The sequence below is a fragment of the Mercurialis annua genome, linkage group LG1-X (assembly GCF_937616625.2).
Source record: "Mercurialis annua linkage group LG1-X, ddMerAnnu1.2, whole genome shotgun sequence".
Taxonomy (NCBI): domain Eukaryota; kingdom Viridiplantae; phylum Streptophyta; class Magnoliopsida; order Malpighiales; family Euphorbiaceae; genus Mercurialis; species Mercurialis annua.
The window spans coordinates 56,347,261-56,414,632 of NC_065570.1; the positions used below are offsets into that span (position 1 = coordinate 56,347,261).

Here is a 67,372-nt window from a genome sequence, read left to right on the forward strand (position 1 = left end):
ACTCGATGAACTTCCCTAACTGACTTTGCGATTGGGAAATTATATGACACCTGCAGCATATAACAGAGTCTTCATGACTAAGTATGTCTAAATGTTCCATAAAAACAATCATGACTAAGTCTGTCTAAATGTTCCATAAAAACAATCATGACTAAGTCTGTCTAAATGTTCCATAAAAACAATATCTTGCATACATTAGAGGAACAACTCTATCATGTAAACTAAGGCCATTAGAAAAACTAAGGCCATTAGAAAAACTAAGGCCTCAACCCAAACGGACCAAAGTACCCGTTTGGTGCCAATTTCATAAATAATCATTCAATTACTGTGGTAGGCTAGCATATGCCAATGACATTTATAGCAAGAATTCAAGAGCCTAAAAATAATAAATTTATCAGCAACCCGTACCCAGTTTCCAGTGGAGAGAATGAATCAACAGTAACGCTAGTCTGAAAGCAAGCTCCAAGTATGAGCATTCGAGTCCAAGTGAATTTTGGATTAACAAAATGTACATTCCTCAAAGAAACCTACAACCGGAAGCAAACAATTGGAAAAAAAGGATAAAAAAACATTACTGCAAAATCATCATTTGAGATGTTCATGATAAAACATTATGCATTAAAGCAATTCTATTATAAGTAAACAACCAAATATAAAACAAATTACTTACTATAGAGCCCACTCTAAGACTATGTGGTACAACAAGTAGTTGATCAGTTAACAAAAGCCATACTTCTTTATCCAGCTCAACAACCATTCCTTGCATGTATATACCACTAACAACACCCTTATAATCACCACATTCACCTTTCCCTAATGCAATGTTTTTCGTAAAAGGTGACTGATTTTCAGATAATAATCTAGGAAAATGAACAACGGAATTCTCCGTAATCACAAATATCAACTGAGACTCCTCTTTCCCTACAAAAACCAACTTTTTTTTCAAGCCCGATAATGTCACAACTTTCCTCACAAGCTTGGTAATCACAGAATGCCAACTAGAAGAATCACCATAAAAATACACAAACAAAGGTTTTGTAAAAGAATGACAATCCCGCCCTTTATCTAACCTGTGCAAAACCGTACTAGGAGACTTTTTAGATTTACATATTCTACACTCACAACCCCTCATTTGTGCAATAAAACCTCGAAGATTGTTTGACCTGTTAGCATTAGCAGCACCGAGTGAACATGGAACGACTGAAACAGGGCTTATCGATTCTATTGGGCCGTGAAGGCAATAGTTAGACTTGGATTTGGAATTAACTTCCTTGGTAGTAGAAGTAGAACCACCTAAATTAATAGGCAACGAATCTATATTTGAACAGCGAGATAGAGTAGAAAAATTACGATTTGAGTATGATATATTATACTTAATAATCTCAAGAAACCCGAAAGGAGAGTGTTTAAGAGGAATGAAATTCCAGGAGAGCACTTGAATTTTACTACCGATTACACCGATGCTGAAATTGAGAATATCGCAGCAGATTGTGGATGTACCGTCGGAGAATTGAAAGCAGTTCTTGCTTGGACATTTTAGGGTTTCAGCTGGGAGAGTTATGGTACCGGTGAGGGTAGCAGGGTAAGTCAAAGGGGAGAGTAATTTAGGGTTAGGGTTTGAGGTTTTTGGGGGGATTCCGGCAGAAGGTAAGGGTGGAGGTTTTGAGTTTGATGAGTTAAAAGGGATAGATGAGGACGAATTGAGAGAAGAAGTGGCGGTGAGGGGCTGGGCACGGCGGACTAGGTCTGAGATTGTGAGGTGGTTAACAATTTGTTCCATTTGCGATACAACAGAATGATCATGTCATGAAGATGGTGAAATTTTTGATAGAGATAACAGTGAGGAGGAAACGGCGGGAACTGGAGCTTTTAAACAACACTCAGTAGCTTGTCAGCGAAGCTGGACATAAGTATCAATTATCCCCCTTTAACTTGGCAACGGACAATTAACACCGCTTTTAACCTTTCTTTATTAATTTAGCCCTTAAACTTATCTTTTTTTATCAGATAGGTCACATTAATGTCATTTTGGAGTTCAATTGACAGAAATAAAGTTTAGTTTAGCCTTTCAACTTATTTTTAGTATAAAATTAAGCTAAAATTCAATAAAACAAAAATCGTTACAATTATAAATTAAAAAAACTAATTATATTTTGATTTTTTTAATAATTTAATACCGTAAAACTGAAAAATTATAAAAATGTTAAAATTCATATATCAAGTTTGATTAATTAAAAAAATTATCAAAATAAATTACAATATCTAATCAAGTATAATAATTTACTATATCTAAGCATAAATAATTGTCAAAATTAATAATTTGTAGCCATTTTTATAGATAAAAGGCCAGGAAATAAATTTTTCAAATATTTTATTTGATAAAATAATATAAATAAAATTAATGCCAGTTGACCCATAAATTTTGGGCCCATAAAATAAATTGAGTTTAGTATTATTAGAGTTTCAAATATATTTAATAATTTAAAATTAATTATTAAATATAGTCTAAATAATATTAAATAAATCATTTTAGATAAGTTAATAAATTATACTTACCTAATATTAAAGAATATATTAATTTTTCTATTAATTAAGTGAATATTCTCATTTAAATAATTAGAATAAATTAATTATTCTTTCCAATTATAGAGATTTGTGCATAAATATATATTCTCTACCCTCCTGTAAATAGAAGTGCCTTCACAAAATGGAAAAACACACACATAATTCTCTAGCCGCCGGAATTCTGCAAACAAAGCAACATAGAAGCTCTGCATAATTTCTTCAAGCGACTACACACATCACTCTCAAGTCGTGGAAACTCTGCAAATAAAGCGATAAAGAAGCTCTGCATAATTTCTACAAGTGACTACATCAAATCAAGCCTCCATATTCGAATCTTCATACGTTGTGTTCATCACCCGTCAAAGATTCAACCAAACGACTGCATATCAAATCAAGTCTCCATATTCGAATCTTCATACGGCGTGTTCATCACTCGTCAACGGTTCAACAATTTCCTTCACCAAATTGAGAGAGATTCTACAACGGATTCAAGAACAAGCTTCAAAAGCCCTTGATCCACAAATATTAAAGGAAAGCATCAAATGATTTAATTTCTACACGTGTAGAAATTATCCAATAGAGATTGTACTCGCTTTTTAATTAAATTCAATAATATTGACATTTGTGCATATTTTCTTGCTTCTCAATTTCAGGATAAGAAATTCGTGTTAACAATGCCATACATAAGGACAATAATATAAATAGACATGTTTGGAATTCTTGATGATAACAAGACAAATTGGAATGATATGAAAAAATATGAATGGCATATTTGAATTGTTTTTACTATTATTTAAATAAATGGCTATAAGTGAAACCGAAAGTTGAGAAATTAGCTAAAATTAACAATTTTAAAAATTTGGACCACAAACGAAAAAAGTAGAAAATGAGGAGTATTTTTGGATGATCAAGCCAAAAATTAATTTTGATGTTAAATATATATCACCTATATAAATTCAAGGAGCAAATTGATATGTAATTCAAATTTCATTTATTGATTTTGAGTGATACAAACAATTCAATATCAAGAGTATATAGTACAACAAATGTTCAATAATGACATACAAAGCTGGTCTGAAAATAGAACCAGCTAAAATAACAAGCTTTTCTACGCTTGAATTAACAAAAATTGACGTGGAAAAGGTACATGTATTTACAAGTTCAAGTTCATGTGAAGTTTTCTCTTTTGTTTCTAACACCATATCATGACTGCTTAAAAACCTCATCCCTTGAGTTTCTACAAGCTCTGGCTGATGTGATGAATATGGAAATGACCACCATGACAAGAACTATCTTCTTTGTATCTTTTAAGACTAAAAAAATTAAAAACTCAACCTATGCATATTTAAGATTACTCTTTAGAAGAAAATAATGGTTACTCACAGCGCCAAGGGGCATATTACTGGAAAAATTTGAAGAAGAAACGAGATTACGTGAACCAGAAACCATTCTTGATGGCGAACATGGAGAATGATTAGAAGCTGTAGCACAACTTTGTTGGCTTCTTGCACTGTGAGTGAAAATATTACATATCAGAGAGTGAAATTTAGATACAAAAAACTATGGTGTTTATGTGCAACAAGCATGCAAATCTATTTTACCTATTGTTAGGTTGTTTTTCATTCATAATCCTCATTCCTGGAGAGAGTGGCACCAAATCAATGTTTTCTGAAGCACATTCTCTAAAACTTTGCGATGTATCCTATAAAAACACATGAAAAGTTATTAGACCAAAGCAAATCATTTAGATAAATTCAACTGCAGATAGAATGCCTATCTGCAGGATGAATATGCCTAGGACTTTATTATTCAGTACTTGCCATGGAATTTTTTGATGCCGTTTGGCAGAAGGATGACTGATTGACTTCCCTTGAATTTCGAACAAAAGGATGCTCAAGCAGCTTACTTGCTGATGGTCTCTCTGCAGGTTCTCTCTGAAAGCAACAGCTGAGGAAGTCTTTTGCCTCTGGAGACATTGCTTCTGGTATAAGTGGAGATTGATTCAAAACCTTGAACATTGCAGCAGGCTGATAGGAATAACAAAATTAGACAATTAAACACATGAAACAGACAACTCTTAAGTGTGTGCAACATTAAGACAGAATACCCAAACAAATCATACAGCGAGAGTCGAAGATGATGAAAAAACCTAGCTGAAGAAAAAGGAGTTCATAAACCTATGCTTCCCTTTTTCTTTTAATGCTTTCAGAACGAAAAAAGGAAAAAAATCAGTTTACTGCTCTACAAACTATGCAAAATGTTTAACTTAATATATCTGAGGTTCATCACTTCATCTTAAAGACAGAAACTTGATTCATATAGACAATGAAAAATTCCAGTCCTTGAACTGGCACTAGACATTCTAACGGTATGTAGATAAAGACTTTCCTATGTGATTTGAGAAAATGAAAATAGGTCTCATTATGAGCTCACCCCATGAAGCTCGCCCCAGGGAGGTTTACCGGTAAACATTTCAATCACGGTACAGCCCAAGCTCCATATATCAACAGCCAAAGCAAGATCGGGATTAGCATCTTTCTGCATTGTGGCCCTTATGACCTGGAAAAACATAACCTCTTTAAAGAATGCATTGCAATAAGCTTTCAAGAAACTTCAAATATTACATGGCTTACCTCTGGAGCCATCCAGTGTGGACTGCCTTTCATAGATAATTCATACGATAATCCACTAAGCTGAGTATAAAAAAAATGTAAATCAAACTTTAACCTCACTGGTATATCTTTTAAATAACATTTTGACAAGCCATTCAAAGATATGCAAAACTCACAGGTTTTGCCATCCCAAAATCAGCTAGCTTGACAATGCCTGATGAATTAACAAGCAAATTTGCTCCTTTAATATCCCTGTGGAGTATAATTCTTTGAATCATTTTTGCTGGAAAATGCTAAACTTTGTGACAATTAAATGCAACAAGCCAGTACTCTATTTTCTAAAGGCAATAGATTGACGATGATCTAGACTCTAGAGCATAAGAATTACCCTTCTAACCTTTTGCAACATGCACACATTGGTGCCAAGTGTATTACTGTTCATCAAATACTTGTTTTCCGTATCGAAAGATGATATTTTGCATAACACTGTGGCCTAAAAGTTTGTTAAATTTAACTTCAATTCACATCAATTACCTGTGAATTGTCTTTTTACTATGCAGATAAGCCAATCCAGAGAGAATATGGCGGGTGAAATTACGGACTATAGATTCTGTCATATTTCCACAATGCTCACGGACATAATTGCTGATTGATCCAGGATAAACATTCTCCAAATAAATGTAAAAGTGATCATCAACCTGAAATTGTTACAAGCTCCCCAAGTTAATAATTATCCTGCAAAAATTTATGAAAAGTTGCATTCAATGAACATAATTTCAGATGAACAAAAGGAATACTTACTTTCTCACAGCCATAATAGCGCACAATATTTGGATGCACCAGGTCTTTAAGAAATTTGATTTCCTACATATAAACAACACAAAAAAAGTTTTGGTTTTGGTATAGTGAAATTGTAGACATGCTTTACAGTGTACTCCTAAGACTATTTTAAGACCCCAGGAAGGGAATTAAGTAGACAACCACAATGTTTAATGCCAAATGAGGACACTAGCAAAAGGTGGAAGAGAGTTAACCGGCAAACTTAGACAATCCAGCACCGAATTTCTAAATTTTTAACGAGACCATGTAAAGCATTTACTGAAAGGTAATACTATAAAGTATATATTTTTAGGCCCTTGCATAATTCTGGACTTTTGTCAGCTAAGTAGGAAACGAATTTCAACCCTTTCTTAGTGTCTCTGCCTCTATGTTATAATCCTACCATGTCCTAAAAGGCCTCATAAAAGACTCTTAAATATACCTGCTCCAGCTGCTTCATGCATTCAATAGATTTAGGATCACCAGGGATAATATCAACTTCCTTCATCGCACATAAAGCTCCCGTCTCTCTGTAATTTAAAAGTAACAATGTGTTGTTTAATTCATGAGAAAATTAAGAAGAAAGATCCATGAAAGCTATAAAACACTTCCATACCGGTTGGTTCCAACATAAACACTTCCATATGTACCACGTCCAATGAGTTTTCCTTTCACCCACTGATTTTTCCTCGATGAGACATTTGGTCTGTCTATCATATGATTGAGAGTAGCTGCTGGTGAGGGAATGCGCGGTTGCGGTGATGCAGCTTTAGGAGGAAGAGGCAGTGGATGAGCACTAACATGAATAATAGTTTCAGGCAACTCCTTTGAGTTTCCCACAAGTATTTTATCATGCAGTTGAAATGAAAAATTACTATGACATTTTCTGTGGAGAAATGGGCTATGGATTGGAGAAGTATCTGCACTATGCATGGTTTTCACCGGTGAGATCCCCAAAGTATGACCAGGACGGGAACCTAAGTCCAGATCCGAAGATGACTGATTCTGACATGATTGTGAAGCCACGAAAGATGGTAAAAAGTCTCCAGTGTTGAATCTTTGAGGACTTACAGTTGGGCTCAAGAAACGACTTGCTGGAGAGCTACTAGAAAATTCAGTCATACTCACTTTACGATTAACACATTCAATATTCAAATAACCAATTTGTCCCTTGCAACAATCCCTTGAACATTTACTCAAATCAGTGGCGCAGGGAGGATGAAACTCTCCTGCACTTGATCTTCGTGGACTAACCATAGGACTTGATAAACCACTTGATGGAGCACTTCGCGGTGCAATGTTCAGTCTTAATCCATGTTTAACACTCTCAAAATTAGCATCTTGAGAGGATCCTCTGCGAAAATTCCTTGAACAATTGATAGACTTGGTAGCAATTTGATCTGCACTACTTCTGAAAAGTGCATTGAGGCAAACCACATAGCAAGATCAATACAGTGACACAAATATCACAATATACAGACGTACATAATACAACTACGTCTTGTTTTATCCTTTTCTAGCAAGTAACAGTTTCCAGTGATCTCGATAGGCACACAACAGCTTTTAAAAAAAAAAACAGAGTTGGTTTTATCTAGAATTTGGTAAATGCAGTTATAATATAAGGTTGTCATATAGGAAATGTATACAGAAATCATGCCATATATATTCACTGTTTTGTTCAAATTAATAAACATAGTACAATTAGGTCTTATTTTTTTGTTTCCTAACAAGCAATCAAAACTTGTCAAGTTCTAAGTTTCAATTCGGAAAACCTTCTGAAACTAGAAACTCTATAGTTATAACTTATTCTTATAAAATTATGGTTTCATCATATACTATTTGAGCATCTATGTTTCCGTGCCTACAAAGCTAGCATGTAACCAGTGTCCAACGATCCCTATTTGATCCCTATAGGAACATAAGAGCTTAAGAAAAGAAAAGAGTTAAACAGAGTTGATTAAATGCAGTTTAGAATGAGCAGTCATATAGAGGGAGCACACCATACTCAATGTTTTGTTCATATTAAAAGAGTAATAGACATTAAACTTGCAGGTTGAATTAATTAACGATAAAAAAAAGAAGGGGATAATATAAGTTATTTTTATACCTGGGCGAAGCCGGAACAGCATGGCCTAGAGTGGAGGGCGAGAACTCGGGTGACTTGAGCGATCGAGGAGAAGGCAAGGGTTGCGGCAAGGTAGAGGATGGAGGAGAGCGGGATTTTAGGGCGGAATCAAAGGAATGTGAAGAGTCAATATGAGTCAACTGTAAGCCTAGGTGTTGTTGAGTTTCATGTCTGATCTTCCTCTGCCGCGTCAGTCTCTTCTCATCTTTTGTAGAAACAGAGGAAGGAGATGAGGAGGAGGAGGAAAAGAAATTTGGTTTGTGAAAGAAAGACATTAGAGAGGTGGGAGAGGGGGAAAAATGGGAGTTGCTGTACAAGACTTCATCACAAACAATTTTGAGCTGATTTTTTCTTTTTCTTTTTTGGGTCAAACAGGAAAGCTCCTCTGCTTTTCTTACTTCTTACTTTATTTGTGTTAGTCATCATTTTAGATGTTCTCATCAACCAAAGTTACCCAACAATCAATCCAATCCATGGGTGAAGTAAAATTCTCAACCAGTTTAGCCCCGTTCACCTCCGGCGAAAGAGCACTCGATCAGTAAGCTATTACACACTCTCTCAAGAGTGACTGCCAGCTTGTTCGAAGCGGCAACATTCATAGATCGCCCGTTCAACTTTTCTTCGGAGGTCGAGAAGGGTTGCCCCCATCCTTTGTTTTTTAGGAACTAAATCATACCAATGAACAAAGAATCACTTTACTCCCTCAACTTGGCACAAAATATTAAAATTAGCAAAATGGAAATACACTCTCCGGTTTTAATAGTCGTTTTGGTTTTTTAAGGTAGTTTTTGATAGAAAAAATTTAAAATGGTCTTAATTTTTTTAACATTTTAAATTAATACCTAACATTTTAATATTTTTTTGACTGCAAAGTTAAAATTACTACATATTAAATCGGTTGAATCTAAAACTGCCGATTCGATTTTTAGAACATTGTTTGTACCGACTTCTCTGATGTAAATTTCAACGTACATAGAAATAATGAAATGTTAGATTAGAATCATTTCTTATATTGGGAAACAGTCGATATTTAATTGTTTTTTTAATAGAAACAAACGTTGAGAAAGAAAGAAAAGAAACTGAATATATACATCCGTACGGAAAAGGTACATATTACATATGTATTACATAGTCATCATCGATGCCTTTATTATTGGCAGAAAAATATATTTAGACCCTTGCACTAACTTCTCTTTGCAGATTGAATTCTACGCTGAAAAAAACGTCCGAATTAATCCTACATTATAAGGATCATCTACTTCAAATTCCTCCAGTGAGTTAACAGAATACGTGAAAATTATTCAATGCAAACCGTTGCGGTATGTCATTAGTGTAACAAACCAATTATGTATTAATTATGTGAAATTTATAATAATTAAAAAGATAAGTAATAATTCGAATATTTTCTATCGTAAATCACATGGCGCAACCGTTATATGGGATAAACATTATAAATACAAATGGCATCAAGTATTAAACAAAATATATTGTACACGCCATTATAATAGAAAAAAGAGCCATATAATATAATTGTTTATGTGTCAGAACATCTCCAATTATACTCTTTTTAATAGAGAGTATTTTTGATAAAATATAAGGCATTTCAAATGTAAAGAGTATAATTTTTAGTTTAATCCAATAAACTATCCAATTTAATTTTTTTTATTTTATTTTAGTTTTTATAAATATTAAATAATAATAATCTATTAATTTATTTATTTATAGTTTACTTTTTATTATTTTTTAATGTTGAAAATGAGATAATTTTATTTTTTTTAAGAGAAAAACTAATCAAAATTATTTTAAAATTTGAAATTTTGTTGATAAAGTATGAAATAGAGTACTCTAAATTTGAAATATAAAAAGTCCATTAGATTTTATATTTTACATCAAACTCTTTAACATTTTTTAAGAGATCGGATTGGTGTAGGGGTGTAAACGGGCCTAGCCGAGCCCGAGTTAGGCCAAGTTCAAGCTCAAGCTCGAGTATGTTTTACATGCTCGAGCTCGAACTCGAACGAGTTTAAATTCTTAAGCTCGAGTTCGAGCTCGAATAATATTCGAACTACTTGAGATCGAGATCGACTTGAATTTAATAAAATTAAAAAATAATTATTAAAAAATAATCATATATAATATATTTTAATTATTTTTTACTATGTGATATGCAATTTAACCCATTTATATGGTCCACGTCTAAATTTAAAGATATATAAATCTAATATAATTATAATCTAATTATTATTGTTTTTTAATAACAAGCTTGTTTAGGCCCGTTTAGGCGCGCAAGCCTCACAAGCCTAGTAATTGAGGTTCGAGCCCGGCTCGAATTTTTCGAGTCGATCTCGAGCTTTTTTCGAGTCAATCTCGAATAACTCATGAGTAGCCCAACTCGTTTACACCCGCTGCTCGCTAGATTAGTGATGCTCTCATAGACACCAGGTTACTCTCTAAAATAACACATTCATTCATCATATGAAACAAACAAAAGATGAACGGACAAACGGTAAGGAAAAAGTGGAAATATTGGATTTATTGAATTTTACTAAATCCGTAAATATAGGCAATGAACACTGCGCCATTATAGTCTCCATTGTAGCCCAATACAGCGTGCAAGGAAGTCAATCATTAACATTGCCACCTACCAATTAACTTTTTCAATTGCTATTTTTATTTAATAATCCACATGTTTTGGCTTTAAAAAGGAAGAAATATTTTAAAAGCTTGAAGGTGAGAACGGCTTGCAGTAGCATTTTGAAATGCAGATGCAGAAAAACAACCTCTATTTTGAGTTTTTTCTTAAATGGCAAGTTAGAAATGATTCTTAGAATTATTTTGAGTTTTTTCTTAATTACAACTGAGATGTCATTCATTTAACAATTTACAAGCAATTAAATACCATCATTTTCGGAGACAGTCCTATGCATCTCACGCTAACATACATTGACAAAAGTACTTAAAGCAAATGTTTCTAGTATTGATTAAATTCAGACGTTATTTTTCATGTGACGGCCTCTTAATTAAAATATTATTTACTCATAAAGTCATAACAAGCACAACAAATTTTATTTGATATATTACCATGAAATATAATATTTTATACATATCAACAACACAGAAGGTTTAACTTATAACATATATATACATCCATATTGTCTCATTTTTAAAAAACACTTTGTATACAACATGATACAAAACTCTTAGTACAAACATATTATGTATCTATCTTATATACATAAACACTATAAAATATACACGTGCAATGAACTCTCCAGGCTCACCTGAAACGTCTGTCAGATGCAAATGTCGACTCAATGCAACTCTTTGTATCTTGAAAAATTATGCAGGAGGGTGAGTCTGCAACTCAATAAGTAAATAGATATATATATACTAAACATACACATTTTATAAACATTTCAAGTAACTAAAATATGACTCAGACGATTATCCATTCAATATAAAGAATAATTATAACCAACAGTACAGTCCAATGGTCAATTCAAACCAAACACATTCACAAAAATTCAATCAACATCAAATTTGCAAAAGAATATTCAATCATGCACATAATTCCCATGTTGGCCCAAATCGCCATATCGGCAACCAACATGTGAATTATGCTAAGTCATCTATATTATTACATCACCATCTAAAAAAACTAAAACTTTACATTTGATACCTTCCCAATGAGATGCAACACATGGCACACACAAAACAAATAAAAAAAATCAAAACGCGTCAGAATGGGTCAAAAACGCATAAGAAAACGCGTCTGACTTGTGTCAGTCACGTGTCAGTCACGCGTCAGTTTGTCAAAATTATTCACATGTATCATTTATGTATCCGCGATGTATCAGCAATGTATCAGAAACATATTTAATTATCATTTTCTCTTATTTTTAAAACAAATATATATGTATACATATACACCCAAACACACATACTATTTATATTTATTATTTATATCATTATAAAGTGTATGTATAGCATATTTTAAATTAAAAGATACATGTATCACATACTTTAAAAAATACATAAATTTATGTTACAAAAAGAGTATCCATAAAAAATGTTCTTCCTACATGTTTGATGCGTGCCTTGTTTTTTTTATTAATTATGAATATATATATACATATATATATTCATACACACACTCTCATATATATGTATTAATAATGTGTCTTTAATGTGTATGTATAACATATTTTAAATTAAAGCTACATGTATGATATATTTTAATTAAAATTTACGCATCAATAACATTTTAATTTGTTACTCGATATAAACATCTTTATAATTTGATTGCATTTTTTTAGCTCAGTTGCCTAATATTTAAAAATTATGTGTATCTTATATGTATGTACAAGATATTTCTAACATATTTTAAGCATTATTGTTTTCGATATATCTATCAAAATATATGACGTGTATCTGAAATGTATTTATAACATATATCATATTAAAAAAAATATGTGTTCCATATATATATATATATATATATATATATATATATATATATATATATATATATATATATAAATAAATTAAATATTAGAGATTTATCTAACAAATACAAGTAAGAAACATGTCAAAATACATTTAATTAATTAATATATATTTAAAATGTATACATTTGAACTGTTTTTTTGATATGTATTATATATATTAAATAGAAAAACACAAATACATCTAAGATACATTTCAGATACGTCATATATACATCTCATTTTTTCAAGGTGTGACTGAATAAACTTAGTTTTTATATTCATAAAATGGCCGAGAAAAAAGTGATGCTAAAAAGTTCTAATTATCGCTCAGATAACCATTTCCTTATATCTTCAATTATTGTAAACCATATACCAACAGTTACTCTACAATTATAATAATTCACTAGTTTAAAAATCGATCGATGTATCTACAATATATCAACGATGTATTGGTAATGTATTATTGATGTATGTATGATGTATCTGTTATGTATCTACAATGTATCAGTGGTATATCTATGACGTATCATGTGATGTATCTATAATGTATCATTGAAGTATCCAATATGTATATATATGATATATAAATAAAAAAAGATGAACTAGTAACAATATAATGTCGTCATAAAATTTTATTCAATAATTATTTAAATATTTTTTAGTTTTATGTGATATATATTTTAATTTATATAAAATATTTCTTTTTTCTTTTGTAAGTTCCTTTTTTTTCAAATGTACTTCATTTGCTATTTTACACAAGAAATAAGAAATGGGAAGGGTTGAATTTATTAAAAATATATAATTAAAGTTAAATAATTAAATTTGACATATTCTATTATTTTTTTCTGTAAAATTAATATGTCATGTAATATTTGTGTAAAATAATTATTTAATTTTGTAAACACTATTTCCACTTTCTTTTTTAACTAATTTACGCTTCATAATTTTATATTTTTTTCCCTGTCAACTATTTTGATTAATTTTGTAGAGACAACTATTGTGCTATTTATATAGTGCTATACTTTATTTATACAAAGCGAATTTAACAGTTAAGAGTAAGAAAATAAAAAAAAACTTCCAAAATTTTGAGTAAAATTAGTGAAATATTAAAAAAAACAATGATAGTTTGTGAAAAATTAAAAAAATGGAAAAGAAAAAAAATGACAAGAGATATAAATAAAGTGTGGAGAAAAAATTAAAATGGTAAAAAAAGCTAATAATAATAGTTAGTGAAAAAATTTAAAAAGAATTTAAAAGAAAAAGGAAATGGTAAATAATGAGAATAGAATGTAAAAAAGAAAATTAAAATAGAAAAGGAAAGGAGAGGACCACATGTAAGTGTGAGAGAGAAAAAAAAAAAGGAGAAATCATATTCATATGTAAGTGAGAGAGACAAAAAAAAGGAGGGACCATCTGTGTGTGAGAAAGAGAAGAAAGGGACCACATATGAGAGAGAGAAAAAAAAAAGAAACACATGTAGAACTAGGATTAAATATGTATTTAGTGTAAAGTATTTTACTTTTAGGCTATTAGATGTAAATGATAACTTAGCATTGAGTGGAAAGAATTAGACATGTAAGTATTTTTGTAAAAAATTCCCTTTTTTAGTATTTTTGTGTAATTTTTCCAACATTGACAGAAGTACTTACAGCAAATGTTTTTAGTATTGATTAAATTCAGACGTTTTTTTCATGTGACGGCCTCTTAATTAAAATATTATTTATTCATAAAGTCATAACAAGCACAACAAATTTTATTTGATATACTACCATGAAATATAATATTTTATACATATCAACAACACAGAAGGTTTAACTTATAACATATACATATATATCCATACTGTCTCACTTTTAAAAATCACTTTGTACACAACGTGATACAAAACCCTTAGTACAAACATATTATGTATCTATTTTATATACATAAACACTATAAAATATACACGTGCAATGAACTCTCCAGGCTCACCTGAAACGTCTGTCAGATACAAATGTCGACTCAATGCAACTCTTTGTATCTTGAAAAATTATGCAGGAGGGTGAGTCTGCAACTCAATAAGTAAAAAGATATATATATACTAAACATACACATTTTATAAACATTTCAAGTAACTAAAATATGACTCAGACGATTATCCATCCAATATAAGGAATAATTATAACCAACAGTACAGTCCAATGGTCAATTTAAACCAAACACATTCATAAAAATTCAATCAACATCAAATTTGCAAAAGAATATTCAATCATGCACATAATTCACATGCTGGCCCAAATCGCCATATCGGCAACCAACATACGTTATTGGCCCGAATCGCCTTTTAGGCAACCAATAACTCAATCTCACGTTATTGACCCGAATCACCATTTTAGGCAACCAACAACTATTCTCAATTTTCATTGAATATTCAAATATAAGTATGATATGATTCTCATAACCAAAACATGAACATCAATAATTCAACCATAATTCCCAAACTCATTTATATCTCAAATCAACACAGACTTGCAGTTGCAAATAAACGTATTTACCAAGTATCATATAATTATACAACACAACAGTTGTGCCATGTCATTCGTGCAACAAACCAATTATGCGTTAGACATGTGAAAAATTGAATAATAAAATTCTCTATTGCAAATGCTCATTGTCTTGATGTAAAAATGATGCGGCGCAACGGTTGCATGGGATAAACACTCCCAAGTATAACACTATTTATTAACTTACTCAATTCACCGAGTCTTAAATCTGTGAAGTTCCAGACTTGTCTGTCGTCTTACCTTCTGGTATATAAGTATCTATTCACATATACAATCTCAATTCATTCACAAGGTATAACTATCTTGATAATTTACATAAATAAGCAAACTAGTAATAACAATTTTCTTTACTAGGCAGATTTCATGTACCAACTTCAAATAGGTACCAATCCTAACACAAATATCATTTATGCACAATATTGATATGATTCCTGTACATTTGAGTGTAGTTTCATTTCAATTTGAAGCACATCAATTGGATTAGTGTAAATCAAAATATGCAATTTACAATACCACTAGATTAAACTATTTAAACAGAATATACAATTAAATGTTCTCTTCTTAATTATCATCCTGATGACATCATTGGTTTTGTTTATCAATATTAAACAATTTTAGTTAGCATCGTAAAGAATCCATATAACCAAATTTGGCATCATTTGGACATTTATAACTCATTTTACCAATTTTACAAGTAGTTAAGGTTGCGGTCATGGTTATACAAAGTAGGCAGAACATATACCCTATCTTAAAAGGGATACACACTTCAATATACCTCATAATTTTATAAAATCTTTCGGTGGAGTTATAGGTATATGAGTTTATAAAATATACCAAAAAGAACCAACTCAATTAGATTTCTATTCAGTGAGTTATGCAAGTTTTAGTGACAACCTGTCAGGCTGTATAGGCAAACAGAGCAACAGAATGGTGTGGACTATTACGATATCATAACGACTTCAAATGATGAAACACAAAGAATAACAATTATAGTAGCCTGGATATAGTTTTCATAAACTCAAGAATAAGGCAATTTGGAATTGTATAACTCGAATTATGGTATAAACAACAGAGATCAATTTTCGGATTTATGCAGAAATCAAACATAAACTTAAAGAACCCTAACCTAATCAACCAAAACACTTTAGATTACTAATATCTTCTTACTTGATTCACAACTTTAATTATAATATAATTTGATCTTTTGAAAGGAATTAGGTTTAAGTGTTTTCATTTTTTCTTATTGATGAAAAAATCTAGCTAAAACGTGATATTTAACTTATGCCAAAGGTTTCATTATACTAAAATATAGTTGGTTACATGCAATAATTTGTCAATACCAATATCTTATTTAGTCCTTGAAATATCCTATAAGTCTAACTTAAATTTTATAATTCATTTTGTTTCATGATAACCAAATAACCCTAGTTAACCGACGTACTTTCATTCCAAACTCTTAGTCATCTGAATAGTTATTGCATTAATCAAACCCTCATATTGTATATTTAATTTAATATCTAGTTTAAATGCTCACGTAATGCTAATGAACGACGATGATTATTGACCATCAAAATGCATGAAATGTATGAGCATGACTTTATGCAATTCAAATATGAGTGTTACATCTGCTCCTTCTCAAACGACGAGAATGAGCATGCGACGAGGAGTAAATTTTCTCCTTTTCAGAGGAGGATCCGGTGGTGGGTATTGGAGGTGGGTGGCGGTGGCGGGTGAAGAAGAAAAAATTGTTTATGTTTTTTTATTCTGATAATAAATTTGATTTAAATAAAATGAAAAGAGTTTTAAAATATTACTGAAGTGTTGTTTAAAAATTAATATGGTTTTTAAAGTTTAAAAATATAAAAATTAAAATTAAAATTTTTTATTGTCAAGTTGAAAAATAAAATAAAATTAGGGATATGTTAAAAAAATTTACATATTATAGTGGAGAGTGTATCTCACTTGAGGGGTGAGAGCCAGGAAAAAGCTTTTTGATGCTAAATTGCTAAGTTGTGGTCTATTTGATCTAAGTTTTTTGAAAATAATTTTTTTATCTTTTGTACCAAATAAAGGGGGTGAATTGATCCTTTGTTCTTTTAAAATTTGCAGGTACCAAGATAATAAGAAATGGGTCTCGCTGGTATTTATGTATGTTTTAGGGTAGTTTGAAAAGCCCTTATTATTATGCGACAGATTTCTCTTCAGTTCCCGCCAGAAAAACCTACTCAGAAAAATCCCCAAAAATAACAAACCCGTGTTCTCTGATTACTACTAGTCACACACAGTTTGAATGCATGAGCAAAGCATACTTGCACCGTATTGGATCCCTGGTTAAAAGCATACCCCGATTTTCAATTCAAAGATTCAATTATTTCTCCTCACAATTAGCTGTAAACCCTAAGTTACCTAATTTTTTTACCGATGAAGACGAATCAGAAGATGGTAAAGGCGGAAAAGGAAGCGCCGTTTACCGTCAAATTCTGCGCCGTCAGCGTCCTACCACTATGAGATGTAAACCAGAGCTTTATAATAATGTCAGCTTTATTGGGCGCGTCGATCGGCCACTATTGATTTACAATACAAAAGATGATCGCTTTGGGGGTTTTACTTACTTCAAAGTGGAGAACCCTAGCAACCCTAATCGCATGATTAGGTTAAATTCAATTGAACTTCATTTATTTAGTTATTCTGGTACTTAATAGTTTTTTTCTTTTTAATTTATGTTTTCTGCCGTATCAATTTTTTAATAATATATGTGAAGTACAGGATGCTTATGGAGATGTGGGATGATATGGCAAAAATTGGGGTGCAACATTTGAAACAAAACGATTATATATATGTTTCAGGTCGTTTAGGGTGTTTTGAGAAGGGTAACGAGAACGGACAACTCACATTGATTTACAAGGTGCACACCTATTTTCTCATTGACTTTATTTTTTCTAAAATTTTGATAAGTGTATACTGGAATTAAGTGATGTTATCAATGATTTTATGCATTTCTGTAGGTTATTGTGGAAGAATTCTGTTATGTTGCAGAACTTAAACAACGCCCAATATTTAAAAAAGCAGAGGAATTACCATCAGAGGCCAGCAAATACATAGATGAATCGAAATCTGGAGGTATGTATACATTTTCATAGCTTGTTGAAGCTTGTTTTAAAGTCTGGCATGTCTTTTGATGAAGCTACTATTTGAGCTAAGAAATAGTTTGCATGTCAACTAACAAACAGCTAAGTTTAGATTTGGTTGATTGGACCGCTTATGTATGGTTTGTTCGATTTTGTTTTGCTGACTTATGATGAAATTCCAGCTTTCTAGGAAGATAATTATAGTAATCATATTGTGTAATATCAGGGTTTGCTTAATACCATGTAAAATTTTACCTTAAAAAGCTATACCTGTTAGATGTGTTGTAACATTTTGTTGTATGAAGTATAGAGAAATTGGTATAGTTGTTAAAGGCGCTCCTCAGGCAACAAACCTCTCATGCGATGGCCGAGGGGCCTCACCCGCTGAGAGGTGGGCAACATCCATGAGGCGAGGTGCGCCTCAGGGTTAATCAGGCCTTTCTTACTTTTCTTTTTTCAGAAACTAAACCCTAATAATTTCCCTAGTGGCTGCTTAATGTGTTTTATTACTCTAAAAATAGGCCATCAATCTAATATTACTAACCAAACAATATTTAAAATATTAACTCTATTAAAACGCACGTTTTGAGCAAGAATAGAAAACAAAACAGAGCAGTCAGTTGCTCTTTATCTTCAAGATGTATTTTCTTCTTCAAAACATATTTTCTTCTTCACGTGATCAAGACTTTGTCTTCTTCAACGGAACAGCTATCAAAAGTGATGGTGGAAAATTTGTTGAAGAAGAAGAATATGATGATGACTACTAGCTTTTTAAATTTAGAATTTTAAAATATGATTATGGTACATTTAAGTTTTAAATTAATGTTTTAAAAACTTTTAAAATGTATTGGGTTTATGATAATGGTACTCTCTATATATTTTATTACACAATTTTTTCTTTCGTCGCCTTTTTCCCAAAAGGCGACCGCCTCGGGCCATATGAGCCATTGCTGCCTCGGCTTGCCTTTCGCCTTTAATAACTATTGTTTTGCCTAATTGTATAATCGATTCTTAGAAATTAATCCAAATTGGTCATTCTGAGATTCTGAGAATCATTGAAATGGTTTCTTTAATTCCTTTTCATATTAGTAACAGAAGCTAAATGCTTTCTTGCTGCCTTTGCCTGTATGCGTCTCTATTTTTCCTGTTCTTTTATTCTTATCTACGTACTTTATCTTGCTACAAATACAGATGAATCAGGCATGGAATTGGGAAGGTACGAAAGCCACCTTCTCTTGTGGCAACTATTCTTCTGCAAGCCAAGTGAGTGGTGGGATAGGAGGAAAAGAAAACAAAATTCTGACTCGCCAGATTTTATGCACAAGTACAATGGTGAAAAACTATGGTTGAGACCAGATGATCCGCCATGGGTCAGAAGACAACTGCAATCACTGGACATAGAAATAGCCAAACAAAGGCAAGCTAATGGTGCAAGTGAAACTGACACAAAATTGTACAAGAACCGCTATCACTTATGGCAAGTCCTTTTCAGCAACCCACATGAATGGTGGGATGCTAGGAAGAATAAGAAACACTCGCGGTTACCAGATTTTAAACACAAAGATACTGGAGAAGCTCTTTGGATACATCCGGATGATCCAGCATGGGTCAAAAGACAGCTTCAAATTCTTGATTCTGCAATGGCCGAACAATACATAGGAAAATATGTAGATTCTGAGTCTCAGCTATCCAAATGGGTATTTGATGGTTAGGAACTATTATGGAGTTATACAACTATACTCGCTGCTGCGTGTTTGTTTAATACAATATTCCCATATTTCACTTACAGTTTCCTGACTGTGAAGGGTAGACCCACAAATATCTGTGCATTGATGTACATAGAACACCGATAATGAGCAAGAATTCAATTGGGCCATGTATGATGGAATAAGAATACAAAGCTGTGCTTCTATGAGGGTAAGTTGTTCCCTCCACTCGTTCTTCATGAACCCACATGCTTGTACAGCAAAACATTATAGAAATCAAGGTCGTGTGAGAATTCCAGATACCTGTTACTCTTTTTCAATGTGGTTGCTATTGTGTTAAAATTATAAGAATCTAGTTCAGATCAAGTTTTGGTCTGTCCCGTAATGTGCATAATATATAGATGGATTAGGATTCCCTTAAGTTCATTTCAACTTGAGGGGGTCATTTTCACTATGTACACAATTTATTATGAAATGAATGGTGTAGATTAATTTAATTAAAATTGTACCTTTTTATCTCCACCATTTATTTGGTAATGAATGGTGTAGATTCATTGAACTTGCCCCTCAAGTTGAAATGAAATTGAGGGAATCTCTATCCTATATAGGTATGTTCAAAGCAAGCTATTCCTTCCATTCGATTCCAAATTAATAGGCATTATTTGAAGTAATTAAATGTCATATAATTTCATTAGTTAGAAATTCTTATGTAGACTCAGTCTACCACGTCATCCGTGGACTAAGCCAATCATATTATAACCCCTCATTAAAATGAGAGTATTCTTATAATTTCGTTTGTTATTTGCATACACTTTTGAATAATGTAATGCATTGAAGACAAAATAGAAGTCATTAAGAGACACAAATTACTACTTAATTAAACAGTGACAATTATGGTATCTTTTTTAAAAATGAATTCATTTTATGTAGAAAAACTAGTAATTTTTAATGCATTTTTTTGTCCTGCCTATCAATTTGGGATAGGAAAAGTATTACTTATAAAGGATTTTATTATGTTTCTTGTATGCTGCTCCGCCATTGAAAATGCGTTGGGTCATCATGTGAGTGTATTTTCTTATGTTACGGTATGTCAACTACTTGTTTGGTATCCACCATTTTTTATGGCCAAACATATTTTGAGGCCTCTGTACTGTTTTGTTTATTTGGTCATTTTTAAAATTTTGTATACATCAGGTCCATGTATTTTACGGATTTGATTTAATAGGTCTTTTTTTGAACGGAATTTATACGCGTGTATTCAGTTACTGTTAGCATTACCACGTGGAAAATGATTAAGTGGGTTTGGGTTAATGGGTTAAGTTTTTTTATTATTATGTTGAGCCAAGGGTGACTAGCTTATATTTGCAAGCAGTGTTGTAAAAATCAAACTAGACTGGCCGATTTGACCAGTTCGACTGGAGAATAGACATTGGTTTGGTTCTTCCCTTAAAAATCAGAATATGGTTTTATCTCTTTGAAGTAAAAGAAACTGCAAAAAACGAAATCGAATTAGTTGAACCGTAATCATCAGGTTCTTTATTTACTAATTATAGTTTTCATATCATTTGGTAGTGGGGTCTTTTTATGTATGTATTAAAATTTTATATATCTAGACTTATTATATATTCTATTTTACTGGCTGTCGGTGGTTGTACTGGTTTGACCACTAGTTTGATTTATAAAACAATGCTCGTATCGTAGGGATTGGTGGGCGTGATGTTACTCAGTGTATCAACTGTAGAAGTTACCAGTCGAAGACTTAAATTTGAATTGGATTGCTCGAAACGGACTGTCAACTGAAAGAGAGAATCACTGGCACGATTAAAGGAATATGAACAAATGAATTTTATAGTCAATGCATAACTTCATTTAGGTTGCTTTCTAACCCAACGCAATTTATGGGGCATATTTTTGTTTTTGGTGATCTGTCACGTCCTTTGAAGGAATTCTCCCTGTCCAAACTCCATCATAATCTAATGGTTTAAACTCAACCAATCTAAACAAGCATTTTTCGATGGCTTATCCATTGATAGTGCAGGCAAACATCTGGTTTAGAGAATAGAGTACTTGTTCACGAGAGCACTCTTATGAGTACACAATTTTGATAAAATATTTATTTAATATTTAAAAATTGTTATTAATAGATAATTTTTATTAGTCTTTCAATTTGAAGAAAATACTTATGGTAAATATTTTTATGAAACTTAAATTTAAATAAAACACTTGTTAATTTTTTTAAATGATTATTGATAACGTATGGATAATATATGATCATAGGGGCGAAGCAACCTCGACAAAATGAGAGGACACTAAGTCCAACTAACCGAGCCTTTAGCTATGCCAGATCGGTAACCGAGATACCGTTGGACGAGATACAAAAACATGTACCTTTCAAAGATCCTAAATTTCGAGATACCCATATCAAGATATGAATAAACCGTACCTAGCATCACCACGATGATAACATGACTTACTCTCCGGTGTTCGCACCTAGATTCCGAAATACAAATACTGAGATATAACACAGGACCTACTTAATAGGGTAACACCGAGATTCCGAGATACAAACACCGGGATATAACACGAGACCTACTTAACATGGGAAAAAGAACCAACAGACATGGGCTATATAAGTCATACTATGGGAAAACCCTAAGGTACTTCTTTTTACTCACTCAAGATTACTCTTTCTTTTCTCACTTCTTTTCCCTACAAAAAATACCTGACTTGAGCGTCGGAGTGAACGCCCGGAGATCCCCCTCCGGCGTTCTTTCTGACCTCTACTTTTGGTGTATGCAGGTACCCCGGAGCTCAAATCCGTTTTGGTGATTTATCGATAATCATAGTTGTGATCATTTTCACTTGTATCAAAATCATCAGTTGAGTCTCTTGTGTGGTGATGGCTTACTCTTTTGAGATTATCATAAAAGAAAATGAAGACTGCAAAGCAAATAGCTCAACTACTTAAGCTATGTGCATCTCTAATTCACATTATAATTTATAACTAGTACATAACCCTCGCGATGCTTCAGGATTAATTATTTTTAAACTAAAATAACTACAATAAATAAGGAACTATAATAATTATCTATCTTTAAATGTATTAATTAAAAAAAAATCAATATCTAATTTTTTTAACATAAATCTAAATTTTTCAATGAATATATAAATATAAATATTAATAATTATAAGTATATCAATTAAAACAAAACGTTAAAGTCTTGGTGATAGACCATTAATGTCTCGTCTAATGTTTTTGCTTTAGAACATGTTTGTATCTCCTTGATCCCTTTAAAATTTCAAAAATTCTTTTTTCTATTTGTCATCTTTATGTTTATATGTCGATTCATGGAGATTTACATTAATTTTATTGCATTAATTGGATCCTTCCTTTCAAGTTAAACTTGTTATCCAGACATCATGACTTCTATTATATGCCAATAAAATATATATAGTTTCACCAATTATTCAACATCTTCTTTGTCTCTTCTGTATCTCTTATTATTACTTAGATCTCCAGTGTTTGGATATATAATTACAAATATTATAATAAACTAAATTGAAATTTAATATCATTAATTAAATTAAACAGATCAAAGTAACCAAAATAATTAAATTGTCAAACTGAATTATTGATTTAATTAATATCTTAAACTCATAATGTAAAATGTTTAGTGAAAATTCAAAAATTAAAAATTAGAATGATTCGTATGCGGTATCAGATTGGTTCAGTCCTTTAAGTTCAATGACTCTCTTTATTTACATCAATATTTCATTTTTTCTCCCTTTTTTGTTTAACATCTCTTAAAATTGTTGTTATTGCTGTTGAATTGATAAACTCGCCATCATTCGAATCTGTTAAAAGAAAGATGAAGATCAAGCCCTCACAAATTCAAAGGATCTGATTAAAACGTTGTGAATCAACGATACCAATTTTGTATATGGTTTGACTGAATCAGACTGACCAGCAGTTGCAAATAAATGGTGAAAATCTATATAAAAATCTAACATAAAACTATAACCAATAAAGAAATTTGTGACATGATAATTACCAGAAAATGGAATAAACAAAATAATACGACCCAGGTTTATATCTCCATTCAATTTTATCTTTTTCTTTAACATTTAAGCAAACAAATTATAGAAAAAAAAAAGACATATAGACAGAAAAAAAATTATTGCATGCAACCGTTGCGTCATGTCATTCGTGCAATAAACCAATGATGCGTTAGCAATGTGCAAAAGTTGATAGTAAAAAGATTAAGTAATAATTAAAAGATTTCCTATCATATATGCTATTAGCTTGTTGTAAACAGGACACGGCATAACCAACACTTGCGATAAATACTCGACAAACAAACATTAGAACGAAGAAGATGAAGAATGGAATGGGAGGAGAAATATAATTACACTAAGGGTTAATGCCTTAAAAATCTCTTTGACTTTTTATTCCTTTTTCGAATTTATCTTGACGTTGAAAAATCACCAATTTTATCCTATCGTATTGTCGTGTTTCAGTTACACCCTAAAATATTTAATTGACGTCTTTTTCATTTGAAACAAAAAATAATAAAAATTTCATGTCTTACTATATTAATTGTGTATGTTTTAATTTTTTCAATTTAGTTAAACTAATTCAAAAATTTAAATAAAATTTAATTTAATTATGGTTTTTAGTTAGTTTTTAATGATTAAAGACTTATTCATACTTTTTTAAATGCAAAAAAATCTAATTTTATCGTCAGACTAAGTTATTTGAATGATTTCCGTTAAAGTAAAAAAATATTTCAAATTTAAAATTTAAAATTTAAAATACACTTGAAATGCTAAAATACGAAATAGGATAAAATTCGTGATTTTTCAAAGACGGAATAGGATCGATAATGGGTTAAAAGGTGGGAGTTTTAAGGTATTAAGCGTTTTACTAATTAGTGATATTATTTACGGCAATAATAAAAGTAAAAATGGATGGGTTATTAAAATTTTAATTTTTTTATTGAATTATAAAAGCTTTATTTAGTTTAAAACAATAATGTATGTGCATGATTTTCAAATTTATAAAATATACCTTTAATGGCATGATTGTAATATAATTAAAAATTAAATAGATTGTTGGAAACCAAAAACACTGTTCCTGCTACAGTGATTTGAGTCCAACTTTAATGTATTAAATAGATGTTATTCAACGGACTACAAGTACATTGAGATCAGAAACATTTTGATTTTAATTTAGGATTCTTACTGAGGTTTTCACTTCTCAAATAGATTTAATTACTTCTACGTTCATGTTTAAAAGGCAAACTAATCTGATGCTCAACCTGATTACTAAACAAATTCTCTATCAAGTTAAAGACTGAAGAAAAGCAAAAATGTCAACAACTGACTGCCTAACCAAAATAAATATTTTACCTGAAAGCTTTTATGTCCAACAACTTATAAAAGAACAGGCCTCATCATCAAGCAAACTAACATGAAATTTGCTAGTCGTGTATAGCTACTATACAAGTAGGTCAACTGTATTCACAGAAACCTAGAAGGTAACCACTCATGAAACCGGATAGGCATACTGTAAAACTCCTCTGTTCTAACATCCCCCTTCCGGTGCTGGAAAGGTTTCCACCATGGAATTCCTCTGTCGGTCGTCGTCTGCCTTGCATCAAGCGTGTTATCAAGTACCGTCCCGACAATCATTGCCACCGTTGGAGGTGATGAGAATATCGCGTTCAATATGTCATTGAACTGCAAATGTACGAAGTATACATCAAATCAACTTGATACCATTTGAATAAACTTGCACCATCCAGCTTTTCATAGGCTGCATTTTTTACTCAAAATAAAATAAAAAAAGCATGTTCTTTTAAGCAACTTACCCATCCACCATCTGTTCTAACTGGTCCATGTCCATCCATGGTGGTGGTACTTGCAAAATACTGAGGTATTGATATCCCAAGGAACAAAGACAAGCCCAAGATGTAGTGGTTTCTCATTGAGTTATTGTTAGAGAACTGTATGAATGAAATCCCAATAGCAGCTGTGGACAATAATATAGAAAACGAATTCACGACGAGAAAATTACTATCAACATTCAAATTAGATACATACACCAAACAAATTTGAACCTCCAGAATGATGACAGAATCACTCACCTACTATGCCGAATAAAACACAGTACATGGCAGCAAAAATCGGCAGAGGAATAGAAGCAAAAAAGGCACCAAACTTCCCTGGAAAGATGCAACAGGAAGATAATTCACAAATTCAGACGTAGTTAGAAACATGAGTTGAATATATTATGGGAGAAACAAACCAAATATGGAGAAAAAGATCATGAAAGCAGTTGATATCTGCACCACTCTTCGGCTGCCAATGTGTGTTAGTCCAAGAAGGCCAACATTTTCACTGCAATAACATCACGATAATTCAATAAACCACATGTCCACATCTAATTAGCATAGCAACTATCAATTGTCATTATTTTCTGACACCAGCATTGCTCGATTGATACAGAAACTTATGATCAAATATTTAATCTGGATAGAATCAGAAAATAGGCTCAAGCATTGGTTCCTTACATAGATACAGTATTGCCAACAGCAGCCCCAAAAAGTCCTTCAAGCAGCATTCCAATACCCTACATTCTCAAAAAGCACAATCTTATATATTCAAATTTTAAGATAGGAAAATGTTATCAGGACTTCAGTCATCGTTGGGTGACTTTTTGGAAAAGAAGTGCACAGCAATCAGAAATTTCACCTGTAGACCAATGCTTCGAGAGAGAACATGCGCTGGAGGGTGCGTAGCACCTGAAAGCCTAGCTGCAGCAAAGTATGCTCCAGTGGACTGAATCAAACATTTATCAAGCGATTAGGAATGAGCAGTTAGTTAAAAAGTTTTAAATTGCATATGGAACATAAGAATTCTCTAAGTTGTTGGCTGAACCTCTGCAGATGAGACAAGTGCTGCTCCCATCATTCCAAAGACATGGCTTGCTCTAAATATGGGAGCACCCCACTGAAAAGGATACGGGACTCTAACCCTTGAAAAAGAATCAAATAACGTGTTACACAAATTATGAATGAAATCAATAGGGTATATCAACTAAATGTAGCCAGCAGAGAGAGATCGTTTGGACAATACCATGGAGCAGATGAGATAAGAAAGGATCGATCTGTGCGGCAACTAACTTTAGTTTGTTGTCCGACATTGTTGTAAGCACCGGCAACAGTGAGAATAGCAGCAAAAGCCCATACAATTGCCAGACAAAGGAGTAAGCCAAACCTCTCAAGTACAGGCCGGGTCCTTGGGTGGAGATGTTTCAGATACTACATGCAAATAGAAGATTTTGTTACCCTGGCATTAAGTACAAGTTTTGTAGCGACATTGACATTTCAAGATGAACTACCTGGCATATGACTAATAAAATCAGCATAGGCAGCCCAATTTCCACACAGTTGGCAAGCTGCACATAATACGTAATGCTAAGACTGATTGATTCTTGTCATTTATAATCAAGAGAGCCGAAACCTAAAACTGCGAAAATCAAATTACCAGTGGGAAGCCTCTCATGAATAGGCCAAGTCCCACCACAGAAACAACTGGTACTATAACGATGGGACTGAAGAACCTGAGAAGATTAAGGTTAAATTTAAGGATCTTTCCCTTGCAGAAAAAATAAGAACCAATATTCAAGCCTAGAGCATGATGATAACTCCCAGGAGTAAAATTAAGTAAAAGATTAAAAAAAGGGACTCGAAGACAAAAGTTACCTAGTCAAATGGCCCCATGTAAAACTAAAGCCAAGAATGATGTTGACAAAGGAAGAGACGATCAGTGATCCTTGAATGGTTCTCATAGTGTGGATAAATCTCTGCAATGTATAGCAATTTTCAGATGATTACCATCGAACAAAGCTGGTATAATTATAAAAAGCTGGTCCGGTTCGGTCAAACCAAGCTTACATTTACTGCTACAGCTGGAAAAAAATTGCAGGAACGAATTAGTTATATCTCATTTTAACTACTACTACGTACATCGTGCTCATCTGCAAATGATTCATCGGACAAATCCTTGATGATTGACAACACCGGTATGGTGAATGCAACTGATGCACTCATCACAGTGGGAAGCCTTGATCCAATGAATGTCTGAATCAGTGTATTCAACGCCGCCATAAAGAGCAATGTTTGAATCACACGAGCTTTATCACCCTGTTCACAGCAATACCAAATTAAAAAAGAAAACCAACACTCTGTGGTCCATGAATCTATCAGTAACTTATAATTATTCTGATGGTTAAACAACACTTACATGGTCCCCGCCCATTCGAGGTACAAGATTACTAGCAATTAATACGATAGTTCCAAGCATCACAATATAGTGTTGAAAAGCCAGTAAAGCAGTTTCAGCTGCAAAATTCAATGTCCAGAATCAAGAATCAATTACCTAACAATATATCAAATTTAAAGAACCATGTGTACATTCTTTGAAAGACAATGATTCAACTTGTAGATGTCAAAAAGCTGCATCTTTAAAAAAAAAATATACAGAGATTCAGTGTAGGATGGAAGTAGTATTAAATCAGGTACAGGATCTAAATAAACCAATACCAAAAAAGTACCAAAATGTAAAAGAGAATCAGAATCCAGCGTATAAGTACCATAAAAATTTCAGATAAGCAGAGTATTAGATCAATCATCTCATTTTTAACAAAAAGATTAGAACTTTGGATAAACTAGAATATTTTTATGCTTTAACTAAAGCGTCCTCCTTTCAAATACAGAATCCACTTCATCAGCTTTCTTTTGCCTTTATGTCAGGATCATATAGCCAAATCAACAAATTAATAAAAAAATAAAATAGAACTAATTTATAAATTAAGCCATAAAAAGGAGAAAAATCACAAAGAACAGTTGGAGAGAGAGAGAATTACGCCAAGAAGGATTAGAATGGATGCAGAACTGAAGTTGCTGGAGTTGCTCAGCTGGAGTCCAAGTGGGTCCTCTTGAAACTGCAAGAGATGGAGGTAGCGGTGGCGCCACCGTCTGTGGTGGAGGTGGCTGGTGGTTGTGGTCGTGGTTGTGGGTTGTTTCCCCCATTAAATTTTGTGCTGTCAGTGAGTGGACTCTTCACTGCCCCCTTATATTTGTGTAGATAAACTCAACTAAAAAAGACACTACTTTTGTCTATATGTAAATCAAAACAACTCTTGAAACTATCAACAACCGACAGAGAACAAGAACTAGTGGCACTCAAATGATCCAACCCAGAACAAATAAAAAGTAGAGAATGAGAATATCATAAAGAAATGAGTAAATCAGCAAAAAGTTGAAAAGATAGTTAATTTAGAAAATACTGCCACCAGAGAAATGATTAAACAAAATGGATTATGAGAGGGTGGAGAAAGTGTTGGTATTTTAATGAAGAAAGGGAGAGAGTGAAGAGATAGAAAAGGAGTTTAGAAGTGCGTTAAGGTTGTCGTGTTGCATAATATTAATACTAATAGTGACAATAATCATAATTAAATACATTTACGATAACGTATAGGTAGTAGCAGAACGCGTGGGCACAGAGTTCTTTCCAGGACCTTGCATTTGTTCACTCGTAAACCTTTTGCTCTTCTTTTTGCGGACATCTCATCATACTCAACTATTTTAATCTTCATTCACTAGTTAGTATTCCCTCCGTTCCAAAATAATAGTAGTATGATAATTTTAAAAGTTTGGAAAAAAGTTGAAAAAATTAAATATTTTAAACAATTAGGTCTAATATCAAACCGAATTTGGCGAATTCAGAATTTTGATGAGGCGGACATTAAATTTATATGAATGAATGAAATAGGAAATTAAAAATGGACCAAATTATGTTATAAGAATATATTAACAAAATTATTTGATAAATTTGTAAGATGCACCATGACTATCTTATTCTCTTTTTAAGTCGGACTACGTATAATGGGAAGTACATGCAAATTAGGTAGATTTTGAAGCATGCCTTTGTTTTAACTTGAGATTTTGAAGCATGCATTCATGAAAGATTTGCTATATTGAATGTGATCACTATTCTCACATCCATAGTCTAAGGTATAAGAGACATCTTAATTCGATTTAAGAATTTGAGATCAATGTTCTCTTTAACATTACAATAAGAAATGTGATCAACGGAGAATTACGAATTTAAATATATGAAACTCATTAATTTAATTAAATTACTGAGTTTTAAAATATAACTATCTCCCTCTCGCTTTTCAGTTATATAAAATATAAAAGTAAAAAAATAAATTGGAGGAGAAATAGTTGAATATATAAAAGTAAAAAATATAACTCGACTCTTCACTACTCTTGTTTGGTCTAGCTATTTTTTACAGCTAGTAGTTGTTAGCTGTTTCTGATAACTGTTAGCTGTTAACTGATAGATGTTAGTTGGTAGCTGATAGACTATATGTGTTTAGTGAAATTTAATTAGTTTTTACTGTTTATATGTAAAGTGATCTTAAAGGGTATAATTTTTATTTATTAAATTATAAATATATTATATTATATAATATTTAATAAAAATATTAACAATTATTTTTTTATAAAAATAAATATTTAATTTAAACTTGTTGAGATGTTATTTTTCATATATTTTTATGATTTATTTTTTTAAAAAAAATATTGATTTATAGTTGTTCTAATATAAATAAAATAAGTTTATATAATTTATAAATGATTAGAGTATTTGTAAATAATTTAAAAAAAATCGTATATTAAAAAAATAATATATTTTAGTAGGAGTAATTTTATTTAAAAAATTAAAAATATTGAAATAGCTATCAGCTGTTGGCCAAAAAACTCTAAAATGGAACTTTTCCAACAACAGCTGTTTAGAGGTTTAAAAAACTCTAAACATAATTTAAAAAAACTTCACCAAATGTTTAAGTGGAGTTTTTAAAAAAAATAAAAAATAAAAATTACACCGAAAAACTAAACCAAACACCGCCTACATCCATAAGAATAATAGTATGCCAAAAATTTATAATGCTAACATTCTCATATCCGAATCTAAAGTTTCTCTCTTTATTTCCCAATTTAAAAAAGACAAAAACCAAAAATATCATACTACTCAAACTTTTTAGTCATCCATCTTGGTCCAGCAAGCTTTATTTTTTATTTTAGGATTTTGACAAATTACATCACTAACAAAAGATTCAACTTGATGAATAATTTGTTATTGCCTTTTGAATGAGAAAATGCTTAAGCTGTATCGTTGCCCTATAGAATATGTTTTGATAGAACTTTCAAAAATCAATTCGGTTAAAGAAAGTTATATAAAAATATAAATTTTAAACACGTCTTATCTCTATCAATTTAACTGGTTTAACTACCGATTCGGCTATCAATTTAACCGCCGGTTCAACTTAATTTTTAAGGTCGTCGGGATCTAATAGCTGACCGATTCAATCTGCCAATGGGTTTTTGTAATCACTGCTTGTTGGTCCACATTGATTGCAGTGAACCAAAGGGATAGGAATGGAGGATCCATGTCATTTCTTTATATGAAGAAAAAGCACCCATGCTTTCTTTCCTTCCATCAACGGACCATGCTTTATTTACATTTCATATACCCTTCTACTTTTGGCTGTTTCTGTAAGGTCTCACCAATAATCAAAAAAATCTTATATAAACCCAATTCATTATTGTATGATTCATTTAATATATAACATATGACATTATTAAATCAAATTATCTAATCAATAAATATCATATTAATTAACAATAAATTAGAATTAAATATACCTCAACAACTTCATCAAATTCAATAATGTCGGATGTTATTAAATAAATGGATGATTTACAATTTTACATGGTTAACTTGTTCATAGAATATAGGAAAAGAAGCTTCAGCTTCAATACCCATCATGGTATACATATATATTTTAATAATAATTCAAACCAATTAAAATTTATGAACTTAAACAATGTTATCTATTCTTGATTAGATAATAAGATCACTCTAAAACGAATACCAAATTGATAGTTTTGCAATTATTCCCTCACTTTAACACTAATTAACTTTTCCATAAAGCAACATTAGCCCTTATCTGGAAATAGACTTATATAGCCATTGATGGGTCATGATGCCAATGTGGCAATGTCATATCTAAACCCATTACAACCACCGGTCGAATTAGGCATAATTGGGAAAAGAATAGTTCATGAAAATTATGTTCTACCTTACAGAAAATAAGAATCTATGGTATAATACTATATAAAGAATGTAAATTACAAAACAGGGGCATATTGGCAAATGCAAGAGTTTAGAGAAGACAGATATAACCGTTGAAGGAATTAAAATTTGGCGCCAGGCATGTGAGGAGATCCATACGGTGCGTGGGGACAAGTGCTCTAAATAAATAATACTCCATACAGTACCATAGTAACGTGTTACATTTAAGTGAAGAGAAAAGAATAATTTTGTGTCCTAAAATGAAAAATATGAATCTCTATAAATTTGGTCCCTGCAGCAGTGTAGTCGGCACCGCCCATATATCAGAACCAAAAGGGCCAACCAAAGTACAACCTCCACATCCTTTTTTCTATTGTCGTGTAATGGAAACAAACAATATGGTACATGCAGATTAATAGGAGGAAAATAACATTTCATCAAAAATAAAATAAAAGGAAAAACAAACTGTTAACAATAATAAAATTAACAACAAATTAAGCAGAGTTGCAATTCAAATACCCTATTTAGGTATTATGATCTCAAGATCGAAATCTTCGGAATATGCTTTAAAGTTTAAATTAACCCATGGCAGAATTTTTTGAATTCTTTCTGAAGCTTGATTTAATAATAAATACTATTAACACAACAATATAAAAGTATTACCTGAAATGCAGATCAGAAGCATGTGCCTTGCAGGCTTAGTCACGTATAGTTTAGTCAACTCAGGATTCAATAATAGATCACAAGCTGGAAAGTGAAACTTGGCAGCAAGCACAAAATTACAAAACTTCGAAACAAAGAGTAGTACAATTCAACTTCAAAAAGAGACCAACCAGGAGGGCATTGTGAAATTGCATTCAAACCATGATCAATTTTTTTTTAATTTAAATATAATATGCAACTTTCAAATTTGATCTACTTAACCACAATCACATTCACTGATGTAAAATAACAGAACAGTACTAGGAAGGATGAACCAGTAATTACAAAATAGCATCAAAATCATATAAAATTTATTAAATCAAACAATCAAGCTCTTGCTGCTGAAAAGAAGAATTAGTGATAACTAATAACAGAAATCTCTAATTCAAGGCAAACACCTTTTATACATAAGCCAACGCCTTGCATTAAACAATCCAGCAAGGCACCGAGGGAGTAGCAAAGCATAATACGTCAAACCAAGCATCAGTTATTAAATATAGTCTTATGCTTAACAGGCTTGATCTACTTACATGTGTTCTCCAATACATGAGGCTTAATTGGTCTGTGAGGGATCCAACACATGGCCGATGAACATGACCATTCCAGTTATGTTTTCTCTGATGATGAACAAGAATGGATGATCAGCTACAAAGTCAATTTTCTCAAAAACAGCCAGACTCCTCAATTTTATAACGCCAGCAGAAGCAGCTGCAGCTTCTGTGCCTTCTTCATTTACTTCAATGAATGATTTATGGAATATGCTTGATACATATAGGTTCTGCCCAACAGAGGACTCCACCATCTCAGTCAAATCTCCTTCCCCAGAGAATGGCAGCACCAGTCCTAATCCATTAAGAGTTTTGGTAGCTTCAAAACCAAAGGAGATCTTAAACTTAGGAATCCAGAAATCGCCCACTTCAACCTGCTGCCGCGGAATGTGTTGATCCAAGAACTCGGATTCAGAACCCACTTTCTCAGTCAAAGCAGGCAGGCCATCTTTTGCGTCAGGAAGGAACAAGTACATGGAGAATTGGCGTTTATCTTCACCTTGGACATAAGGAAGACCAAGGACTTTAAATCCGTCAAAGGCACGAGCAAATTGCTTCTTCTTGCTAGTCATAAAGGGCACACGAAGAGAAGTTCCATTCGAAAGGTAAAAGTCATGGTCTTTTGTAGTAGAAGCATCAAATTTTTCATTCCAAACACCCTTGAAGTAGAGTGCATTTGCAAATATGAGTCTGGTTGAACTGTCAACATAACCAGAAGGAAGAACCTCTTTGATAAGGCCATTAGTCTCCTTCTCAGCCCACGCATTTACTTCATTAGCCACTTCAACAGCCTCCATAAAGATAATAAAGTTACAACAATTAGCATCAATACATATAACTTGGTATTTAGTAGTGAGGAAAATTGTTATGGTTATTTGAAATGACAGCAATTTGGATGATTAAAATGTATTGATGTTAAAAGAACATTAACTAAAATTACTAAAAAGATGCTAAAAATTAGTAAAGAACAAGCTTGATCCTAATGAATTACAGCAGTGAAAAGAAAATCATGGCTAAGAAATGTTTAATACCTTGGTCTGGAAATCAACATTACTAGAAGCAGCCTTATAAACATCGTCCACAATCTGTTTGAAAGAATGCTTGAGAGAAAGGGCCTTATCAACCCAAACTCCATTAGCAAAAGACAATCGAGGCCCACCAGCGGCACTTCCATCGGAGAAAACCACGGCAACAAGCTCCGAAGAAAACGAATTGAGCTCGTAATTTGATTTTGATTTGAGAAAAGAAAGCAACTGATCAAGTGTAGCGCCTTTCGAGCCGGCAGCAATAAGCCCAAGCACCACCTGAATCGACTGTGGTGAAAACACTGAGTTACAGCTCTTAGCTTCCGTTAGCAGAACGCGCTTTGTTAGAGCCAAAGCGACGTCGGTTTGGTTCTTGATCGATTCACGGAGGTCCATTTTCTTCTTTCTGTTGTAGCAGTCGATGATTTGATAACTGTTTTCTTGAAACAATCTGATTTTTTTACTTTATTCGTGTCTGTTAGCTTTAACTAACACCTGTACATTTCAAACGACCGCGTATTTGCCCTTTTAGACAGCCGCGTCTTTCATTAAACGATTTGCGTGAGAGTGAAGCTGGATCAATAGTCAGTGTGATCATGGGCTTACTGATAAATGAGGCTTACTGATGAATGGGCTTGAAGCTTTAATGTGTTAGGCCCACTTGGTATTTCGAAATACAAAAGCGTCTTAGATTTTAAAGTTAATTAAGTGTTTCATTATTTTTTGTGTTTTCAAAAGGTCAATGAACTAATTGTAGAGTTAACCAACTTAACTCAAACCCAACTCTATAAATCTATTTTTTTAAGAGTTTTGAACAATTAACTTTACATATAGAATTTCACTCTTCATAAGAATTATTTTATACTTTTTTAAGTTTACAAATTACTTGTTTAATCTATTAATTTTAATTTATACAATTATATTTTATGATAAAATAGTTTATTCAAATATTATAATTTTATATCTTTATTATTATATTTTTTATATGACTTTTAATAAAATTAAATAATAAAAAACTGCATATATTATATATTAATAATATTTAAAATCAACAAAAAATATATTTTAATAAATAATTCGAACAATCATAAAAATAATAATAATAATAATAAATAATAACAACAACAACAATAATAATAATAAAAAATAAGTAGCAATAGCATTCTGTCAAGATTATAGAATTTATTCCTCCCACAAGCACTTTCTTTCTCCCATTATCACAAATACAATATATATCAAAAAAAAAAAAGTAAACAGAAGTAAAACTCGACATTATTTATGTTACATAAATTGTATAATCAAATGTTTAACTCCTTGAGTAGATTTTTAAAAAAAAATGAAGGAGAAACTCCTAAAGTAAGTCCGTGAGATTTTTTGTTGAATTCCCTTTGAATAGTTGTAATCCAAATTTCTTAAGCTGTGATAATATACTGCAAATATTTTAATAAATTCTCCAAACTGAATTCAAAACGATTTTAATTAATATATTGGGTTATATGGAGAACATCTCTCTCAAGAATCAGATGTTGTCAACAATTACATTATTCAACGCTTCACGTAAAATCGGAAATTTTCATATATTCGAATCTCAAGTATGCAGAAAAATAGGCATCAAATCGGCCTATAATCATATTAGAATCATTTTTGCAATCACAACAACAATTCTAATTTCTATACAAATGCGTAAAAAAGACAGCGGCCCCAAAATTCAATTTAACAATACCATGAGCAATTGCTTATGTTGTAGCAACTTACATAGTAGATGATATTCATTAGTTGTGTCGTATCAGGAACAACTTTTTGCAAAACTGCATATTCCTCAACAATTTTAAAAGTCAGTTGTACTGTAATAAATTCAGAACTACATTACAATTATTAAATAAAATTCTAGTACGAAATAAAATTTAGGAGCAATTCATGAAGAAAGATGATGGCTCAAAGATAGTCAGTACTCCTTCTGTTCCAAAATAGTGGTATTATTTGTTATTTTTATCTATTCCAAAATAATAGACCTATTTAACTTTTTGTATTATTTGTTTATATGTTAACTCTATTTATAATACTATTTTAAAAATATTGTTAAGTGAAATATTTGAAAGATGAATTTCATTAAATGAAATACTATAGAAATTCATTCGTTGACATTTTTAAACCATGAAGATGACTATAAATTATAGATTTTGACAATTATTAATATGATCTTGTGCTTTCCAATATCATTTGATATTTTAAATTTTTTTTAAGTCACACTTAACTGTAACTATGTCAGTTTATTTTCTTTTAATTCTACCCCCCCCCCCCCCCCCCCCCCCCCGGCCCATGCTCTGCCCGTCTCTGCTTACATTTCTTAATAATTTCCAAAATTATTGTGGTTGATTTTTCCCATCTCCATCAGTTGTGAGATGTCACCCTAAAGTAATATCAATAAAAATCTCGCTGCAGTTTCGATCCTTCAATAAAAAAATTACACATTAAACATATACAAGTTGGTGTAACATTTTATAATTAAAGTTGGTGTAACATTTTAAAATTAAAGTTGGGTAGCTAGCGACGAGACTCATTAAGATACAAAATTAGCCCAAAAAAGTCTTTCAAATAATTAGATTCCTCTCAGCTCTTCATATTCATATATAATTCATGTTTTCTTGTTAAAAGCAAATTAAAGATATTCTTCTCCTTTTTCTGAGTAGCACAAGAGAGAAAGTTCTGAATTAAAATGGTAAATATTTAAATCGTCTTCTTTAATTGATTGCATCCTTAATTAAACCAACAAGTTTATGATTGACATACTCTTAATAGGGCATCTGCAGAGATGGACCTGATCGCCAAGAAAAAAAGCTTGGTGGAAATAGAGCTGTTCTTTTTGTATACGGTATCAATTAATTAATCTGTATGATGCTCATATATTTTCTGGATTTAGCCAATTGTAATATTAGGATTGGTTATGGTGAATTTGTGCAGCCATGGAAGGACTGGAAAACATGGCATTCGTGTCGAATGCTTTGAGCCTCGTAACGTACTTCTACGGATATATGAACTTCAGTTTAACTAAATCAGCCACTTCGCTTACAAACTTCATGGCTTTTTCATTTTTACTTGCTCTTTTTGGAGGCTTCATTTCAGACACTTTCTTGTCGAGATTCAAGACTGCTGTTCTGTTTGGATGCATTGAAGTGTTGGTATGTTTCTTTTCTTCTCTTAATTTGTCTTGTCAAATTTCTGATTATATTTCAGCGACTATATTTTCTCGTATACATATGATCATGGCAATTTCTTTGTGGAAAATATTATATCCCAGCTTGAATTAATGTTAAATATAATTTCAAACACTAAATATAGGGGTAATATCATAAAAATTCACCGACTTTACACGTTTTTTAAAATTTCTCATAAAAATACACCAACTTTTCTTTTTTTCCAAATTCATACACGGTGCTGACGACACTCATTAATTGGTGCAATTTGTTGAGGTGTAAGTCATTTTTAACCAATGAATGAGTGACATGTCAGCACCGTGTATGAATTTGGGAAAAAAATGAAAGTTGGTGTACTTTTCTAAGAACTTTTAAAGAATGTGATTAAATTGAAAAAACGTGTAAAATTAGTGAATTTTTATAACATTAACCCTTAAATATATTACTAAATTTTTATTGATAAAATATGACATAGATATGACATATAAATCAATAACGGATCAACTTCAATGAAATAATTATACATATGTGATTTTCTTTTTCAACATTCAGCAATTTAGAGTATAAAATAATTTTTTTACTCAAAATATTCTTTTGAGATGGCCCTATAGCGAGAGCAACAATTGATAATGACAAAATTTATTTGACAAATCACCCTTTTTTATTGATAAAAAAAGATAAATTCAAATTAGAAAAAAGATGATTTTATCAAAATAAAAAGTATTATTATTGTTCCGAAAATAGTCACCTTATATTATGAATTATTGAAACATCTTTAATTATTTTAAGTCTTAATGTCAAAAGAAATTTTGAAGAACCATGCAGTGTTTTAAATATTAATTTAATGTATTATATTATAGAAAATTATTCTTGAGATCTTTTTTCATGATCACTCACTTTGACATAAATAAATTTTATAATATAAAAATGATAAATTATGGATGCAGCCTGAACTTCTTCCATCACTGGACCATACAGTGAGTTGAATGTTGCCAATATTCCGCCGAATACCCGCTCTATTTATGAATGAACATTAATCTATTATTTGGGCGATTGTGATTGAATCAAATTATATTCTCTAATATACTATCAAGTAACCACTAACCATAATTGTATTGTCTCTGGTCAAATATATGTATATTTAATACTTTTTAATGAAAGATATATATTTAATTATTAATTAAGTATGCATGTTGCCCATGAACAGACGACGTGTAAAAGTCATGGCATGCAAATGTCCTTTTCAATTAGTTGAACATACATAAGATAATTTTCCATTAGTTAAATTTATATCAGTGACTTAAGTATATACGTGATGTCATGAATAGTTAACACTAAAATCAACTTTTTTAATTAATTAATTACTTAAATTTACTAATTTTAATAAATTAAATAATTGAAAATCATTAAATCATGTCATTTATTTAATTTTGATTAATTGATCACAATTTGGGCAAAATTGATATAAATTTACAAATTCAGATAACTAATTGATAACAAGATTAATATTTGTGTTAATTGTCCATGCATACAAATTTAAGGGATAAATTGGATATATATGTCGCTCTATATTTTGTGTCGTCGTGTTATATTATGAAGAAATGATCTGACCAGTAGACCTATTTAATCTGAAGGGATATGGGCTTCTAACAGTTCAAGCACACTTCCACCAGCTAACACCAGTACCCTGCAAAGGGGTCGCACCAGACCAGACGAACCAATGCGAGTCCGCAACCGGTAGCCAAGAGGCATTTCTTATGGTTGGTCTGTACCTTGTTGCACTTGGAACAGGTGGGATCAAGGCTTCACTACCTTCACTAGGAGCTGACCAATTCGACCAAAATGACCCAAAGGAAGCAGCCCAATTGTCTAGCTTTTTCAATTGGTTCTTGTTTAGCTTAACCAGCGGTTCCATATTTGGGGTCACTTTTCTTGTATGGATCAGCACCAACCAAGGTTGGGATTTGTCGTTTGGTGTGTGCACCTTAGCAGTCTTTTTTGCTGTTGTCTTCTTGTGCATGGGCAAGTCCTTGTATCGAATCCATCTACCTAAAGGAAGCCCCCTCCTTCGCATTGCACAAGTACGTACTACATTTTACGGTTATATACATACCAAACCAAACTAAATAATCATTGAACCGACTGGTTCAATTCAAATAGGTGTGAAATCTTTTCAATCCTTATAAATTCGATTCGAACCGAATACATACCCTTAACTACAGTTCTTAACTACAGGTATTTGTGGCTGCCATACGAAATCGACACCTTCCGGTACCGCAGATGATCGATGAACTACATGAAAATCACGACAGAGACACAGGGAAGCAAGATGAAATACTTAAAAGAACCGATCAATTCAGATTTTTAGACAGGGCAGCAACAGTGAGGACAAACATGAATGGAGCATCAACATCTACCAATTCTACCGGACCATGGAACCTCTGCACAGTTACGCAAGTTGAAGAAACGAAAATCCTCCTACGTATGCTTCCAATCATACTCAGTACAGTCTTCATGAACACATGTTTAGCTCAACTTCAGACTTTCACAATCCAACAGAGCACAACAATGGACACAAATTTGCTTGGATTTCACATACCAGGTCCTTCCATTCCAGTAATCCCCTTGCTATTCATCTTTGTGCTGGTCCCCTTATACGACCGCATATTCGTTCCAATAGCTCGAAAGATCACAGGAATTCCCACAGGAATCCGGCACCTTCAGCGCATTGGAGTAGGGCTAGTGCTCTCAGCTATCTCCATGGCAGTTGCTGGAGTAGTAGAAACACACCGGAAATCTGTAGCTATTAAACACAACATGGTTAATTCAACTGATCCATTACCAATGAGTGTGTTCTGGCTCGGTTTCCAATTTGCTATCTTTGGAGCAGCAGATATGTTCACTTTGATCGGACTACTAGAATTTTTCTACTCAGAGAGCTCAGCTGGTATGAAATCAATGGGAACAGCCATCTCATGGTCTTCCGTAGCTATTGGTTTCTTCATAAGCTCAGCAACAGTCGAGATAGTGAACAAGGTCAGCGGTGGATGGTTGGCTAGTAACAATCTGAATAGAGACAAGTTGAACTACTTTTATTGGTTATTGGCGGGGTTAAGCGTAGCTAATTTTGGATTGTACTTAATATGTTCATCTTGGTATAAGTATAAGACGGTGGAGGTGAAGCGAGTAGAAAATTCCGGTGATGGTGATGACAAAGGAAAGATTACACTGGTAGAAGTTTAGAAATGCTGAAGTATATATATTAGGAGGTATGTAGAAGAAAACAGAAACGGCAAAAGATTTTCTTCTACCTAAGGTTGCTTCTGTCTTGTTGTATTGGATTACATTTGAATCTAAATTTATGAACAACTTATAGAACATAGTCGTAAGAAATTAAGTTTTCACATGCCTAACTTTACTTAAACAACAAACAGAGACAAGTCTATCATGAACTGTATTAGCATAAATCTATAATTAATTTTGCTAGCTAGAGAACAGTTAAATATTATTTCATTCCTTTCTGAGAATTACTTGCCCATTTATGCATCTATACCGCATTAAAACATTCGAGGTTTTGTTGAAGTATGGTTCTTATGTTGTCAAAATCAGAAAACCGATTATTATTTTCAGATATTTACTGATAAGTACTAGTTTTAGACTCCAAAATTGTATGTTCAAATCTCAAATTACAACCGTCATAAGCAAGAAAGAAGGCCTTGGGCTAAATGGGGATGTACTTTATGTGCAGCTATGTTGAATGGAATGATGGAAACATAAACATTGAAACGAGAGAAATGCAGAAACAAAATCACATTTTCACAAGAGTATAAAGTTTTAGAGATTCCGAAACGTTTTCAAAGAAGGAAACGAAATACAGAAAGTAATTTGGCAGGGAAAACAGGTGATGTCTAAACTGTTAAAATTGCACGAAACAGATTGAATAAAGAAAGTTGAATGATTATATATATATTGCAGCAGCCTGCATATTGGGGTCTAATAAACAAAAACAAAAATCAAGAAGAAGAACACAAATCAAATACATAGAAAACAGGCATCACAACCACATATGTAGCAGATAATAAGAAGGCCAATATTCTAGAGATGAACAGCAGTTGGCTTGTAGTCAATAACGATAACTTTGTCCAAAGTAGGCAAGAAGATATTAGCATATTCAAGATGAGCGGGATGAGCCACATACTCTGCAATACCTTCAGTGCTCTCAAACGTAGATTCAAACACATGAGTGAAACCCTGATGCATATTCTCACTGCTCACATCTGTACCCCTGTAAGTGCACAAATCAGATCATAAATCTCTAATTTACACAAATGAAGTTGAACAGGTGTAACAGTTAAATACCAGTGGAAAGCTTTCATGGGTTCGATGAGATTGACGAGATTGGCATAGTCTTTGATGAGTTGCTCAATTTGATCGCCTGAGATTTCATCTTTGAACTTTGCGATCAATATGTGCTTCACTATTCCCTTATCTGATTCCGCCATTTTTTTTTCCTTTTTGTGTGTTTCTTATCTAATCTCAATTACTCAACACTCAAACACTGCTGTGCCTTTTGTAAAGAGATCCAGATCGGGCTTCCCAACTGCTGCCAGGAACTACGTCGTTTCTCGACTTATATCAATTATTACTGCGCCAATACGTGCTTCCCTGTTACCTTGTCATCTAATTTTCTTTTAGCGTGTTTTTCTAAATGGGGCGCCACTCTCTACTGTAGTAGCTCCTTTAACCAAATTAGTTGATTTTATTTAAATTTATGATAGCAAAGAAAGAATCCCAAAAGATAAAAATTAGGCTAATAATCACCGACGGTCCTCGACTTTTACCCTAACCTTCCGTAAATCCCCCAACCTTTCAAAAGCTTCCCTAAACCCCCCAACCTTTGTGGCGGCGCCATTCACGGCTCTTATAGACGAAACTACCCTTTTGGTTTTGGCGGCTGTCTTTTTTTGGAAAAAACAAATAGTGGCGTCACATGTTAATTGACACGTCATTTAATGTCAAAACAAAATTGAAACACCCAAAATACCCCCTAAAAATTAAACCAAATCAAATTTATTTAATCAAACCCAACCCACGGTCAATCCGCCCGCCAACCCGAACCACTCACCGCACCCGCCGCCGACCCATCGGAATCTGCTCTTAGAGAGCAGATCTGAATCTGTTCTCCAAGAACAGATGCACATCTGTTCTCCAAGAACAGATGTGCAGAAAACGAGCAGCAGCTCGTCTTCTGAAAAATGGAGAAGACGAGCTGCTGCTCGTCTTCTCAAAAACGGAGAAGACGAGCTGCTGCTTGTCTTCTCACAACCGGAGAAGACGAGAAGCAGCTCGTCTTCCCCTGAGAAGACGAGCATCAGCTCGTCTTCTCAGGTCTGAGAAGACGGTCGTCTTCTCAGGTGAGAAGACGACGAGCTTGGTCGTTTTCTCACCTGAGAAGATGACCGAAGGCGGGTTCGGTTGTGGCGGTTCGATTTCGATAATTCAGTGGTTTGAATGGGTTGATTTGCTTTGATTTTTTATTTTTGTTTTAATTAAATTTTAATAGTTGTAAGGGTGTTTTGGGTTTTTCAATTTTTTTTTAGATATTTTGCCACATGTCAGATGACACGTGGCGCCGTCTTTTTTTTTTTTAGAATTGTAGCCGCCAAAAAAAGACGGCGCTTAGGGGTATTTTCGTCCATAAGGACCGTGAATGAGCGCCGCCATAAAGGTTGGGGGGTTTAGGGAAACTTTTGAAAAGTTGGAGGGTTTACGGAAGTTTAGAGTAAAGGTCGAGGACCGTCGGTGATTATTAGCCTAAAAATTACTACTAGCTAAAATGGACATTTTTATTGATGGGTCTGATTTTTCTTCTTTTTTTTTAAAAAAAAAATTCATCTTTGCTTTAAGAAAAGGGATGTGAACCAAATGATGGTTGACAAATTTAAATTTCAATTTGTGAGGACAAAATCAAATTTTCCGCACACACATTACAAAGTTTTAAGAGTTCAAAACAAAAAATTATAAGGGTCGTGGCCTTGTTAAAAAGAACAAGTACATACTTTGGGTGCATTTTGATGCACTTGGTTGTCTAAATTACGTAATTAATTGTTAATAATGTAACATTAGAAGCGTAATCCTCGGGCATAGCATATTGCTAATTACTCTAATTCATTGTCAAGAAGCATTCTAGCAAAACGCCTTCCTTGTAAATCATATGACAATTGATCAATCCCCTAGACACTGTATCTTCCTATTAACAGAGCTCATCGGTCTTTCTATTGAAACGAGAATGGAAAAGATGGAGCTCAATGGTTTCAGATAAGTGGAATCCTGGAATCAATTAATGTAACCACACTGCACAAACAGAACAGAACAATGGTATGCTGCGCAATATGGTATCTGCTTTAGCAGTTAAAATTATTGCCGCAGCAACGGAACAGCAACAAGAACAGAAGAGTGATTCAGGATTATTAACACTAAAACTAGAAGAAAAATGAACATCCTGTGAGCATTACAAGATTAAGTGCAATCTTTATATGCTATCTTGTGCACAAGTTACTTTAGCCCCAAAGTGACAAGTCATAACAACCCTAATGAACTTAGCATCACAGAATGTTAACTGCCAAATCTAATTTCAGAAAAGATGTTACAAATTATGAATGATAAAAAAAAAAATCTAAGTTATATACAGCTATATAGAAGCCAGGGGAAGTGTGCATAAATGACGGGAAATTGCTTTCGTATATAAATGTTATCAAAAACAAAACTATAAATATACACAAAGGTTTCATCCTACCATTTCACATCCAGTGTTAGAGCTTCAGAAGGCAAAAGAAACGACGGGAATTTCGTAAACGAAATATTCGACATTAAATTACTCCATGATACTGTATCTACTGCTATAAAAGGCCTAACCTTTTTAACTGTGACAGGTCTCAAATTCTCATCTTCAACTCTTGCCACCACTTCAAACCAAACTTGTTCAACTGTAGGCTTTGTTCTCCAATCTTCCACAGCACCAACCAGAGTTGTGTTGTTCCCAATTTTTTTTTCCAATGCCAACTGAAATCGAATAACAGTTGCTGCTTTTATATTAGTTCTGATAAAGCCTGATAACCGATTTTGCCCCACTTTGTTACCAAGAAAGGTCCTCAATAGAATTCCTAGCCTGTCAATCTTTGAACTTAAGGAATGACTGAGCATAGCCCGGTTCTTGTGCATATAATTATAACATTTTTCGGGCAGTAACTCCATCGTTTCTTTCGATAATAAGATAGTTTCGACAGATGCATCAGGATTCCTAGTATTGTATGCAATAAGCGATGCAGAACCAATGACATGTATAGGAAGTAACGGCCTACAATACTGATGGAAAAACGAGCAAAAACCGCCAATCCCTTTTTTAATTTTATCACTTGTATTCATATCGAAATTACTGTCAAAAGTTTGGAAAACAGAGAGTTGTTTAGCTGCTCTTATTTCCACTGTGATGCCTTTACCAACTAGCACTCGTTTCAAATTGGAGTGTGAAACATTCAACTGATAACATCAAACGTAAGTAAAAAAACAAGACCCAGAAAAATAAAACATAACTTATTATTAATAGATACAATGCAAACAAGTGATAAGGAATTACCGGCAATGACAAAGAGAGCGCATCCTGGTCACTGACCCGTAAATCAAATGGACCTTCCACTTTGAAAGTATCCAATACAGTTGAGGAACCAATCTCATTGACAAAATTTTCAAACTCGTGGTTAGTGTTGGTGATTCTTTTCCAGGAATGCAATTCATCAGGAAATTTGAAAAGCAAAGGCATCTTTCCAAATCGGACTCGAAACTCGTATCTCTGAGCATTACTAAACCTAATCTTGCTCACTTTCAATCTGGAAGTCCTGATTGTATCCATATCCCAATTTAGCCGGTCCGATATCTCCTTCAAAACGTCCTGTTAGGGTTGATAGGAATCCGATATTCCGATCAATAAAGAAAGAAATAATAGAACAGAGTAAAGATGTAAGGAACGAACCTCGAGGATGCTGTAAGTGTTGGTATGATTGATAGTTCCATGATGATTGGAGTTGAGAAGAGTAACTGCATTAATTAATGTAGGTAAAGTTTGAAATACGAGTAAAACCAGAGGAGTGAAGAATAGTCGACCACGACGGTTCATTGTGTCCGTTGATTCAACGTCAACGGCGTTCAATTTTCAGAGCTGTGAGATCTCTCGGATATCAGATTAGTGATGCTCTACACGTATTTTTCGATTTGGGAATGGAATTTTGTGGAAAATGACGATCCTAGCCCACATCCTGATAGTGGTGGATGGCTTCTTTATCTGCCACGTTTCCATTTAAACCGGCACTGGGTTCATTTTGAAACAAAACTCAGATTTTCATTTACCTTTTACGATATATTTCTCTGGTTTACCATAAAAATAGTTCAGATCAGAGTTAATTGCAAGTTTCATTATCTGTGATCGCAAAATAAAATCACAACTGCTATAAACTGGGAAAGACTCACTATAGATAAGCTGGTGTATGTGCAGAAGATGTAATAAATTCCATGCACTAGTCATACTGAATAATCCATTTGCCAACTCAAATGCAATCCATTAAAGAAGATTTGATCTTAAATAACATGAAAATAGAGAAAAATTAAACTAATTCTGGAAAATATATGGGTCGTGTCAATATAATAACAATATTTGATATATGGATAAGTTTTGCATTAATAATTTGAATAAGACTATTTTTGCATTAATATGACCCATCCATGCAAATTCAGGAACTTCAAAAATAAAACTCCATATGATTAGAAATCTGGCACAGATCCCGAACTTAATTAAGGATGAGCCTCCCTTCTTGCCCAACCAATTGCATCACAAACCCACATCATACGCTTCCTCAACTCTTCAACCGCAGGAGCATGAACCACATGTATATATGGCAACAAAAAATTGAACTTCCGGATGCACCATCACCTAGCCACAGATCTATATGCCTTCGGTATTAGGAGCATCTCAACTTCCAAACACACAAGAACAACAGAAATATATATCTAGAAACATGCTAGCTTCTTGTTTCTTTTTTTCCCATCAGATTTTTTGATTACAGATATTGAAAAAATGAAAAACAAAATATAAAGAACGGGTGGGTCGTTCACACCATTAGGCCCATTGCACGGCCTACAAATTGATGGATGACCATGATGAAAAAGGGTGACGAATTGCAAGTGTTCTGTTCACAAGCCAGAACAATGCAAAATGATTCAGCAAATCACCATCTTGATGAAATATAATTTATCAGATTTCCTCCCTGTTGTGCACGCAGAGAGTCGTCAAGATACTGCTACTGTGTTCTTTACTGCATTTGGATCATACACAATGTTGGACACTTTGGATGGAGGCCAGTACCGAAACACCGACCTACCAACAATGTTATTGATAGGCAGAGGACCCCTGAAAAAGAAGGTAACAACTAAATGTTAAAAGCTACACAATTAAACTAGACATGAATAGCAGTTTCGATTCAAGTCATGGAATTGACAAGTGAATTTAAAATTGCCATCTAGGGGTGAGCATCGGTTGGTTCGGTGGGAAAATTTTCGGTTTTTTCGGTTTCCGGTTTGGAAATTTCCCAAACCGAACCGAACTTTTAATTTGGAAGTAAAAAACCGAACCGAACCAAACCGAAATATTTCGGTTCGGTTCGGTTCGGTTAAAACCGAATTTAATTACTTTTTTTATTAAAATAAATTCAAATATTAAATAATTATAGTCTAATATACTTTCATATATGTTTAAATAATAATTATTAATTCATATATTAATAATAATAAAGATATAAAGACAAAAAACATATAAATATGAGTATATATGTATATTATTTTTAAAAAAGTTATATATTTTATATTAAATTTCGGTTTTTTCGGATTTTCGGTTTTCAAAACACCCAAACCGAACCGAACACCGAACTTTACCTAAAGTAGGAACTGAACCAAACCGTTTTCACCAAAAAACCGAACCAAACAACAAAGTTCGGTTCGGTTCGGTTTTTCGGTCTGGTTCGGTTCTTGCTCAGCCCTATTGCCATCAAATGATAGCCAACACAAAGCAGAAATACTTTCTTTCTCATCTAATGCAAAACTAATCTCGAGTTAAAAATTGAGCAAGAGCTTACAAACATTTGAATTACCAGTTATGAGAGTCAAAACTGTTGTTTCGGTTGTCTCCCATCACAAAGACATAACCTTCTGGTACAAGCTGCAATAACAACCAAAATAAGTCATCAAGTTTCTAGGATAGAAGAAAACAACACAAATTCATTAATTTTGTTGGATACAAGAAAAAAAAACAATAGAAAGTAAGCAAATGCACAAAGAGCAGTAGCCATTACCATGGGTTCCATCTCATATGCAAGAGGCTCTAAGATGAATTCCTCATCTTGAACAGCTCCATTCACATATAACTTTCCCCCACGAACCTATCAAACACATAATCCAAGCATTATTCAGCAATGTCTAAAGCATAATTCAATAATCACTGTACATCTATTTATGACATGGAAAAACCATAGCAACAAGTAATGTTATTATCATTAACATAAGATATAGAGACCTACTTCAACAAAGTCTCCAGCTGTTGCCACAATTCTTTTGATGAATACATCGCCAGAACAATAGCCAACTTCCTATAAATTGCACAAAGAACACAAAGATTGGCAAACGACATAGAAAATCTCAGGAGAAAATCATTTCTAATGATGTTAAATCGAAAAGGTAAATAACTGAAAATTACCTGCAAGATTGGAGGGGCCTTAAATATCACTATATCAGAAACTTCTGGCTTCCTGAAGACATAAGTAACCTAATACACCAAGAAGTAGAGGAAAATAGAATCAACTATCAACATAAGAGCTCATTTAAGAAATCAACCACCTACACATGATAACAGTCATAGTGCAAATCGATTTTACAAGATTGCAGCTGTTGTAGAATCAAAAGGCATTCCTAAATACCAATATATAAGGCACTGAATATTGCAACAGTCTATATTATTTAAAATCACAACCATAGAGTGTAATGCTGAAGTTTCATCACCAATTACGAGCTGTTTACCTTCTCAGCTAAAATACGGTCACCCACATCCAGAGTAGGACACATGGAAGTAGAAGGAATGGATCTAGGCTCAGCCAAGGCGGACCGGAGCAACAAATTAACAGTAGCAGCCGTAACAATAGCCTTAGCATCCTCCGAAGAAAAGTTGAAAACCTTAGAAAACCAACTCTTGTCAAAATCCTTGGCCTTAATCTCCAAGGTCACAGTAGTAGCACCAACAGAAGGACTAGCACCAACAGCAGCAGAAGCATTAGGAGTACTGGCACAGCTACTAACATTAGTACCACCCTTATCCACGTCACTGCTCTTCTTAGGTCCAGAAGATGGCTCATTACACGGAAGCCATCTCGAACCATGTAAAAAGGGAAGAATCGAGGAAGCTTTAAATGGCGAAATTCCAAAAAGGCCACTACATGATGAATTAGAAACAGAAACCCCAGCCGTTGACTTCATTAATTCGATTAATCCAACGGCTATGGGGCTCATACAATTCTTTCCAAAGATTTCTCCGGCGATTGTACAATACAGGGAAGATGAATTCCTGCAGTAACCACCACCGGAACGGAAGTCACGTGAGGGACGCGGCGCAGGTGGTTCGTAATCGACGTTTTGATTTGTCGTAGGTGAGGCGAAGATGCGTGATCGGAAAAAGCACTCGTGGAGTGATCGGAAGTTTCCACCGACGCGACTTCCCGCGCAGGTGGCGATGTTTTGGGCGACATAACCGGAGTAGGTGAGAGTAATCCGAATAGCCATATCAACAATTTTGATAAAGTAGAGGAAGATTAGGTAAATAGTTTCTGGTGAGAGAGAGATTGAAGATCTAGGAAAACCTAGAAGAAGCAAATAGATAACATTTCTGATTAATGAATCAAGGAATTTGAATAGCCAAGGTGAAATTGAAAGTGTTGATCAAATTAGAGTCAAAACTGGGAGCGATTTGAGATTTACAAGCAGGCAAAATTGAAATTAGGGATTTGGAAATTTTGAGAAAGGAATTCCTGAGAGATTTGAAGTCTCAGGAATTGGGAGAAAGACGATGATGATACGACGCGAGGATTTACAAATGTGAAAAAGACGGTCAGATTTGCGAGTGTCTTGGATTTAATACAGGTGAGTGATAACGGAGTAATAAAAGTAGACTTGTTTTTGCATTCAAATTACGAAACTGCCTGTGCTTTCAATTGTATAATTTTGAATTGTATAATACATTTTTTTTAATTTTTGTTAGGTGGTCTGTTTTTAAAAGTTAATCTGATGAATTAAATTAGATTAAAAATTAATGAATAAAAATAAATTCATTCAAATTATATTAATTTAATAATTTAATTATGATTACTTTAAATTAAATTCATTTATCATTTTTTTATTTAAATGTTTAGTTAAAAATTAAAATAAATTGGTTTAATTGAAATTTATAAAAGTTAATAAAATATCAAATCAAGTAAAGTAATTTTAGTATTTTAAATTTTATTAAAAATGAATAATATCCGTTTAAGAATAAACATATCCAATTTACATATGAATTAAAAGAACATCAATTATAATTATTGTTTTTCTCATTTTATCCTTATTTATTGTTGTTTTATAAATTGTGTTTAGATTGTAGTCATTTATTTTAGAAAAACAATAACGGATAAAAAAATCAATATAAATTGACATAGAAAATTTTAATATGGAGATTTTAGATAGAACATACAAAAATAAGATATGTTATTTTTAAAATGGAACGATGAGAGCACATATTTTTAAACATTCTGATAAGGCTTAATGGTGAAAAAAAAAAGCAAAATCTTTACGAACTATTGTAATTTAAAACCAAATTTTTTAATTTATGTAATAATAGCTAAATTAAATTTTAATTGTAATAATAATCAAATTTGATTTTTTTTTTTTGCAAGTTTGCCACCAATTTGGCTATTATTATAAAAAAAATGTAATTTAACTATTATTATAAAAATTAAAAAAATTAGTTTAAATTATAAGTCGTACAGGTTTGAATTTTTTTTCACCGTTAGACCTTTTAATAATACTAAAGCTATAGTTTTTTAAAAATATGGAGTATAAAGTATAAAATAATGGAAAGTAAATAACATAAGAGGTGGGAGCACTGTTAACATTGAGCGGTTATGGTTGAACCTTCTTTAAAAAAAGTAAACAACAAGCATGTAATATGAAAAATGTATCAACGATATTACCATTTTATTACCATGTCATTCAACTTCTTTTATTTCAATTTCTTTATTATAATTAAACGTATTTCAATTTTATTTAGTCAAAATTTTACTTACGTCTATTTTTATTTTTATTTTGTTATTTTCTAAAAAGTATTTTATATATCTATGTGATATGTCTTTTAGTAGATAATTTATACTTTATAATTTATAATTTACATATAATAATATAGCATTAATCACCAAAAAGATGCCTAACTTTTACGTCTTGTGTTAGTTATAGCCAAATTTTTCAAAATCGCCAGATTTAACCAATTTTACTATATTATATTTCTTTATCAGCCATTTTTGAATCGAATCGGATTTATTGCCTCCACATCACACATGTCACTTCCAACTTAGCAAATTAGCTGACATGTCAAAATCCCAAACCACCAACTCAACTTAAACAAACCAAATAGTAAATCAAACAAAATCAAATTCAACTAAATCAAATCAAATTCAACTAAATCAAATCAATTTAATAATTAATTAATTTGTAAAATTTATATATTTTTTAAAAAATTAATATTAATTTATTTCATTAAATAATTTGATAAATATATAATAAATTTTAATTCTATATTGAATAAATTAATTAAATAAAAAATTGTAAAATTAAAATATTCCTAAATCACCCCCGATTTCCTCCCCGAAGATGGATTTTTCGGCCACCACCTCTAACCGACCGCCATAAAATTTTATCGGCGATCTTCTCCTTTCCATGGAAGAACAGGCCATAGAAGACCGTCGGAAAAAAATTCTGGCGGTCGGTAGGAGGTGGTAACCGGAAAATATCTGGTGTTTTAAAATATATTCGGGAGAAAAATCAGCGGTGAGTTAGGAATATTTTAATTGTTTTAGTTGATTTAATTAATATTTTTTAATTAATTAAAATTTATATAAAATCTAATTAAAATTAAATTTAAATAAGTTTATTAATCGAAATGAATGTTAGTTGGAATAAAAAAGAAAATATTGAGATATTTAAAGTTTATTTTAATTAAATACTATAATTTTAAATAAATTTTAATAAATTTTTCTAATAAATGTATTTAAATTTAAATTTAGAAATTAATTAATTGATTAATTGATTTGATTTAGTTGGATTTGAGTATTTGGTTTATTACTTGATTTGGTTAAGTTGGGATAGTGGTTTGTGATGTTGCCATGTCAGCTAATTTGCTGAGTTGGAAGTGACATTGATGACATTAGAACAATAAATCCTGTTCCATTTATAAATGGTTGAAAAAGAAACTGAATGTAGTAAAATTAGCAAAAATCTAGTGATTTTGATAGATTTGGCTATAACTGATATAAAATTTAAAAATTCGGCATTTTTAGTGATTAAGTCAATAATTTATACATAATTTTAAAAATTATATATATATAATATTTTTTTTATAAAATAAAATAGTATATAATTTGATGTAGGTTTTTATTAATTTATTTTTTAAAATTTAACCATAGTACAAGATTTCATAATAAAAATGAAATTAATAAAAAGTCGAAGTGGCATTTGATTGGACTGAAAGTAAGAATAATCGCCGGGGCCCGGGATGCTCTTAAGGCTAATGCTAATGGCTGACAACTTATGAGCACAAAATTTAGGGGTAAGTGAAATATTTTCTTTTTCCTCACAATGGTTCATCAAAGGCACAAAATTTAGGAGTATATAACTCATTATTTTAGTCTATTTTTTTATCATGTTTCATTTATCTAATTTTCTTCCCAAATTGCATATCTAGAAAATCAATTTTTAAAATATCCACTTTTTTTTTTTGATAATCGGGGGAAAGTGGAGCGCTTGTAGGATGAATTTTAAAATATCCACTTTTTTAATGGCATGTCAAGTGAATTAAAAAAATAGATTAAAGGAAGTGCATGATTTCGAAAAGAATTTATCCTTTCAAGTTTATTTTTTTTTCTATTTTTTTTAAATCTATTTAGATGTGACACTAATATAGTAGTAATTTTTTTATTATTTTTCACATGTGTTATTCATATAAGTGGATTTGATAAAAATAGAAGGAATTAAAATTTAATGGGAGTCATTTCCGATTCCGAATTTGTTGGACCAAAAGTTTGTTGACTTTGACAAATTATGGGCCCAACCGTTTGCCTTCCCATATCTTTCGTCCGTCAGCTCGCTGGACAGGAAGCTTCATGTGGCAGCTCAAGGTTGTTTTGGACATTCAAAATAAACTTCATACCTTTCTACTTTCTACTAATATTTCGAATTATTCAGTTAAAAATATATTTCGAATTATTTAAATATTTATATCACAATAAGATTTATGTTTTTCACTCATCATTTCAATTAGACTTCATACATTTAATTTCTTACAAAAACATATTTTTTAAATCAAAGTCAGAATTTCCTCAAAAAAAGTCTGAAAATTAAAAAAATATCGAATACATGAGTGTAGATTGGAGGTTCAAACCTCCGATTCTCCTCAAACCGTGGTTTGCCTAGTTTAAATTTGAAAAATGCATACTAATTCATGCCAATTTCCGCTAACAACTAATCTAAAATAGATCTATCTCTGATGAAAAAATAATACTCCCTCCGTTCCAATAGAGTTGTCCACTTTGAAAAATATTTTTGTCCCAAAATTCTTGTCCACTTTCTAAAAGTAACTATTTTTTACACTCAATTTTCCTATATTAGCCCTATTTAAAATCCACTAATGAGTAAATTGAAAGTAAATAGTAAGTGGACCCTATATTAAATAGGGGTATGACAAGAAAAATAAGTAAAATTTTATAAAATTCATAACCAATAATTACTTTTCTTAAACTGTTTGATAAAGGCAAAGTGGACAATTCTATTGGGAAGGAGGGAGTAGTAAAAATCTTTGGACTCTATATGTCATAGTCAACCGCTTCTATTTTATCTTTTTTTAAGAAATTTAATGATATCATATTTAACATTTAAAAACTAGATTGGACTAGGACTAAATAAAAAAATATATTTTTAATTTTTTTTTGTTTTTTTATCAATTACGGTTAATATTTTTAATTTTTTAATTATCAATTCTAAAGTTTTTTATATTTATATTTAAAATTTAATTTTAAATTTGAACATTTACGTATTTTATTAGTTGTGATTAAAATATCATAAAAACTCTTTTTAAAAGTTATATAATATTTTTTAAATTTGGTTGTAACTGACAAAAAAATGCATATAGTTTAATTAAAAAATAAAATTCAAAATTTTGATCACAATTGTAAAAAAAAAAACTTTCAAGTGGAATTAATTATAAAAATTGAAAAAATATGCCTCAAGTTTAAATTGGATATGATTATAATTTTTTTGGTGATTGGAAAACCCTTGGCGGAACTCGACCATATCTTTGGGGCGGAATCCCACCACTTTGGTAAAGCCTCAGATATACTAGTTTTAGAATTCACAGCCCGGACCTCCCACTTATTGCGAGACTTAACAACTCATTCAAATTCTTTCAGCAAGTCCCCATGTTAGATGAGATTCGAACGAGAAAACTACTCTTTGTCTAATGTTTGTTGTTCACACTTAAAACTAGGGGTGAGCGTCGGTCGGTTCGGTGGAAAAAATTTTGGTTTTTTCGGTTTTTCGTTTGAAAATTTCTCAAACCGAACCGAACTTTTAATTTAGAAGTAAAAATCGAACCGAACCAAACCGAAATATTTTAGTTCGGTTCGGTTCGTTTCGGTTAAAACCGAATTTAATTATTTTTTCTATTTTTTAATTTAAATTAATTTAAATATTAAATAATTAGAGTCTAATATACTTATACATATGGTTAAATAACAATTATTAATTCATATATCAACAATAATAAAGATATAAAGACAAAAAACATATAAATATGAGTATATATGTATATTATTTTAAAAAAAGTTATATATTTTATATTAAACATCGGTTCATTCGGTTTTTTCGGTTTTCAAAACATCCAAACCGAACCAAACACCGAACTCCGAACTTTACCTAAAGTAGGAACCGAACCAAACCGTTTTCACCGAAAAACCGAACCAAACAACAAAGTTCGGTTCGTTTTTTCGGTATGGTTCGGTTCTTGCTCAGCCCTACTTAAAACCAACAGAGTCCACCCGTAGTGAGTTATATAATTATAATTTATTAAATTAGATGATTATTTTTTTTTGTCAAAAGACTTAAATTTTTATCGATAATAATGAAAATAAATGAATGAATGGTTCCTCAACAAATTGAGTGAACTATTCTAAAAGGACGATGAGAGCTGTAAATATAGTCATCGAATAGGGATTCTCTAACAACCAAAATGATTTATCCATATATGAATATGATTCAAATATTAAAAGTAAAATTTTGAAACCGCTCGATTCTTAAAACTTCAACATTTTCAAGTCTCATCTTCAATATAGATCCAAAATTGTATTATTAAACAAGAACAATTATCATAGAAATATTATTAAAAATAAATCAAATTTAAAATTTAAAAAAAATTATAAACTTACGTTTGGGATCTTAATCCAATTAAGAAAACTTTCAAATTTGTCGGATTGAAAATCCTTCAAACTAAAACAAGAAAAAGAAAATTAAAATTTTCATTGATAGATTATTGAAAAATCACTAGATAAGGTTAGGAGTGGTTTTATGCCACTAAAATCACCTCTTCTAATTCATGGTCCTTCAATCATCTAATGTGAGAGGTTCCTTCATAGGGGTGTATATGAACTGAGCCGTGCCGAGTTTTTGAGGGTTCATGTTCAGTTCGTTTAGCGAACGAGGTGTTCATGTTCGGTTCATGTGTTCATATTCGGTTCGTTTAGATTTTATAATATTCATGTTCGGCTCGTGTTCAGCTCGTGTTCATTCGTTTAGCTGTTAAATGAACAAGTTTGATAAGTACCAAACGAACTCCTTTGTTTAACGAACAAATGGTCAAGGCGCCCTCTAAACTTGTGACACGGGGTCATCTAGCCCAATTTATACTTTTTTGAGCAATTGACCCTCAAACTCTTTATTTTTGGGTCAAATAACCTATAATTTATATTTTTATTTCAAAAAATAGATTTAGGATAATTATATCGCAACAATTAGGGAAGTATCTAATTACTTTTTTGCATCCCTCATCTCCGATTTATTTTTTACGCATTTTAAAAATACAATTATGAGGTTATTTGACCCAAAAATGAAGAGTTTTGGGGTTAGTTGCTCAAAAAAGTATAAATTGGGTTAGATGCTCCGTGTCACAAGTTTAGGAGGCGCGTTGACCCTTTGTTCTTTGTTTAACTGCGAGCACAATAATATGTTAGTTTCTTATATTAAAATTGTAGTTTAGTTAAACCTATATAATTTTAGAATTATATAAGATATTTATATAAATTAATTTAAATTGAGTCAGCTTGCAAACATCTAATCGAATTTTTAAAGGAGCTTGTTCACGAACTCTTATATGATCTCGTTCACGAATTCTTATTCGAACTCGTTCACGAACCACTAATTGAGTTGTTCGTAAACTTAAACGAGTCGAACATCATTATGTTTATATTCAGCTCGTTTAAATTAGCGAACAAAAAAATTAAGTTCGAGCTCGGCTCGTTTAAATTACAAACGAACACAAACCGAGCTCTTATCGAGCCGAACACCGAACTGCTCACGAGCAGTTTGGTTGGTTTACACCCTTAGTCCCCCAAAATATGGAGTTTTATTAGGAAAAAAAAGTTAAGATTGAATGATAGAGGCGGTGATTTTTCGGCCAAAATGTCAAAACCATCTCCTCAAAATTATGGTTTTAGTTTTGTGTTTTCAGAGGGACTGAGGAAAGGGTTTTTTTCGAATAAATATTGGTAACGTATCTGTCACGACCCGAATTCCACCCTAATCCAAGTCACGACCGGCGCTAGGGAATGGGAATGGTTGTTCCGAAACCCGTAGCAAGCCTAGAACCTCTAGAAATTTTTCGCAAATATTATTACTAGAACGTACCTCGCGTACGATCCGTTTTCAGAAAATACCGTTAAAACTTTTCTCTTTTAACGTAACACGATTTCTGAAATTATACATATAAGCGAAATCTGGTTTTCAGAAGTACTGGTTGGATAACCTCGTTATCTCAACCCTCGCTTACTTCTGAAAACATGGCATGGTGATTACTGGAAACCAGGGACTTATATTTCGCTTGCCTTAACACACAGGCAGCCCTGTTCCCAGCCACACGCCACTGTTAATATGTTTAATAAAATATAGCGGACACCTTGCGTCTCGCAACGGTGGTATTAAACATATTAAAATACACAGCGGACCGGTTACACATAGCCGGCATATAAAAACATATTGTTTTTGACCCTCACAAAAACACACGAGGCCGACTCGGTAACTAGATACAATATGCCACTAAGCAGCCACCCAGAAGGTATACACGCGTGCACTAGATCCTATCAGAGTATCTAAACAAAAGACTAGTGGCACGGCTGCTGGCACATTACACTTATACTATTGCAGCATACTAAGAGTACAAAATCCTATGTACATTACCAAAGAAGAGCTTTCCTGAAGAAGAGATGTGGAAGCTCGACTGACCACAAAGCTCGTTTCCTGAAAAATGGGATAACAACAACGGGGTCAGAAATATAAATATTTCTGAGTGAGTAAACAGTTTACAGATAAATACCAAAATCGCATTATATATATAAAACAGTTATATATAAAATATGACCAATTACGTTGATCCATATGAAACCCTAGTCCACGATTTTCCTAACAGACACACTCATCTCACGAGCTTATAGACAACAGAATAAAGACCGTGACCCGAGTCACTGCCGTCCAATTCTGTATCTCTGGTACCTGGACCGTAATCATGAAACTGCCATCGCGGTTTTACCCGTGACCGTAACTGTATTACTGTCGTCTCAGGGTTTACCCGTGAAGTCAGGGCATCTACTTTCCCAATGACTTACACGACAGACATACCTCTATACCTCGACAGAAGTACATCTAGAAATCGGTGTTGGTGATCACGCAACCCTATTGCTGCCCAATAGGTAGCTCGTTCCAATGGACCTTTCTTGGTTAAATTTATACTACTGCGATTTATGGATTTAAAACAGTTGAATACTGATATTCAAAAGTAAACAGGTAAACTCACAGTACTGCTAAGTAACTACTTAGCACCGCCGTGTGTGTGACACACTCCCTGGAGTCCTGGTCTGACTGCTGGACAGCTAGTCGGATCAAACATACAAATCACACAAGACAATACATCAATACTCATTTCTGGTATAAACATCTAGGTCCTGAAACCTAGGTTTAATCTAACATATAACACATAGCACGTATGGTCCTTTTCTTTTTAAAAACCATTTGAATCGTTTTCACCTTAAGAAAACGTTTAGACTTCACTCTAGAAGTCATTTTAGGTATAACAATACCTAATTAAAATCATTTACTAGCATCGACTTGATTGCCAAAGCCATTCACAGTCGACTACTAATTATTTAGCAACATCGTTTGCTAAATCTTTTAAACCGGTTAAACGTCGACTTTAACTCTTTTAAAGTCCTTTTTAAACGTTTAACTTTACTTTTAAAATCATATTTTAAAAGTCTTTAGCTTAGGTTTAAAAACTCTTTTCACTTTCTTCAAAAGAAGTTATCATTTTTAAACGTTTTAGTTCGACGAAACTACGTCAAACGGATAGGGCAAAAAGCCCCAAAGGAATTTTTCCACTTTGGCGTCGGCCTGGTGCACGTCCGTGCACCTTGGGTGCACGTCCGTGCACCCCTGGCTAGTGCACGATCGTGCACCATTGTGCACGGTCGTGCACCCTGGATGGTGCACGTTCGTGCACCTCCAGATTGGTGCACGTTCGTGCACCATATGTGCACGTCCGTGCACCAACGTGCACAGCCCCGGGGAAACTCGATTTCCGGGGCATTCCGACGTGTTTCAAACTCGATTTTCCGCTCCTAACACATATACACAATCCAATATATCCAAATTCACATTCGAATCGTAAAAATAATAGGTATACGTTCGATTCGATACGGTAACCGTTTATAAACGAATATATATTCGAAATATATCGAAATATATTGAAATAAACGTTTAATACGAGTTTAATATCTCGATTACTTGAGTAATCGTCGAAGAAATGGAGTTAGAATCGAGAAACGGACGGATCGCCGCGAAACCCTAAGGTTCGCACGCTGCAATGAGCTAAGCAGCTCAACCTCATTTGCTTAAATGAAGCAAATGATTTCTGGGTACAAAAATTGAACCCAAATGTTATATATATAGAAGTGGTCAAAGTGCGTTTCAGTACTAGCTCAATCATGCACTTTAAACCAACTTCTAAACTAGTCGTCCGTAGCTCAAACGGAAACGACTTCCGAGTTTCGTGAAAAATTACCCATAAATCAAATAAAATATAAAAAGAATAAAAATATAATTTTTTATTCTTATCCGACTTATATTTTATCTTTAATAAATCTCTGAAGATTTATTAGGTCCAAATCAGTCCCACTTGATTAAACTTTCTACGTCCAAATTTCATAAAATTTTGACGGTAACTTCGTCAAATTATTTCGCGAATAATAACACCAAAATTATTCACTCGGAACTTATAAATTATTTTATTTTAATTTGGACTAACGAATAATACCTAATTAGTTTATAACTAAAACTAATTAAAATAAAAGTTTAAGGATTAAAGAAATCATTTTTCATTTCTTCTCCCCCACTCTTAACCGCCTCTCACTTTCTCTTATCCTTCTTATTTTTTATTAATAATATATATATATATATATATATATATATATATATATATATATATAATCTTAACTTATATTCGTTAATAACACGTCGAGATTTCCGAGTTTCGACATTTTAATTTCGGGGTTTTATCCGAAATATTAAACTCTCCAATTAGAGTGGTATATTGATATATTAATTATCAATATATTTTTATCTTATGACTTCAGTCGTATTTTCTTTTCTATTAGTCCCGTTCATATCCCTTTATTAAAATTTAAATACCCGATTTAAATTTTAAACTTCTATTATTACGATATAATTTTAGGGATACTTATAAATTAAATTTACGCTTAAATTTAATTTACGTATTCCCGACTAATAAAATCCTTACACGTGGCTTATAAGAATACGGGGTATTACAGTATCATCATAGGGGTGAAGCAACCTCAACGAGATGAAAGGTCACTAAGTCCAATAAACACAGTTCTGAGAAACCGATCAAAAGCGTCAAAGTTAAAAAGCAAGTAACTCGGTTATATCACCAAGGAAAAGGGAAAAAACGAGCCTTTACCAGCAAACATGCAACCAACTGATGAAAAGAACATTCAAGGAAAACGAAAAATGTTATATCCAAGCTAAGAGACTTAGCTAAAAATCAAAAATGTAAAAGAAACATAATAATTGGACTAAAAGAAACAGTAAAAGGTAAATGAATACGAGCCAAAAAAATAAAACTTAGAGAAAAGGAAAGCAAACATTTGAGCTAAACAAATGGGCGAAGGGCAAATAAATCCAGAGAAACAGAAGAAAAACTAGTAAATAGCCGAGGAAACAAACGTTGTCAGTCTTGAATTTCGAAGGCAGCATTATTAGCGTTGCGAGCTGAAAAACGAGCTTAAGTCCTAGCTACCAGCTTATCGTCGAGCTACCGAGTTGACACCGAGATACAACGTAACGCTGAGACACAAGCTTAACGCCAAGACACAAGCTTAAAGCCAAGTCACGAGCTTAACACCTAGACACGAACGTAAAGCCGATACACGAGCTTAATGCCTAGACACCAACGTAGCGTTGAGCTACGAACTTAACATCGAGATAACAAGTTAACGCCGAGCTATCGGGTCCATGCTTAGATATTGGCCTAACCTCAACAAAGGCAACACAGACATAAATATCTGATACACAGGGGGGGGACTAGTGATAACATATTGATAAGATACGATCATAGGGGTGAAGCAAACTCGACGAAATGAGAGGACACTAAGTCCAGCAAGCTGAGCTCCTGCTATTCCAGATCAATAATCGAGATACTATTGGCCGAGATACAAACGCATATATATTACAAAGATCCTAAATTTCGAGATACACATATCGAGTTATGAATTACCCGTATCTAGCATCACCGCTATGACAACATAACTCACTCTCCGGCGTTCGCACCTAGATTCCGAGATACAAATACCGAGACATAACACGTGACCTACTTAATAGAGAAAAAAGGACCACCAAACATGGCTATATAAGTCATGCAATGGGAAAACCCTAAAATACTTCTTTCTACTCACTCAATATTACTCTTTCTTTTCTCTCTTCTTTCCCCTACGAAAAAGTCTGACTTGAGCGTCAGAGCGAACGCATGGAGACCCCCTTCCGGCGTTCTTTTTGATCTCTGCTTTTGGTGTATGCAAGTACCTGGAAGCTCAGATCCGTTTGATGATTTATCAAATATTTTAAGAAATAAAAATTAAATTTTTGCTTACTATTTGAAGTCTAGCAACATGCAGTTTTAGGAAAACTTTCATTTAATATAAATAGCATTTAGTGTTTGAAAAGTCAAAAGATGTTTAAAGATGAATGTATAAAATTTACACTAAAATTATAGTTAAACCATCCTTAAAAAAATACCATTTATTTGAATTGTAATTCTCTTATATTCACTTGAACATGAGAGATCATAATAAATATACAATATTTATTATAAAATAAATGGTGCAAATTAAAAAAAAAAATCAATATTAGTTGAATTAATCTGTATCATGTTCATTAGTTCACTTGTATATGTTCATGGCCGGACTTGGACGGGTTCAAACTAGGTTTGGACGGGCTTGACTTTTTTAAAAGTACTCGAATCCGGCCCGAGTCTGGTTAGGACTTCAAATATACTATCTAAATCCGACTTCATTGCACTATTTTTACAGGATCGGGTCGAACTTGGGCATGTCTATATTGATTTTTTATAATATTAAAAGTCTAAACTTGCCCATAATGAAACGGGTTTTTTTTCATATTCAAACTCAAACCGGACTTGAAATCAAAAATTAGTATTCAAGCTCGACCCAAGACAAACGGGTCTAGACAGATCGGACGGATATTAAAGTCTATCAACATATTGAGGAAATCCCAATCGCATTTATTCTCCTCAATTTTAGAAGGATAATGTGGCTGCGTACTGAGTGATGCGTAGTGTAACGTAAGCACTGACACCAGCAAACAGAAACGGTTGGTAGGTAGGTCCATCTATATAAATCACAAAACCTCAATTATAGCCCTTTCTTTCTTTATTGTTTTTAAGAAAGTTACACATAAAAAGCGACATGTCTTCGTGTCTATGACTAATTGACAATTCTCTATAATATTAGTAATTTTATTTCTAAATCTTGTAAATTTTTTGCTTTATGTTAAAATATAATTTATTTTATGAATATCTATTGATTTTTTTTTTGCAATAAATTTAATAAAATGAGAAAAAATATCATTTTTTTTAAATAGCGCTTATAAAAAAAAATTTAATTACAGTAATAAATAATGACTAAAAAAATGATACGTACCACTTACACCGTTTGAGTTAATGTTCATTAAAAAAAAAATCAACAAAGAGCAACTAGCGTCAATAATCTTTTTTAATTTTTTTAATTACCGCTTTAAGATAAATTGCTAATATTAAAGAATATATACTATTTTAATAGATTTAGAATATTAAAATTAATTTAGCTTTATTTATTAAATATATTAGTGAATAATATAAATTAAGTTATTATTTAATAAATTAAAAATATATATTTCAAATATAATTTTTAAAATTATTTAAACATCATCCATTTATAAAAAAAAATACAATTAAACAAATGACAAAAGGAGGAAGTAGTAAATAGGAGAGCGCACCAAACCAAATTAACCGAAAAACAATTCGTACTTGACCAAAAATGGACGATTCAATTTGTATACTAGAAATCCTTTTTAAATTTTATTCAGCTAATTTTGAAATTTAAAAAAAAAACATTATACCTAATAAACAAAAGTATGTATAAGTTTTTTAAATATAGAAAAAAATCATATTATTTTTTTATGGATTTAAAAATTCAGTTTACTTTTTATATTTTAATTTATTTTTAATTTTTTTTTAAAATACAATTAGTTTTGTTTTTGATTAAAAAAATCAAATCGGATTAAACCAAGTCTTATATCAAAATTTAGTTTGGTTTATGCGGATATGGTTAATGGCATTTCTCAGATTATCACCGATGACATGATCGGAGTTTCCATTCCTAGAATGTGTAGACCCTTTTAGTTTTCTCTTTGGCATTGGCCTCTCTTTATTATAAAAAAAAAATTAGTTTGGTTTTTAGTTTTTAAAAAAAAACGAACAGAATTAACATTTTCACTCGACGGAACCAAAAGAACAAATATCACAGCAATGGTACTAAAAGTCCAACTTCCATGTTTAAGGAAACGAAGCTTCATAAACTGTAGACTCAATTCTTGTAATTATCAATTTTTTTAGTCAAACATTCATATGGATTTGTTTAGAATGAGATAATAAAAATGATTTAAGTTCATGCCTTGTAGCGAAGGTCAAACAAACAAGCCATCACTAGTTCAGACATTCTTTTGATTACAAGATCCATTACATACAGAACTCTTTCAGTTCATATCATTCCTAATCAATACATTTATATCAATGATCTGATAAATTTTATAATTATTAATTATTATTATTATAAATATTTAAAAGTCAAACGGAAAATAAAAGTTCAAAAATATGATTTGTATGGTGATGGAGACGAAAATGGAGAACTTTATTAATAAAATACAGATGGATATTTTTCATGAAATCTGAGATGGTGTTATCGATGGCTCTCTCATATCCTTACCTCATAGCCACCCTTAAATGAAAATATAGAAAACAGTGATTTAAAAACTGGATCAGACCGGTCGATTGAACCGGTTAAACGTGATCTGGTCTAAAAACTGTAAAATACCAGAAATCTGGTCCAACTGAATTCGACCGAATCAAACTAAATTGAACTGATACTTAAACCTGTGGTTTAACCGGTGTTGGTCGAACCAAACAATAAGAATTAGAGACGGATTTACGTTGCTAAATACCTAATTTCCGTTCGTAATTTTAATTTTTCTTTTAAAAAAAATTCACATAACCAGTTGAATCGACAGAGTGAGAATTGGTGGTCTCACCTGTTCAACCACTTGTTCGGTTTTTAAAACGTTGATATAAAGTTGAATCTACAAAAAATAAAATAAAAATATTAAAAATAAAAGTTAAATTTTGTTAAGGTTAATAATTTTTAATTAATTTATGAAAATACCGATATCTTAAAGATATTCAACATTTTGACAATTATTTTTTTTTAAAATAATTTTTCTCAGCAAATATTAATTTTGTGGTAATGTTTAAATATTTAGTAATATTAGTATCATTAAAATAATCTATATATAAAGAAAAAATAAAATATTAAAAATGATAATAACAATAATTAAAAGAATTTATAAATAATTGAAATTAATAAAGTATAAAGGTGATATTTCAATTAAATTAAATTAACTTAAAATTAAAAGATTTATTTGTATTTAGAAACGCTCAAAATCAAAATTAAATATAGAGAAAACCACAAAAATATTACTATTTAAATAAGAGTTTACAAAAATACACACAAAAATCAAAAATTTACATTCATGACAAAATAAGGAGAAACTTTACATTTTCTACCCAACCACTAAATAAAACACACATGGCACACTAAAAAAAGTCAAAAACGTGTTAAAAATAGTCAAAAACGCGTCAGAATCGTGCTGACGTGCGTCTGCCACGCGCCTGACACGCGCGTCAATCACGCGTCAGCGCGTGTCAGCATGTAATAAAAACAAAAAATGTATTTGATATGTATCAGAAATGTATCAGTAATATATTTAATTGTATTGTTTTCATACTTAAATGAATGCATTATATTACAAAAAAATATCTATTATTTATAATGTATTAAATATATATATAACTGGTTAGTTTTACATATATCCAATATGTATATAGTATATGTATATAAAAGATATATCAAAGGTGTATCTATGATATAGCAAAGGTGTATAGATGGTGTATCTGCGATGTATAAATTGTGTATCTACATTGTACTTACGATGTATCAATAATTTATCTATAATTTATTAATAATATATCTACAATATATTAGAGTTGTATCGGTGATGTATCTACGATCTATCAATGATATATTCAATAATATATCAACAATAAATCGTGGTGTATGTATAATTTATCAACGCTGTATCTACAATATATCAGTGATGTATCTACGATATAGCGATGATGCATTCAATAATATATCTTAATATATTGTGGATGAAACTCCATTAATGATTTCTTAATCTCTAACAGTTTCAATTTCTTTATATGGTCTTTTTCAACATAACACGTAATGGGCTCCGGGAAGTTATAAGTTTAATAAATCGTCACTTCCAATTTATAGTGTTTCATCAATTTCTCCACATCATCTTTAATCCCAACCCCAACAAACACAAATCAATAATGTATTACAATGTATTAACAATGTATCTATAATATATCAATCATTTTGAAATTTATTTTGCTGAAAATAATCATTCTGAAACGGAGAGTGGTTCTAAAAATTATAATCAATGGCGTATCTTAAAATTTCTTTCGTTAAAATAATAAAAAAGGACAATAATATGTATATATATTGTATCAGTGGTGTATTTATGATGTATCGACGATTTATATACAATATATTAGTGGTGTATATATGATGTATCATTTTTATATCTAATATGTATACACATGATAAACTGAACCAATAACTATATAATGTTTTCATTAAATTTATCAACAGTTAAAGTTAATCTTACACATACAAGATTATATAAAAAATACAAATGTTTATAATTTTTTAGTTTACATAAAAACTAAAATCTCATAGATAATTCATATACATCGCATATACAAGTTATATACATCTTAAAAACATTTTTGTCTCATTTTTCGGTGCTTCGTGTTCAACCTTCTCATTCTCTTCTTCTTCCACTATAAAGCCAATACAATCACACATTAAAGCTTCTAATAAATAATCCTTCAAGATCAAATTAAGTAAAAGAATAAAATATGAGACTATTTATTTATCAATCAAATTCAAGATATGAGGCCATTTATTTACCAATCAACAGCAATAAAGCAAAATAAAAAGCACAAGCAATTAGACATCTGGTAGGCATAAATTAAATAAATACCCACCATTAAAGCTAGCTCCATTTGTTAACTGAGATTTGTTAGCTACTGAAATTTTTTGAAGACAAATTCTGAAAAAAAATGCCTTTTTCCTCCAACAACAACAACAACAGAACTCACTGACGATTCCCCAGAAACTTCTCTCTTCCGCCGGTCTCATCTCCATTTGTGAGTTCATTTCTCTACTCCCAAGCACATGAAAATCATCATCCTGATGTGAATTTCTTTGTTAAACAAAAACATTTTATCTCTTTTACTCTTTTAGCTTATAATTTAACAATCAGCAAATTTCCTCTCCTTCCCCCACTGTGTCTGTCCGCAAAATCCCAAACCCACACCATAAGATCTCACCCTCTGTTACCCAAACTCGATGAAGACTCCGACCCTCTCAAACCACTCTCCTCCCTACAACGCATAAGAAAGGGACCGGCGTCAGAGCGTGGCTTCTTCTAGACTCCACCGGCCAAGCCCAGATTGTGAAAGCCGGCAAACATGAAATCATGCCCAGTACCAGATTGCCCGCCCGTAATCTTTGGATTCTTGACCCGCAATTATCATACCCATCAACAGTTTTGGATAAATCATTAGTCTTGTGATGGAAAATCAGTAAGCGAATTCTCCGATAAATTTACCGACGCCAATGAATAAGAGTTTACATGTTGAATGAGGAGTTAAATTATGCCGGCACTGTCACCGATGAAAAAGCATAGTGGTGAATTGTGATTTATTGGTTTATGGTTATAAATTGTAATATTTGTGCCACATAAGCTATTTAATGTAAAAGACACTGGGTATAAAAGAAAAGATTAGAATTGGTGGACATTTGAGTAAAAATGTAGAGAAAATTAGCCCTACTACGGGCTTGGTCCTTTTTATTATGATTTTCACGGTCCCAAATGTTCATTTAACATATTACGGTTTTTAAAAATTTCTTTTGACTTTTAAATTATTTCTTTGCACAAATACTTGGCAAACTACAAAGCCCTTATTTCTTATCAACCATAATCAGTTACATGTTTCCTTTTCTTCTTGATCTTTCATAGATTCTCACCGCAATTATCTCCATCTTTTCATTAACCATATCTTTTCCATTTTAGTTTGAATTCAG

The 67,372-nt window shown here is 32.2% G+C and overlaps 8 protein-coding genes across 8 annotated transcripts in view; 2 read left to right on the forward strand and 6 right to left on the reverse strand.

The window, feature by feature from the left end:
- Positions 1 to 1,889, reverse strand: part of LOC126686641 (CST complex subunit CTC1) — an 8,457-nt gene extending 6,568 nt beyond the window's left edge. The window contains exons 1-3 of the mRNA XM_050380785.2: positions 671 to 1,889; positions 409 to 527; positions 1 to 50 (exon numbers count right to left, since the gene is read on the reverse strand). The exon at positions 1 to 50 is cut by the window's left edge and continues 25 nt beyond it. Of these exons, the coding sequence (XP_050236742.1) occupies positions 1 to 50; positions 409 to 527; positions 671 to 1,780 (1,279 nt within the window). The 5' untranslated portion in view covers positions 1,781 to 1,889. The remainder of the gene's footprint in view (positions 51 to 408; positions 528 to 670) is intronic.
- Positions 1,890 to 3,533: 1,644 nt separating this feature from the next.
- Positions 3,534 to 8,766, reverse strand: LOC126655114 (mitogen-activated protein kinase kinase kinase 5-like). Its single transcript, XM_050349115.2, has 11 exons — positions 8,104 to 8,766; positions 6,613 to 7,407; positions 6,439 to 6,526; positions 5,979 to 6,041; positions 5,712 to 5,875; positions 5,354 to 5,429; positions 5,199 to 5,258; positions 4,999 to 5,124; positions 4,386 to 4,592; positions 4,167 to 4,267; positions 3,534 to 4,075 (listed from the first exon to the last, which is right to left on the reverse strand). The coding sequence occupies exons 1-11, from the start codon at positions 8,394 to 8,396 to the stop codon at positions 3,901 to 3,903; spliced, it is 2,148 nt and encodes a 715-aa protein (XP_050205072.1). The 5' UTR covers positions 8,397 to 8,766; the 3' UTR covers positions 3,534 to 3,900.
- Positions 8,767 to 17,277: 8,511 nt separating this feature from the next.
- On the forward strand, positions 17,278 to 20,287 carry LOC126655119 (protein OSB1, mitochondrial-like). The gene is made up of 4 exons (XM_050349121.2): positions 17,278 to 17,804; positions 17,918 to 18,056; positions 18,157 to 18,271; positions 19,471 to 20,287. The coding sequence occupies exons 1-4, from the start codon at positions 17,446 to 17,448 to the stop codon at positions 19,989 to 19,991; spliced, it is 1,134 nt and encodes a 377-aa protein (XP_050205078.1). The 5' UTR covers positions 17,278 to 17,445; the 3' UTR covers positions 19,992 to 20,287.
- Positions 20,288 to 25,369: 5,082 nt separating this feature from the next.
- LOC126664712 (nucleobase-ascorbate transporter 3) lies at positions 25,370 to 29,540 on the reverse strand. Its single transcript, XM_050357227.2, has 14 exons — positions 28,915 to 29,540; positions 28,293 to 28,390; positions 28,016 to 28,192; positions 27,752 to 27,852; positions 27,534 to 27,609; positions 27,388 to 27,444; positions 27,123 to 27,307; positions 26,925 to 27,021; positions 26,739 to 26,825; positions 26,558 to 26,616; positions 26,293 to 26,384; positions 26,132 to 26,209; positions 25,856 to 26,016; positions 25,370 to 25,724 (listed from the first exon to the last, which is right to left on the reverse strand). The coding sequence occupies exons 1-14, from the start codon at positions 29,078 to 29,080 to the stop codon at positions 25,506 to 25,508; spliced, it is 1,653 nt and encodes a 550-aa protein (XP_050213184.1). The 5' UTR covers positions 29,081 to 29,540; the 3' UTR covers positions 25,370 to 25,505.
- A 3,632-nt stretch (positions 29,541 to 33,172) lies between these two features.
- Positions 33,173 to 34,925, reverse strand: LOC126665291 (serpin-ZX). The gene is made up of 2 exons (XM_050358050.2): positions 34,471 to 34,925; positions 33,173 to 34,230 (listed from the first exon to the last, which is right to left on the reverse strand). The coding sequence occupies exons 1-2, from the start codon at positions 34,858 to 34,860 to the stop codon at positions 33,445 to 33,447; spliced, it is 1,176 nt and encodes a 391-aa protein (XP_050214007.1). The 5' UTR covers positions 34,861 to 34,925; the 3' UTR covers positions 33,173 to 33,444.
- Positions 34,926 to 37,029: 2,104 nt separating this feature from the next.
- LOC126662007 (protein NRT1/ PTR FAMILY 4.5-like) lies at positions 37,030 to 41,064 on the forward strand. The gene is made up of 5 exons (XM_050355894.2): positions 37,030 to 37,183; positions 37,264 to 37,336; positions 37,426 to 37,643; positions 39,293 to 39,739; positions 39,894 to 41,064. Exons 1-5 carry the CDS (start codon positions 37,181 to 37,183, stop codon positions 40,899 to 40,901), a joined length of 1,749 nt encoding a protein of 582 aa, XP_050211851.1. The 5' UTR covers positions 37,030 to 37,180; the 3' UTR covers positions 40,902 to 41,064.
- Positions 41,065 to 41,594: 530 nt separating this feature from the next.
- LOC126662011 (stress-response A/B barrel domain-containing protein HS1-like) lies at positions 41,595 to 42,372 on the reverse strand. The gene is made up of 2 exons (XM_050355900.2): positions 42,018 to 42,372; positions 41,595 to 41,943 (listed from the first exon to the last, which is right to left on the reverse strand). The coding sequence occupies exons 1-2, from the start codon at positions 42,158 to 42,160 to the stop codon at positions 41,754 to 41,756; spliced, it is 333 nt and encodes a 110-aa protein (XP_050211857.1). The 5' UTR covers positions 42,161 to 42,372; the 3' UTR covers positions 41,595 to 41,753.
- A 1,998-nt stretch (positions 42,373 to 44,370) lies between these two features.
- On the reverse strand, positions 44,371 to 49,876 carry LOC126673514 (uncharacterized). The gene is made up of 11 exons (XM_050367688.2): positions 48,777 to 49,876; positions 48,457 to 48,525; positions 48,281 to 48,349; positions 48,056 to 48,142; positions 47,855 to 47,922; positions 47,001 to 47,118; positions 46,826 to 46,897; positions 46,062 to 46,131; positions 45,688 to 45,866; positions 45,295 to 45,606; positions 44,371 to 45,197 (listed from the first exon to the last, which is right to left on the reverse strand). The coding sequence occupies exons 1-11, from the start codon at positions 49,530 to 49,532 to the stop codon at positions 44,451 to 44,453; spliced, it is 2,547 nt and encodes an 848-aa protein (XP_050223645.1). The 5' UTR covers positions 49,533 to 49,876; the 3' UTR covers positions 44,371 to 44,450.
- Positions 49,877 to 67,372: the final 17,496 nt, after the last annotated feature.

Bases quoted from the DNA above. Each gene is read 5' to 3' on its own strand.
- LOC126662007 (XM_050355894.2), top strand. The intron at 37,337-37,425 runs GTATCAATTAAT...GAATTTGTGCAG, and splicing joins AGCTGTTCTTTTTGTATACG to CCATGGAAGGACTGGAAAAC. The intron at 37,644-39,292 runs GTATGTTTCTTT...TTTAATCTGAAG, and splicing joins TTGGATGCATTGAAGTGTTG to GGATATGGGCTTCTAACAGT.
- LOC126662011 (XM_050355900.2), bottom strand. From the start codon at position 42,160: ATGGCGGAATCAGATAAGGGAATAGTGAAGCACATATTGATCGCAAAG. The intron at 41,944-42,017 runs GTATTTAACTGT...GTGCACTTACAG, and splicing joins CCCATGAAAGCTTTCCACTG to GGGTACAGATGTGAGCAGTG.
- LOC126655119 (XM_050349121.2), top strand. From the start codon at position 17,446: ATGAGCAAAGCATACTTGCACCGTATTGGATCCCTGGTTAAAAGCATA. The intron at 17,805-17,917 runs GTTAAATTCAAT...TGTGAAGTACAG, and splicing joins AACCCTAATCGCATGATTAG to GATGCTTATGGAGATGTGGG. The intron at 18,272-19,470 runs GTATGTATACAT...CTACAAATACAG, and splicing joins AGATGAATCGAAATCTGGAG to ATGAATCAGGCATGGAATTG.
- LOC126664712 (XM_050357227.2), bottom strand. From the start codon at position 29,080: ATGGGGGAAACAACCCACAACCACGACCACAACCACCAGCCACCTCCA. The intron at 27,022-27,122 runs GTATTGTCCAAA...TTCTTTTTCAAG, and splicing joins CTTATCTCATCTGCTCCATG to GGTTAGAGTCCCGTATCCTT. The intron at 25,725-25,855 runs GTAAGTTGCTTA...GTACATTTGCAG, and splicing joins TTAGAACAGATGGTGGATGG to TTCAATGACATATTGAACGC.
- LOC126655114 (XM_050349115.2), bottom strand. From the start codon at position 8,396: ATGTCTTTCTTTCACAAACCAAATTTCTTTTCCTCCTCCTCCTCATCT. The intron at 5,430-5,711 runs GTAATTGATGTG...TATACTCCACAG, and splicing joins AGTAAAAAGACAATTCACAG to GGATATTAAAGGAGCAAATT. The intron at 4,076-4,166 runs GTAAAATAGATT...TTTCACTCACAG, and splicing joins GAAAAACAACCTAACAATAG to TGCAAGAAGCCAACAAAGTT.
- LOC126665291 (XM_050358050.2), bottom strand. From the start codon at position 34,860: ATGGACCTCCGTGAATCGATCAAGAACCAAACCGACGTCGCTTTGGCT. The intron at 34,231-34,470 runs GTATTAAACATT...ATCTTTATGGAG, and splicing joins ATGTTGATTTCCAGACCAAG to GCTGTTGAAGTGGCTAATGA.
- LOC126673514 (XM_050367688.2), bottom strand. From the start codon at position 49,532: ATGGCTATTCGGATTACTCTCACCTACTCCGGTTATGTCGCCCAAAAC. The intron at 48,143-48,280 runs GTAGGTCTCTAT...TGTGTTTGATAG, and splicing joins CAGCTGGAGACTTTGTTGAA to GTTCGTGGGGGAAAGTTATA. The intron at 47,119-47,854 runs GTAATTCAAATG...CTTCTTTTTCAG, and splicing joins AGTTTTGACTCTCATAACTG to GGGTCCTCTGCCTATCAATA.